The 71936-nt window shown below is 38.2% G+C and overlaps 6 protein-coding genes across 6 annotated transcripts in view; 1 reads left to right on the top strand and 5 right to left on the bottom strand.

Annotated features, from left to right (window-relative positions):
* The window catches only part of LOC115970033 (putative uncharacterized protein DDB_G0288537), a 3486-nt gene extending 2650 nt beyond the window's left edge, over positions 1 to 836 (bottom strand). Inside the window, exon 1 of the mRNA XM_031089693.1 lies at positions 1 to 836. This exon is cut by the window's left edge and continues 1002 nt beyond it. Coding sequence (XP_030945553.1) covers positions 1 to 223 — 223 coding nt within the window. The 5' untranslated portion in view covers positions 224 to 836.
* A 22898-nt stretch (positions 837 to 23734) lies between these two features.
* LOC115970599 lies at positions 23735 to 27110 on the bottom strand. The gene is made up of 3 exons (XM_031090206.1): positions 26802 to 27110; positions 25225 to 25374; positions 23735 to 25123 (listed from the first exon to the last, which is right to left on the bottom strand). Exons 1-3 carry the CDS (start codon positions 27108 to 27110, stop codon positions 23735 to 23737), a joined length of 1848 nt encoding a protein of 615 aa, XP_030946066.1.
* Positions 27111 to 27244: 134 nt separating this feature from the next.
* LOC115970598 lies at positions 27245 to 27949 on the bottom strand. The gene has a single exon (XM_031090205.1). The coding sequence runs from the start codon at positions 27947 to 27949 to the stop codon at positions 27245 to 27247; it is 705 nt and encodes a 234-aa protein (XP_030946065.1).
* Positions 27950 to 33480: 5531 nt separating this feature from the next.
* LOC115970597 lies at positions 33481 to 37433 on the bottom strand. The gene is made up of 5 exons (XM_031090204.1): positions 36399 to 37433; positions 35368 to 36224; positions 34719 to 35268; positions 33729 to 34070; positions 33481 to 33645 (listed from the first exon to the last, which is right to left on the bottom strand). The coding sequence occupies exons 1-5, from the start codon at positions 37431 to 37433 to the stop codon at positions 33481 to 33483; spliced, it is 2949 nt and encodes a 982-aa protein (XP_030946064.1).
* A 66-nt stretch (positions 37434 to 37499) lies between these two features.
* Positions 37500 to 38621, bottom strand: LOC115970596. Its single transcript, XM_031090203.1, has one exon. It carries the CDS (start codon positions 38619 to 38621, stop codon positions 37500 to 37502), a length of 1122 nt encoding a protein of 373 aa, XP_030946063.1.
* Positions 38622 to 49070: 10449 nt separating this feature from the next.
* On the top strand, positions 49071 to 53894 carry LOC115971891 (TPR repeat-containing thioredoxin TTL1-like). Its single transcript, XM_031091993.1, has 7 exons — positions 49071 to 50410; positions 50523 to 50718; positions 50840 to 51012; positions 52104 to 52437; positions 52541 to 52745; positions 52853 to 52953; positions 53323 to 53894. The coding sequence occupies exons 1-7, from the start codon at positions 49443 to 49445 to the stop codon at positions 53473 to 53475; spliced, it is 2130 nt and encodes a 709-aa protein (XP_030947853.1). The 5' UTR covers positions 49071 to 49442; the 3' UTR covers positions 53476 to 53894.
* The last annotated feature ends 18042 nt before the right edge of the window (positions 53895 to 71936 follow it).

The following is a 71936-nucleotide window of genomic DNA, read 5'->3' as shown; positions in this document are numbered from 1 at the left end:
TGGAAGTTGAGTATGCTTGAGACTGAGACAAAGCATGGAGATAATTAGATGAAAGATCAGACAAATTGGGTTGGTGGTTTTGGTGTTGAGAAAAAAGCGAAGGTGAACCATAGTGGTTGCTAGGAGGATTCAAGAAAGAAGGGACTGACTCTGCAGCTCTTGAATCATACTCTTCATCACCACCACTAGAAGATTGCATACTTCCACTATTACCAGAATCCATAGTGAAGTGAAAAAGAGAATCAATGAAATCTAGCTAACAAATAAAGAAACCTGGAAAGAGATGGTGGCAAAGTTGCAGAGAGAGAGAGTGAGAGAGGAAAAAACAAAAACAAAAGTATATATTATGAGGGTGCAGAGAAAGAAGTCAAGAACCCATGAAGTGAATGAAGAGAGGTGTGTTCTAAATTAACCAAACTTCAAGAGAGAGAGAGAGAGACCATATCTTTGAATCCTGGATCTGCAATGGAAGCAAATCTTTTTCCTGTCTTTCACTTGGAGCAAAAGTTGCTATAAAAAGAAGAGAGAATATGCATATAGATCTTAATTATGACTATAGGAAGAGGTGAAGTGAAGTGAAGGGTGAAAGGGGGCTATAGAGATATCATATTAGAGGATCTCTTTGTCATTTGCTTTGTGGGTTATTTTGTTTTTTGCTTATCTTTTGGTATAATGTTCTGAACTAGCTAGGGTTTCAGGGAGGGAAAGGAAAAAAAGAGAGAAATGGAAGGAGAGGAAAGGTTATTTAACCTTTCTGCTCAGAAAAAGAGGGGGTAATGCTCAAACATTAGAAGATCCTCCAGAGTGCAGGGTGGGGTCGCCATTTGAGTAGAGAGAAATTAGCTGCCGGTGGCAGGCAACGGGTCAAACTCAAAGTGAATGAGAGAGAAAGTGATGAGAGGGTCCGCTAATATGTTATGAATGTGAAAGGGAGAAAACGATATATGAGATATTAAAGTTTTGCTAATACAAAGGCAGTACCTAATTTAATTATACATATTAAAAAAAAGTCACAAAGAGTTGGAAAAAAGGAGAGGTGTATAAAGTAAAGAACTATAAAGGTGGGCTAGCTAGCTAAATTGGGCAAGATCAAGAGGAGAAGTGAAAAAAAATAAAAAATTTGTCCACAAGCATGCATCACTGTGAGAACTATTATTTTGTGATAGATTAATAGTGTAAAACAATTTGTGTATAGTAAGTTTAACTCTATGAAAAATTATGTTTTAGCGCACATAAGATGTGAGATTTGTTATAATAAATCAGAAGTTGCATAATAATTGAAATATACATAAATCATCATAATAGATATATTTATTATTTTTTCTTTTCGCTTAATAGTGTTTATACTCGTCCTTCGTTTATAAACTTGGTTCTAACTAGTGTTGAAATGTATGGATAATATGCTTGAATCTATGGGGATTGTTTTATTAACTATGCCTCAATTTCTCAAAAAAAAAAACTATGCCTCAATTTTTTCTTTTTTCTTTTAAGTATTATTCTATGAATGTTAAAAACTTAAAATTTGATTTTAAATATAAGATAGATCAATGAAATTGATAAAGTATGAAATTAGTAGGCTACAAACTCTAAACATTAAGGCGGATTAACAACCTGAAAAAGAAAGAAAGACTATTGGAATTGTTTGTGGTGGAACCAACTAAAGACCCTCCAATAGTTAAGTTAGTAATTCTCTCAAGGACTCAAGTATGAGAAGTGGATAAATAGTTGTGCATAGCTTGGCTTGATGAGGCTTGGTCCCTTTTATAGAGAGTTTAGAGTGGGTCTACTTGTTAGGTGCCACTTTTATTGTGGGGATGTGTGTGGACTTAGTGGGGAGAGTGGAGTGAATTTTGGGAAATTTATCCCATATCTCAAAATAGTAAATCATGGCCTAACGGTTATTGGTTTGTAGAAAATACCTTAAAATTTACTAAGTGTTAATCCGTCGTCTAAGGTCTCTTGTCTGTAGATGACTTGTTCTTTATTCTAAACGACCTTTCTCGTTTCTAGTACTACTTCTCTCTTCTTTCCTTCTGGACGACTATCTTGGACGTGGTTCTCTTAGACGACTCTTATGGACGATATATACTTTTTAATTACTCATCAGAAATAATAATATAAACTAAATTCAAACACATGAATTTTGTTTTTTCCAAATATGTTCTTGTACATTTGTGAGAGCTACTACCCAAAAAGCCTTATTTTGTTCAGCTTCCTTTTTATTTGGTGAAGAGAGTGAAACCTCATATACGTGCAATTGCTATAAGGTGACGAACCTCAAGGTAGAGATTCAACTAACAATGCAAAACCCCCACGCAAAGGGACTTACATAACATGGAGTTAACACTTAATTTTATTTAAAAGGAAAAACTAAGAAAACCATAATAAGGTGAATGGTTTGATTGATAAAAGAAAGAAAGAAAGAACATCAATGTTTGAAACACATAAAGTTTTGGGTCTTAATACACTCCACCAAAGAGAAATCTACATGACTTATCTTCATAGTTACAATCTACCAAGAGAATATAGAAAATTACAAGGAAAATGTCTATTTTACATCTCATAAATTAGGATCGGGATTAAGTTACCAAATGTGAAGGTGTTAGGCACCTTCTTTGCCCATACTAAGTTGGTCCTATAGGGCATACAAGCCAATATAAACAAAATTTACTGTTTTGAACAATTGAAGAACAATGAAAACATCCATGATAAATTTCAAATAAAATAACTCCATAGTTCACACTAAGCATTGAAAAAGAAATGAGGTTAGCAATGAACATATATAAAGTATAAAAATAAATAGTAACATGTATAAGGAATTTTCAAGATACGAATTTATATGGCATGTTAGAATATGCATAATAAAAAAAATTTGTCGAATTTTTTGATATTTGAAATTATATATGTCATGTGAATAACTGAACAAAGGATATATTTTTTTGGGGCATTTTTTGATATTTTTATGAACCATAAAAAAATTTAACCATATGAAAGTCTAATTAAAGATGCATGAGAATGCGAATTATGTATGAGATGCTCAATATACAATGCAATTCCTAAGTCTACATGATGCAACTTACCAATCTACTTGATTAAATACATATAAACATATGAATGCATGGATATAACATTAGGCATGTGAAGTACTAAATTCAAATTAATCATGCGAAATCCATTAGAACATATAGTATGATTTAAGATTTTATTTAAAAAGTACTACTTGCATGCTAATTCAGATCATGAATGGTTGATGGCCACGTACAGATGTAGCAGTTGAGATCTCCACCCGTCTTAGATTTTTCAGAGAATTGATGATAGCAATGACCGAACTTTAGTTACCGTTGTCAATTCTTGATGCAAACAATGATGGGGATGAGCTTGATTAACGGAAGGATGGATGATGGATGTAGAAAATTGCTAGGAATTCTTGGAAAATTTCTAACCCTTCCTATGGTGCCACAAAACTCAGCTTTGGAGAGAATCTAGACTTATTGGTTTCACAAAAATCCATTCTTCTTAAAGTGTCACAGAGAGAGAGAGAGAGAGAGAGAGAGAGAGAGAGAGAGAGAGAGAGGTTTAATTTCCTATTTTTTAAAGACCAAAAGGTGTGCAAAAATAACTTAGAAATAAGAGTTTTATTACCCTTAAAACTCTGGGAAAAAAAGTGAGAAAATTGGATTTTTGGCAAGAAATCGAAGGTCAGAAGTACAAGTGCCCATCAACACTTGAGTAATAGCCAGACAAAAACTTAAGGGCTGATCGCCACTTTGACACTTTGTCTACTTAGGTTTAACTTCTAATTTTTCGATTTTTGAGAGAATTTTTAGCAATTTTAGTTTATTTGAACTCTACTTTTGACAGTATTCTTCTAATATTAAAATTTTAATTAATTGAACAAGATAAAAACATTATTTAATCAGATTAATTCTACTTATCAATATTTAATTAGAATTCAGATGACTACCAGAGTAAAACAATTACTGTACAATCAATTAATGGGATTTATCATTTTAAGTAATTTTAATTAACCATTTTACGTACCAATTAAAAATGTTCTTGGATTATCCTACACATCCATGCCCATGGTAAAATACTGATGGATTGATCAATTAGATATGAGAATTAATAAAACAACAATCTGGGCATTGTTTTCAGCACATAAAAAGGCCAATTTTTTTTGGGAATTGAACTTTACAATTTAGAACGTGAAATTTAAGATTATGGTCATTAATGAAAGGACAAAACTTAGGTACAGTACCTTAGGTACTGTTCCTTAGACTAATTGTGATCGGAAACAAAAATTGCTCTAATTCATCATATTCTCTGTAGAAACTACTTCGTCTTTACGCTAAGGTTTTTGTGACCAAGGAGCTTCTTGATCTTCATTGTTAGATGAACTGAAGAACTTTGCAGCTAACATCTTCTTCAAGTTGGTGTGTTAGTCACGTACTGAGATTCGTGCATCATTAGTTAGTTACTTATAATTACTGGGAGCCATGCATTGAACGAATAGATTGCTGCTACAATACAAGTTAAATTGGATATTGGGGTAAGGGTTCAACTGTAGATTGATATTAGGCATTGAGATTTCTTTTACTTATAACCGCTTGTTTTGATAATAGTGGATTCTCGAGAGTAGTGACTTTAAATTCACCCGGTCGAGTTTTGTTTCGATGGTTTTCTCTATTCATAAACAAATCACCCGTGTCAAATTTATTTTTCGCTGCATTTAACTTAATTGATGATTTGTTTGTGCTACCACGCTATTATATGTTAAATTGACTTAATTAATTCACTTGGGTAATTAATTAATTAATTTACCAAAAGGGTTAATACATTTTTGGACTATCACGCTGAAATTAACAAAACAACCCAACCATATTAATTAAAAGCACTAGTTGTTAACAGATTTTATGAGAAACCCAAGGTTGGTAATTTGGTATGTTAATCAAAAGACACGGCTTGTATTCAGTGTAATAATGCATTGGACACATGTCTAAATTCTATCTGTCTAGTGTATCACCGCGCTAGATACAAGCTCCATCCTTGATCAATTAACTTAAAAGTAAATATCTATTCACGTTCTTTTCAATGGATTCTAAACAATAATTTTGAGGCCTGAGGATTAGTCAGTTCAACCTGTCAACCACATCCAAATACACTGCAATCCATAGAAAATTAAACAACAAATAGGTTTTCTTTATTTGTATTAAATAAATAATATATAGTGTAATAATCTAAACTAAACTCTTTTTTTTTTATAAAAGAAATACAAAAATACAAATACAAGAATGTGTGGACAGTGTTGTAGAGGTCTTTGTCATGGGACAATTTATTTGATTCTTTTTATTGGCTATTGGCCTGCCCGACTAACCAAATCCCAATCCCTAAAGATCCCAATTGAATTTAATTTCTTACGTCTTCGATGCCTTTTCGGAATATAAATATTTATAGAATAAAATATGTTCGGCTTTATTTGTACCTATTAGATTGTTGCATTGCACTCTTATCCTTCTTATGTTTATTTGTACCTATTAGGATTAACTTTTTTTGAGAAGAAAGAATAGGACTAACTTGATTGTAATTGTCGTAGGATGATGATAAAAAATATAATTAATTATCATAGAAGAATGATGTTCCATATTCAAATTGTTGACATATAGTTTATAATGATTGCTTCTCTTCTTTAAAAAAAAAAAAGAAAAGTTTTTGATACACGATAAAAATTATCAGAACTCATATAAAAGTAATATCATTCAAATCACAACTTGCTAAAATTATTATGAAAAATAATTGTGTACTATTACCGTTTGTTGGCTAGTACTCTTTTTCCCCTTTCCTTAAGTTTGCCAAGTACCGTAATAATGCAAACAAGTTTTAGTAATTATTACGATTTCAGGTTTACAACTTTTTTTTTTTTGGTCACCTTATTTTCTTGGAATCATGGCTATCTTTTGTAACTTTTTTTTTTTAGTACAAAAAAAATGAAAAAGACAAAGAATATTGAAACGCAGCTGATAAGATAACTAATACTGTCTTGCATATATGATACCTGTTTTTTTTCTTTTTTTTAATCATGAATTGTAACTAAGGCAGTAAACTTATTGGTCAACTTGTAATTTAAAGGAAAAATAATCTCTTCCATTCGTTTACATCTATTATTTTACATTAATATTGTAAACTATTTTACATTATTATATGTGAGCACATACAGTCATTTACATTAACACATGGTGATGCCTGACAATTTAGATGCCTGCAAATGTAACTATTTGATTTGATTAGCAATTTAATAAGATTCTTCAAAATATGAGATGCTTATATTTGGTTTATTTTGATGAATTATATAAAAAAAAATTTATTTTTCTTAAAATATTATTTTAAGTGGGACTCCAAATACCTCTGGCTCTAAGCATCTAATTCTTTTGTGTAATTTACAACAAAAATGAGAATATTAAAGAATTTTTCAATATTTCCAAAAATCCTAAAATATTAACCTGTACACAACTGAAATCTCTATTTTATTTCAACTAGTTCTCCTTACAAAGCCTTTGGACAAAATTGCCTTATGCCATTTTTACCAAAATTATATAGCTTTATGCCCCCCTTCTTAAACTAATTAGGGAAATTCATCTCTTTTGAAACTCGACTTTCTCAAAATCGAGTTAAGCTCTATAGTGACGTTTTTAAGGACCTATAGTGATGTTTTTAAAGACCTATAGTGGCGTTTTGTAACTTGAGCTCCATGAAATCGAGTTACAAAACATCACTATAGGTCCTTAAAAACGTCACTATAGGGTTTCAGAATTTTTTTTTTTAAACTCGATTTTGAGAAAATCAAGTTACAAAAGAGGGGCATTTCCAATTAGTTTAGAAAGGAGGGCATAATGCTATATAATTTGGGTGAAAAGGGTATAAGGCCATTTTGTCCCAAAGGCTTTTCCTTGTAACTTGTAAGCATTCTTTTGGAGTTCCTTTATATTATGGTAATGCATTTATTCCCCGAGCTCCATTAAACATGCAGTAGTGTAATGCATTTATTCTAATCCACGAACTCCATTAAACATGCAGTAGTGTACCTAGCTCTAGAACTGTACCAAACAACTAAACTCTATTGTATTTCAACTAGTACTCCTTACAAACCTCACCTTTTCCTTGTAAGCATTCTTTTAGAGTTCCTTTCTATAATGGTAATGCATTTATTCCTCGAACTCCATTAAACATACAGTAGTGTACCTCTATGTTAGTGTGGCTTGAATTTGCCACAAGCCCATAAAGCCCAATCCGGCCATAAATTGACCTAATACAAGTTGTATTAGGAATCCCACTCAGCCGACTTTACATAAAGTAATATATATATATATATATATGTATGTGTGTGTACTTAATTATATGTGGCTAGAAAAGAAGAGAATTGATTTAAGAAAAATTCCAATTAATCTAGTGAGCAACCCGCATGAGAGAAAATAGAGAAAAGAGAGGCAGCCAACTTCTATTCTTATTTTTTCTGTGAGAGAGTGTTAGGGTGTAATTGGGATTTGGGTTTCTTGAGAGTGTTCTTGTGCACTATTGTATTTTCCCTGATAATAGTGAAATCCCTGCAACTCCGTGGACGTAGGCAAATTGCCGAACCACGTAAATATTGTCTTGTGCGTGTGATTATTTTCTTTGATGTGTGTTTTCTCTATTTGTTTTGTTTCTCACAAGTTGGGATTTTAGGTTAAATTCCCTACAACTGGTATCAGAGCCTAGGGTTAGGTTTGAGTGGGAGCAATGGTAGAGGAAGCAGGAAAGGCGTCTGGAATAGAAAAGTTTGATGGCATAGACTTCGCGTATTGGAGGATGCAGATTGAAGATTATCTCTATGGGAGGAAATTGCATCTGTCTCTTTTGGGGACAAAACCTGAGGCTATGAAGGCTGAGGAATGGGCTCTTCTTGACAGACAGGTACTAGGAGTTATTAGGTTAACTCTGTCTAGGTCTGTTGCACACAATGTTGTAAAGGAGAAGACCACAGCAGATCTGATGAAGACTTTGTCTGGTATGTATGAAAATCCGTCAGCAAACAATAAAGTGCACTTGATGAAGAAACTGTTCAATCTGAAGATGGCAGAGAATGCATCAGTAGCACAACATCTGAATGAATTTAACACTATCACAAATCAATTGTCGTTTGTAGAAATTGATTTTGATGATGAGATTCGTGCTCTAATCGTCTTGGTTTCTTTGCCAAACAGTTGGGAGGCAATGAGGATGGTAGTAAGCAATTCTACAGGAAAAGAAAAGTTCAAGTACAATGATATACAAGATTTAATTTTGGCTGAGGAGATTCGCCGAAGAGATGCAGGCGAAACCTTAGGATCTGGTTCTGCCCTAAACCTTGAGACAAGAGGCAGAGGTAATAACAGAAATTCAAATCGGGGCAGATCAAAATCCAGAAATTCTAATCGGAACAGAAGTAAATCTAGATCAGGCCAACAAGTACAATGCTAGAATTGTGGGAAAACAGGTCACTTTAGGAATCAATGCAAAAGTCCTAAGAAGAAGAATGAAGATGATTTTGCTAATGCTGTAACAGAAGAGGTACAGGATGCATTACTTCTTGCAGTAGACAGTCCACTTGATGATTGGGTTTTGGATTCAGGAGCTTTGTTTCATATCACTCCACACCGAGAAATCATACAGAATTATGTTGCAGGTGATTTTGGTAAGGTGTATTTGGCTGATGGTTCAGCCTTGGATGTTGTGGGTATGGGAGATGTTCGGATATTGTTGCCCAATGGGTCTGTTTGGTTACTGGAGAAGGTTCGACATATTCTTGACCTAAGGAGGAATCTGATTTCTGTTGGAGAACTTGATAATGAAGGGCATGCAATACTATTTGTTGGTGGTACTTGGAAGGTTACAAAGGGAGCTAGGGTATTGGCTTGTGGAAAGAAAACTGGTACTCTGTACATGACCTCAAGTCCAAGAGACACAATTACAGTTGCTGATGCAAGTACTGATACAAGCCTATGGCACCGAAGACTTGGTCATATGAGTGAGAAAGGGATGAAGATGCTGCTGTCAAAAGGAAAATTACCAGAATTGAAGTCCATTGATTTTGACATGTGTGAAAGTTGCATCTTAGGAAAGCAGAAAAAGGTGAGCTTCTTGAAAACTGGCAGGACACCGAAGGCTGAAAAATTGGAGTTAGTACACACTGATTTGTGGGGGCCTTCTCCGGTTGCATCCCTTGGAGGTTCAAGGTACTACATCACTTTTATTGATGACTTAAGCAGAAAGGTATGGGTTTATTTTCTGAAAAATAAATCTGATGTATTTGAAACCTTTAAGAAGTGGAAGGCCATGGTTGAGACAGAAACAGGTTTAAAAGTAAAATGTTTGAGGTCAGATAATGGAGGAGAGTACATAGATGGAGGGTTTAGTGAGTATTGTGCTGCATAGGGAATTAGGATGGAGAAGACCATTCCTAGGACACCACAATAGAATGGTGTGGCTGAGCGCATGAATAGAACTCTCAATGAGCGTGCAAGAAGTATAAGGTTGCATGCTGGACTACCAAAAACTTTTTGGGCTGATATTGTTAGCACTGCAGCTTATCTGATAAACCGAGGACCTTCAGTTCCCATGGAGTTCAGACTTCCTGAGGAGGTTTGGAGTGGTAAAGAGGTAAAGTTTTCACACTTAAAAGTTTTTGGTTGTGTTTCTTATGTTCATATTGATCTGATGCTCGTAGTAAACTTGATGCAAAGTCTAAAATATGTTTTTTCATTGGCTATAGTGATGAGAAATTTGGCTATAGGTTTTGGGATGAACAAAACAGGAAAATCATCAGAAGTAAAAATGTGATATTTAATGAACAGGTTATGTACAAGGACAGGTCAACTGTAGTGTCAGATGTTACAGAGATAGATCAAAAGAAATCTGAGTTTGTCAACTTAGATGAATTGACTGAAGGTACTGTCCAGAAAAGGGGTGAAGAAGATAAGAAGAATGTAAATTCACAGGTAGATCTGAGTACACCTGTAGCTGAAGTTCGCAGATCTTCCAGGAACATTAGACCTCCACAGCGTTATTCACCCACTTTAAATTATCTCTTGTTGACTGATGGTGGTGAGCCAGAGTGTTATGATGAAGCCTTGCAAGATGAAAATTCAAGCAAGTGGGAGTTAGCCATGAAGGATGAGATGGATTCCTTGTTGGGGAATCAGACATGGGAACTGACTGAATTGCCAGTAGGAAAGAAGGCTTTGCACAACAAGTGGGTATACAGAATAAAGAATGAGCATGATGGTAGCAAATGTTACAAGGCCAGATTAGTTGTTAAAGGGTTCCAGTAGAAGGAAGGCATTGACTACACAGAAATATTTTCTCCAGTTGTGAAGATGTCAACAATCAGACTAGTACTGGGAATGGTGGCTGCAGAAAACCTACATCTTGAGCAGTGTGATGTGAAGACAGCATTCCTTCATGGTGACTTGAAGGAAGACCTTTACATGATTCAGCCAGAAGGGTTTATTGCTCAAGGACAAGAGAATTTAGTTTGCAAACTGAGAAAGAGCTTGTATGGCCTAAAACAAGCTCCTAGACAGTGGTACAAGAAATTTGACAGTTTTATGCACAGAATTGGGTTCAAGAGATGTGAAGCTGATCACTGTTGCTATGTTAAGTTTTTTTACAATTCTTACATCATATTACTGTTGTATGTGGATGATATGCTTATTGCAGGGTCTAGCATTGAGGAGATTAATAATCTGAAGAAGCAATTGTCCAAACAGTTTGCAATGAAGGATTTGGAAGCTGCAAAGCAAATCCTTGGTATGAGAATCATTAGAGACAAGGCTAATGGTACATTGAAACTTTCACAGTCAGAGTATGTGAAGAAAGTTCTCAGCAGGTTCAACATGAATGAAGCAAAACCAGTGAACACACCCTTGGGTAGTCATTTCAAACTAAGTAAAGAACAGTCACCAAAGACAAAAGAAGAAAGGGACCACATGAGCAAGGTGCCCTATGCCTCAGCTATTGGCAGCTTGATGTATGCTATGGTATGTACAAGGCCAGACATTGCACATGCAGTGGGAGTTGTGAGCAGATTCATGAGTAGGCCTGGAAAATAGCATTGGGAGGCAGTCAAGTGGATTCTGAGATATCTGAAGGGTTCATCAGATACATGTCTTTGCTTCACAGGTGCAAGTTTGAAACTGCAGGGTTATGTAGATGCTGATTTTGCTGGTGATATTGATAGTAGAAAGAGTACTACTGGGTTTGTTTTTACTCTGGGTGGTACAGTTATATCATGGGCTTCAAATCTACAGAAGATTGTTACTTTGTCTAGTACAGAAGCTGAGTATGTTGCAGCAACTGAAGCTGGAAATGAGATGATTTGGCTACATGATTTCTTAGATGAATTGGGTAAGAAGCAGGAGATGGGCATTTTACACAGTGACAGTCAGAGTGCAATCTTTCTTGCCAAAAATTCGGCTTTTCATTCAAAGTCGAAGCACATACAGACAAAATACAACTTTATCCGTTACCTTGTTGAAGATAAGCTGGTAATGCTTGAGAAGATTTGTGGATCTAAGAACCCAGCAGACATGTTGACTAAGGGTGTCACTATTGAGAAGTTGAAGCTGTGCGCAGCTTCAATTGGTCTTCTAGCTTGAGGACAGGAGGATGAGTTGCAGGGATGAGGGATTGTGTTATGGAGGATTGTGGCTAATGTTTGCAGCTTGTGAGCCCTTAAGGGCTAAGGTGGAGCTGATGGAGGAGTTTGCTAGTGTAGCTTGATCAATTCAAGCCAAGGTGGAGATTTGTTAGTGTGGCTTGAATTTGCCACAAGCCCATAAAGCCCAATCCGGCCATAAATTGACCTAATACAAGTTGTATTAGGAATCCCACTCAGCCGACTTTACATAAAGTAATATATATATATATATATATGTACTTAATTATATGTGGTTAGAAAAGAAGAGAATTGATTTAAGAAAAATTCCAATTAACCTAGTGAGCAAGCCGCATGAGTGAAAATAGAGAAAAGAGAGGCAGCCAACTTCTATTCTTATTTTTCTGTGAGAGAGTGCTAGGGTGTAATTGGGATTTGGGTTTCTTGAGAGTGTTCTTGTGCACTATTGTATTTTCCCTGATAATAGTGAAATCCTTGCAACTCCGTGGACGTAGGCAAATTGCCGAACCACGTAAATATTGTCTTGTGCGTGTGATTATTTTCTTTGATGTGTGTTTTCTCTATTTGTTTTGTTTCTCACAGGTTGAGATTTTAGGTTAAATTCCCTACACTCTAGACCTGCGCTGAGGTAGTTTGAGTTACTGATCACCATTTTGGAGTTTTCTAGTTACTAAATTTTAATCACTAAAGTGGCGTCATGCCTTTAAGGCGCTGAACACCATACCACCTTTGATAGATTAATCTATTTACCATGTACCATATCCGACAGATAGAGAATAGCTCCAAATCAGTTTGAAGAGATCTTTTCCAATACATTTTGTGACGATTTATAATATTATCAATGTGTTTATTTAAACAAGTTGTATAATTCATTGAAAAAGTCATGTGACTAAATTTACGTATAAATGATCTCTTCAATCATCACATAATGAGTTGGAGGAAAATAACTCCAAATTAGTTTAGAGTTATATTTTATTACTTTTTCATACCCAACGTCAACACAAATGTTTTTTTTTTTTTTTTTTTTTTTTTTTTAGAGATAATTACAACATGCTACTAATCCCACAGTTTGAACCCATCCCCCTAAAGCCCTAAGCACTTTATGCATAGGGAGGTGCCAATTCAGTTACAAAGCTCTTTGCATGTAAACATAAATGTTAATTTGGGAAGTAAGACGTCTAATGGACTATTTGCCAATATAGGCTCTACAATTCCAAGCAGGCTATAAAAATACAATTAATTGACTATTACATGTATACACTATTAATTGATGTTGGGTTACACGTGTGAGTGAAATCCCACATTAAATAATAATGATAAAAATGAGTAGTTAATGTAACATAATTGAGCACAGACCCATTAGACTTAGGCCTTTTAGGTTAAAATGTGTCTTTATATGTTATATTAACTATTTGAGGAAGCCCCCCAAGGTGTTTATCTTCCTAACAAGTGGTATTAGAGCCCATGATGGTGTGGAGCAAAGGTGACAAGGTTATCGAGGTTCCTTTTGTAGTTGGAGTGGGAACGAGATATGTGTACTTGAAGCACTTTAGCAAATGGAGCAGGATGGGTCCCTTTCGCTGTTGGAGCAGAGACGGTATATTGCACTAAGCAGGCCCACAAAGCCCACACAAACGATCTTCGAAAAGGCCCAACAAAGAAGTATTATTGCCAATGGTGCTAGACAACAGTAAGGTGCGAGGTTCCTATGGAGGATAAAAGATGTGTGGAGTTGATATGTGAAGGCCCATGGATAATGCACTAGTGAAGGAAGAAGCCCATTAGGCAAGGGGGAGCAAATAAGACTTGTTCATGGCCCATTGTGAGGACTTGAAGCCCATAGATAGACAGAGACTCACACGTGAGGGAGAGATTGTTGGGTTACATGTGTGAGTGAAGTCCCACATTGAATGATGATGAAAAAAATGAGTAGTTGATATAACATAATTGAGCACATACCCATTGGGTTTAGGCTTTTTGAGTTAAAGTGTGTCTCTATATGTTATATTAACTATTCAAGGAAGCTCTCCAAGGTATTTATCTCCCCAACAATTGAGTCAAGGAATCAATCCTATAGTTTACTAATTATATTACTAATGGTTATACAAATGTTTAGCCTATTATCAACTTTTACCAAAAGAAAAATAATCTCATAAATTGATGTAATTACAAATTTTTTCCCCTTAAGAATAAAGTGAGAACAAATTATATTGCATTTTTTTCTAATAGATATAATAATATTTCATTTTATGCTTGATCTTGGAATTAAGTGGTAGGTAAGTAAATTCCAAACAATGCATAACATGGAATCATCAATACATGTGGGTAAATGTATTTGGATTAATTATTATTTTTAGGATTTGCATAAAACCATCCTAAATTAAGGGGTATTTATACTTTGCATCTCAAATTATTAATTCACTGTCTTAATTATGAATTTTTTTGCAAATAACACCCATACTATGGGTGATTTTGCTAATAACCCCAAACTATGAAATCAACTTCCCAAAATCCCTATGAGTTTCAGTTAGCTCACTTGGTAATAAATAAGAGATTTAGGGTTTAATTTTCGTATATATCAAAAACTGATTGGTGTTTTGATCTGATAATAAAGAGCTATCATCAAGCGAATACTATAAGTTGAAACTCTCTAAAAAAAAAATTCCTAAATTCTAATTGCTTACATAATTAACAATGGGCAGGGATATTTTAGTCAATGTGGAAAATTTGTAAGTTTGTTTTAACCTTTTAATTGGTTGGAGGGGTAAATCAATAAATTTAGTTTCTGAGTGTCATGGACTTGTTCATAACCGTTAATTTTAACTTTTAATTTGTCCACAAGGTGCTAATTGCGAGATTAGTCACAATTTAGGTGATGATTATAAATTTGGTGAAAATTCACTTTTCATAAATTTTGAGCAGATTTGAGTAAAGTGACGAGAAGTTTGTATTTTTACTAGCTGTGGGCCATTTTTTGCGAGGAGCGCTTGGAGGGTGGTGCTCTTCTAAGGTCCAATGGGCCTAGCCGTATTTATTTTTACGTAGCCTTTTCGTTTTTCTTGTGAATTCGAACAACGTGGGGTCTTTCTCCTAATAATTATCCAGGGCCATATCTGACCATATAATATGTGGCATATCTATAAACTTTTTTTTTTTTTTTTTGAGAAGAGGTAACGATACTTGAGTGGCTAAGTTACTCTTTAAGGTTGCATTTACTGTTGAGTTTTGTGGAGTCTAGTTGTATTTGATTTGGATTATGACCCAATCCAAAATAATATTGTTACAGTTTTTAATGAGAGATTTTTTGAGGTTCAGTCCATGGAGTGGAGGTTTGGTTTTTTGGCCCATTTTGTAGCCCATTGTGAATCCTGTGCGCATGATAGAAAAACTGTTATTTTGGAGATCAAGGTTTCATCTTATTTTTGTAAGAGAAAAACTGTACTGCTGCATTTTGTATTTTTTCCTGAGAATAGTGAAATCCCTGCAACTCTATGGACGTAGACAAATTGCCGAACCACATAAATATTGTCTTGTATGATTATTTTCTATGACGCATTTTTTTCCCTCTATTTTTGCATCTCATAGATCTGGGAATTTCGTGAATATTCCCCTTCATTTAGATACTTGAATTTGAATTTTAAAGTGATGGATTTGAAATCACTTAATTCCAAATATATAAATATTTAAGTAATATCATATGGATTTTTAAAATTTTATGAGTTTAGTGATCCATTTGGATTGAGAGAGAGGGAGGGGGAGCAAAATAGAGTATAGTAGAATTGGCTCAAAATTAGCCAATTTTCAGCAAACTCTACTTTACTCCTGCTCCCTCCTCCCTCAATCCAAGTGGGCCTTAGAAGTTATTTCAAATTCAAGGATTTTAAGTTTTAAAATCTTTGACGGATTTGTCAAATCCAAATCTTTGACCATTTGTAAACTATCTAAATAAGGTATTTGAATTTTAATCACTCATTTCTCAAAAAAATAAATAAATAAATAAAATAATGACTCAAATCCAAATTAATGTGTCCAAATCTTACCATCCATACAAAAACGAAATTCCCTCAGTGATAAATACTAAAGTCTTAGGCTGCCAAGCCCAAGTTTATGGGCTGGAGTCATGAAAAGGGCCACATAAATATGTTGAAGGTAGGACCATTAGAACCTAAGGCAGCCCTTTTAAGAGACTTAAGACCCCACTTAAGTGGGGTTACTACCTTTTTTTTGCAGGAAAAAAATTGATATTGATTTGGGTTCAAAGCCCACCATTTTCCTCAATATATCAAAGCTTAGTGCCTGCATAATTTCTATCGCCATGGAATGAGCTTTCTCAATAAAGGCCCATGTTTACACAAAATGGGTTTGAACTTTGAAGGAAAAATATCAAATTATTTGGATTACTAAGTGTATATTTGGGAACAACTTATTTAGTTGAAAATGAAATTTCTTTTATTGAAAGTATTATAAATAAAGTTAAAAACTAGCTGAAATAGTATAGTGAGACCCATGAATTGTACAAAAATGTAATGAGACCTATAAATAGTAGCAAAAATAAGCTGCATAGGAACAAAAAAAAGCTAAATAGTAAAAAAAGTTGCATTTTTCTGCCAATGCCAAACACAATCGAAATTACATTTTCATGAAGTCCACGTATATTTACTGAAGGCCCAAGTCTTCTTGTGTAAAATCTTGTTTAGGATAATTGGATGCCACCTTAGTCGAAGTCCACTTCACTTGAAGACAATGCACTAATCAAGAGGTAAGAAACTCAAAGTTTCAGCATATCATATTATATCATATCATATACTATCATAAAATATATAATAAAAGTTGTACTTAGAAATCATGCTTGCACCAAATGGCTACTCTCATTAATTAGTAAATTAATTTTATATTATTTGTTATGATATATTTCCTCAAATTAAAACTTTATCATTTAAATTTCAACAAGTTTAGACTTCTACTTCAACTAAAAGTTTATTATCAATATTTTAAGAACAACTAATTAGTAAATTAGTTTTATACATTTAAATTTCAACAAATTTAAATTTTATTCAAACTAAAAGTCTATTATCAAAATTTTCTAAATTTAATATTTCAAAAAATTTAAATTCTATTTAAACTAAAAGTCTATTATAAAAAATTCTAAACTTAAATCCTTGACAACAACCCATGTTTTCTTTTTATTAAAAAAAAAAAAAAAAAACCTTTTGACTTTTACTCTAACTAAAAGTCTACTATCTACATTTTAAGAACAACTAATTAGTAAATTAATTTTAAATTATTCGTTGTGATATATGTGGGGGCCATTTAATTAGGAGGTACTGTTAAGGCTGTACTAATTGGGCCTATGGCCCAATCTGAGGACATTGGATCTTTCGAGGATGTTCAGATGAAATTATAAGGGGAACAGAATAAAGAGAAGAGTAGAGATAATAAGAGATAAGTCCAACGAATGTCCGATTAGAAAAGCCATCTCGGTATCTAGTGTCCGAGGTCAGTAAGAGTGTCATATCATCATGGACCTTCTTCAAAGTTACATCATAAATAAGGGTTGGATGTTGGACAAGGGGTAGGAAAAGGAAAAGGGCAAACAAATATCTTCAAAGGATATTACCTCCGCATTAAATGCCTCTCAACCAATTCTCTGGCCGCATTAATGTAGAAGTGATGCCTGAACAGTGATCCAGCAGCCTTACAGCTACTGGATGATGGTTCTGGGAGTTGCTGAATGGGACAGGAAGGAGTTCCCTGAATCTAACCTACACATATGTGGTAGGGATGATACCAAGATTGTAGTATATAACATGGGAAGATGTACTAAAAAAGGGGATCGGAAAAAATCAAGTAATTTAAGAAGAAGACTGCGAACTCTTCTATAATCTTTTTGTTTAAGAAGTACAATATAATATAAACTCCTCGAGTTACTCCGAGGATAAATTTTCTCATCTTACATGTGTCTAACAGTCTTAAATTACCAAATTTAATCGTTTTTCTTTTGGAGTAGATCTAGTTCTTTCATCCACGCTCTACAAATTTATTGTTTGGGCCGCTTAGGCTAGAACCCAATCCTATTTTGGGTCCAATCCAATTTCAGTCCTTACAATATATTTTCTCAAATTAAGAGGTAACATTTTAACAACTGTTTAATTTAAATAAAACTAAAAGTCTATTATCAAAATTTTCTAAACTTTGTTTTTTTCCTCAAGTTGCATTTTTAAGGACTAGATTTGAGTTCCTAGCCCAACACGTAGATGGACTTAGGCCCAAAAAGCCCAAAACAATGAATTTGTAGAGAATGAGTTAGAAAATTGGGCTTTAGTTAACCAAACAACGAGTTAGATAGATTTGATGACAGAAGAATGAAAATACACAAGTGTAAACTAAAGAAAAAACGTCCTTGACGAAATCCGAGGACACTGGTTCTTATATAAAGTTCTTAGGTAACGTTACAAATTTGATTGTAAACTACTACAATGTTTCTTTCCTGGATTTTTCGATCCCCCTTTCTCACCCACCCCCTCTCCTTTTATACTGTCTTTCATTTTCATCTCTACCTTCCACGTGCAAGCTAGACAGTTGGTTTGGATACTTGTCCCATCAGCACTCCCCATATGTCCTTATGTAAGGCTGAAATCCATTGTTCAGGCATTATCTCCACATTAATGCGGCCAGAGAGTTAGTTGTAGTGCATTTAATGCGGAGGCAGCAGCTTTCACCTAAGATATTTTGGGGCTCCTCCTTATCTGATATCTCTGCAATGCTTGTCCGCTCCAACTGAATTTCTGGGGTTGTCACCCTTGCTGATAAACCATCTTCCAGGACCTCGGCTTAGTTTGGTCGATGACGTTTTCATCCTCGGCACACTCTCTGGAGCTATTATGACAAAATCTCACCTTTCTATTTTTCAACACAATCTCTTCTGATGAAGGCTCCTCCTCCTTGAGGGGGTTCTTGTCCTCGGCTTGGGCCACAGGCCCAATATGTGGGTAGATAATGAACCTTAGGGCCCAAGGGCCCTACAATAGCCCATCGAAATTCTTCTTTCTAGCTCCTTGGAAAGAAAGGAGGATTTCGATGTCTCTTCATTAGCTCCGTGCCCATTTCGCCCTTTCTCTAATTGTAAAGACGCCTTTTTGACTGCCTAAGACACACTCCTGGCGCTGCAGCGTTCGAGACACATCCTCATTAAATTCTTGTGGCTCTTTGTCCCCTACGTTCTAAGGCGTGATGCGAATCCTACGGTTGAGGGCTTTGTTGGAAATCGAGCGGGAATTTTCCTACTCTTTGCTCTCTCCTTGGTATAAATACCGCTCAAATCAAACCCTCTCTTTACTTTTAGCATTCACTTAGCTTTAACACACATACACTGAATCGGCCAACCTTCCATTTTCATTCTTGATCTTTACAAATAATAAAAGTTTGTCCGAGGAGACCCTCTTTATTTCTGTAAGTCTTCACAAATCTCTACACTCTGTTTTTCCATATATTTTTCTGTTTTTCATACATTTCTTCTTCTCAGCCCTCTTTTCTCCCTCCAACCTTTCAAGTTCCCTTCAAGCCCTTATAGAAATGGGTAGGTTTAAGTGTCTAGTAGACTCCGAGGAGGGGATAGAGAACTTTAGGGCTTGTTATAGGATTCCCCCAAGAGTAGGCATTAGGTACTACGAAGAGGGGCAATGGCATGAAGATAGGCAAGAGGGAGAGGTAGTAATCTCCATGATTGCCTTCATAGAAAGCGGGATGAGAATCCCCATGGGAACCATTATTAGGGATTACCTTAGGGCCCACAGGTTAGCTCCTACTCAGTGTGCCCCGAATATGTTTAGGATCCTAGGTTCTGTAGATGCCCTCAATGAAAGTATGGGGTTAGGGCTTACCCACCACGACATTAACTGGGTCTACAACCTCCACCACCTAAAGGGGTAAGGGTATTACCTGAAGTCCAGGTACTCTAAAGTCAGGCTCATTTAATGCTTGCCTGAATCCAACAAAGGCCTGAAGAAAGACTTTCTCATCGTGTCAGGGAATTGGCACGATGACCTCCCCTGCCCAACGAGAAAGGGGCAGCTAGGTGGGGTTTTAGACTTAGGATAGCTATTTTTAAAGTTATATCTTCTGCATTTTTCTTTTTTTCATACTGTTTCTACTCCTTATAGCTTTTCGTTTCTTTAATGATTTTGCAAATAGACACGCTGCCGAGCCGAACTTCAACCTGGTCAACAAGGATAGCCTAGACAAAATCCTTAAGGCAGAGGTGTTTGTGAACTCGGATGGCCAATTACGAGCGGCTCACTTGATCCTAGGATACACGCCGATCTCGTCAAGCTTCCAAGCTCCTAGGTGTGTCATAAGGGGCTAGAGACCCCCGCCTTCACCAGATAAGCGTAGCTATCCCAGGTTTTCTCCTCCCTCAAGGCACTTCTGTTCCAGAGGGTACCCTCATCACTCAACCTGTCCCAAAAGGCACCTTGGCCAGTCTAGATATCCCTGAGGGTGTGCCCAAAGTAGCTCTTCAACCTTCTAGTAAGGAGGAAAGCGAGGAGGTGGAAAGGCAGAAAAAGGTTGTGGATGTCTCTGACTCAGACGATCTCTACGAAGTTTTTGACCAACCCTTGTCACCTAAGATGTCAATTGGTGACCTCGGCCAATCTTCTCAGCCTTTACCCAGTCACTTCGAAGAAGTTTCATCTTCAGACGATGAGATGGGGATCCAAAGGAAAATGAGGTCAACACTTCAAGAGCTTTTGGAGTCTCAGCTGGGGAGGGATGCACCTACTAAGGCTCCTCAGACCAGGCTCCCTACCCCCCCCCCCCACCTACCCAACCCCTCCGAACCAATCCAGCTGACCTGAAGAGGAAGAGGGATAATAAAGGCAAGGAGGTGATGGAAGGAGGGAAGAACCTGCCTTCACGAGAAACCGAGAACCAAAGGGCGGCCAAGCAGCCCCTGACAATGCAGACGAGGTCAGCCATCGAAGGAGATAAAAGGGCTGACCACCAAGCTGCAGCCCTCGTCTAGGCCTCGCGAATGGAGGTGGATAGAGCTCCCCTCCTAGAGGATGCCTCCATCCGAGACTTCTAGCAGGATACAGCTGGGTATGTGGCGGATGCGGTGGAGCAATCCCTTCTACTGCCCAAGGACATGGTTGACCTCAGGTCTATGAGGCAGTATGAAGTCTTCTTTGGACTAAAGAGGGATTTAGCAATGGTAAGTTTATTTCTTTATCCTTTGTATTGTTATATATTTTTCATCATTATTATTATTTTTCATTTTTATATATATATATATATATTTTTAATTGCATCTCTTATCCCTTTTCAGGCCATCCAAGCCACCTTTAGGGTCGAGGAGATGGTGAACTATTCCCACCAAAGAATGAAGGAGGAGGAGGGGAGAAGGATTGTAGCCGTGGACGCCTTCCAAGTGGCTGAAAAAAGCAACAAGGATCTGAAGGCTAAACTGGCCAAAGAAGAGAAAGAAAGAAAATATGCCGCGGCCGCTTTAAGTAGCGTTGAGAAGCAGGCCGAAAGCCAGCGATTACTTCTTCGCAGCGTTGAAGACCAGTTGGCTGCCTCCAAGGAGCAGATAGCTGCCCTTAAAAGAAAATTGGAGGAGGTCAAGAAGGCTAAAGACCAAGTTGACAAGGCTAGAGAGGAGGCTGAGAAGGCTCGGGAAGGGGCGCTATAAGAAGGTTACGAGATTGGAGTGGCCGAGACCGAAGACGCCCTTAGGGCTGAAGTCCCAGGGGTGTGTAGGGTTTACTGTGCCCAAGTATGGGATGAAACCCTCAACCGAGTTGGGGTTGAGCCTTCTTCTGTGCTTAGGAAGGCAAAAAAATCTACTACCCCCCAGCCATCCGCGCCCCTTCTTTGGGTAGTTCCAAAACAGACGCCCCTCCCGAAGTGGCAGATTCTGAAGAAAAAAAAACCCCCATGAGGTCCCACCCCTTCCTAGCAGTCCTCCAAAACTGGCCGAGCAGCCTAAGGCTGGTGAAAAAGAAGTTGAGACAAACAAGGAGGCTGCCCTTGATACCAACGTGCCCCCGACTATTCCTCAAGACCCCTCCAAAGATAAAGAGGATACTCGAATGGAGATTTTCTTGGCAAGCCTCCCAATTCCAGCCAAGGGTGACTCTAAGGGGGCAGATCAAGGGTCCTCAGAGGCTGCAGCTCAACAAACCAAAGCCCCTCCTCCAGGAAAAATAGTAATAAAAAAGATATAGACTTAGGACATCTCTTTTCTTTTTCTTTCCTACGTTTTGTTTGGCAACTTTTGTTTTGGTTTTCATAATTTGTAACCAAGTTGCCCTTTTGTACTTTACCTGCCTTGTTTTAAGGCATTTGTTAGTGAAAATTTGCCTTATTTCTATGATTCTTACTCAAGTATTGACACAATTTCTATCTTGCTTAACACTCAGTAGAAATAATCAGAATTAAAACAAGATAAATTTACTAAGTTCATCACCTCAGCAAAACATGATTCTAATACACAGCATTGTAACATGGGTATAGGTTTAAAATTACTCAGTCCCCTTCTCATTAACAAGTTTACAGGGCAAAAAAGGGCAATCAACTTTTAAACAAATACAAGAATGCCTGTAAATGCTTTAAGTGATGCTCATGGACATCTGTTTGGGACTCTTGTTGCAGTGAAAACCATTGTTGTTTAGGGTAATTACACTTGGCTACAAAGTCATTAATAAAGGATACCAATTTACCTTTAACATGTATTTTACCAAGTCCACAATAACCAAGACTTTGACCTGATACTTAGCAATTTGAGGATCCAGGCATAACTAAGGTTTTGTTTGATACTTAAACAGATGTCAGGGAGTATTAATTTTCCTAAAGCAGGTGGTCCGAGGAACCAGACATAGCTAAGGTTTTGTTTAATACTTAAAATAATGATTAAAAGTTATCAATTTTCCCAAGGCATGTGGTTTGAGGAGCCAAGCATGGTCAAGGTTCAGTTTGATACTTAGATAGATGTTAGGGAGTATTAATTTTCCCAAAGCAGGTGGTCCGAGGAACCAGGCATAGCTAAGGTTCTGTTTGATACTTAAAATAATGACTAAAAGTTATCAATTTTCCCAAGGCATATGGTCCGAGGAGCTAGGCATGACCAAGGTTCAGTTTGATACTTAGATAAATGTCAGGGAGTATTAATTTTCCCAAAACAGGTGGTCCGAGGAACCAGGCATAGCTAAAGTTCTGTTTAATACTTAAAATAATGACTAAAAGTTATCAATTTTCCCAAGGCATGTGGTCTGAGGAGCCAGGCATGGCCAAGGTTCAGTTTGATACTTAGATAGATGTCAGGGAGTATTAATTTTCCCAAAACAGGTGGTCCAAGGAACTAGGCATAGCTAAGATTCTGTTTAATACTTAAAATAATAATTGAAAGTTATCAATTTTCCCAAGGCGTGTGGTTCGAGGAGCTAGGCATGGCCAAGGTTCAGTTTGATACTTAGATAGATGTTAATAATGTATGACACATAATACATCAAACCCAAATAGGGTGAAGGAAGTTTTTATTAATAATAATACCTCTTAAGGTTATTTACATTACAAGGGCGTGGTACAGGTTTTTCCTCTAGATCCTCTAGATAATAGGCACCTATCCCGGTCGTCGATGTGATACGATATGGCCCTTCCCAGTTGGGTCCCAATTTTCCGTATGCTAGGTTCTTTGCAGTTCCTAGGACTTTTCTTAAGACCAAGTCTCCAACCATTAGTGGCCTTAACTTTACATTGGCATTATACCACTGCTTGAGCTTGTTTTGATAGTAGGCCAATTGGATCATGGCGCTTTCTCTTCGTTCTTCAATTAAGTCCAAGCTCTTCTCCAATAGCTAAAGGAATTACGGCCTCGGTCCCAAAAGTCATAGAGAAGGGCGTCTCCCCTTTGGACCTTCGAGGTGTAGTCTGGTAAGTCCATAGGACATGTGATAGCTCTTCTTCCCATTTCCCCTTTGCGTCATCTAGTTTCTTTTTAAGTCCATTTACTATGACTTTGTTGATAGCCTCGACCTGCCCATTTCCCTATGGATACGTCGGGGTAGAATATCTATTCATTATGCCTAGTTCACAACAATATCTTCTAAAGGCTTTACTATCGAATTGAAGTCCATTCTCTGAGATGAGAGTACGAGGGATTCCAAACCTAGTGACAATATTTTTCCAAAGGAATTTTTTGACATCCATATCCCTGATATTTGCCAAAGGTTCAACTTCAACCCACTTAGTGAAATAATTCCTACCCACTAACAAATACCTCTTATTCCCTACTGCCTTAGGGAAAGGGCTTACAATATCCAAACTCCACTGAGCAAAAGGCCAAGGGCTTGATAGAGGATTGATGACTCCTCCTAGTTGGTGAATGTTTGGTGCAAACCTTTGGCATTGGTCACACTTCTTCACATATTCCTGTGCTTCTTCCTGCATGTTTGGCCACCAATAACCTTGTGTGAAGGCCCTATGAGATAAAGATCTGCCCCCCGTGTGGCTTCCACAAATCCCTTCATGTAACTCTTCCAGGAGCAGCTCAACTGCTTTAGGGTGTACGCATAGCAGGTATGGGCCAGAGAAGGATCTTTTATACAACTTTTGGTCCATGGACAGCCAGAATTGAGAAGCTTTTCTCCGTATCTTGTCGGCTTCAAACTTACTTTCAGGCAGGACGTCTTCCTTAAGAAATAACACAATAGGGTCCATCCAACTAGGTCCCACCCTTATTTGGTGAATGTGGACCACATTCCTTCCCATCTTAGAGGGTTTGCACAAGTCTTCCACAAGGATTATCCTAGGTAAGCCCTGTGCAGAGGATGTTGCCAGTTTGGCGAGAGAGTCCGCATGGGCATTCCTACTTCTAGGAACTTGTGATAAAACAAAAGACTTAAATCTAGACTGTAAGTGTCTAACCTGGCTTAAATATTCCTGCATTCTGGGATGTCTTGCCTCCAACTCCCCTTGGTCTTGGCCTACAACTAGCCTTGAGTTAGAGAAAATCTCCACTGTTTTTCCGCTCATCTTCTGAACCATGGTCATCCCTACTAACAGAGTTTCGTACTCGGCCTCATTGTTTGTAGACGAGAATCCCAATCTTAGGGACTTTTCAATTGTGATCTTCTTTGGAGATATTAGAACGAGTCCCACCCCATATCCTCTGTGATTAGTTGCACCATCAACGTAGACCATCCATGGTAAGGGTACTTGCAAGGACATTACGCCAACCGATTTTTCATCCATGTTTCGCTCTTCTAATTCATCTTCTGATGGGGTCTTGGCAAACTCGGCCACCAGGTCGGCGAGGACTTGACCCTTAACGGAGGTGCAGGGCATATATTTGATATCAAAAGCCCTTAGGATCGTGCCCCATTTAGTAATTCTCCCTGTGTAGTTAGCGCTTCGAAGTAGAGATCTGATCGAGAGCTGAGTTAGGACAACAACCGTGTGTGATTGGAAATAATGGGGAGCTTACGTGTGCCATGCACCACTGCCAAAATGGTCTTGTCCAGTGGTAAGTAACAGACCTTGGCCTCGTGTAGTGATTTGCTCACGTAATAAATTGGCCTTTGTACACCACTATCTACCCGTATTAACACCAAACTCACCGCATGGGATGCCACTGCTATGTAGACAAACAAAACTTCATCCACCTCAGGGCTGGACATGATAGGCGGCTGAGACAAATATTCTTTCAACTGCTGGAAAGCCAGGACACACTCCTCGGTCCATTCAAACCCCTTTCACTTGCTTACAACTTAAAGAAATGTCTACACCTGTCAACTAACTGAGAGATGAATCGGTTTAGAGCAGCGGTCATCCTCGTAAACTTCTAAACCTCTTTAGGATTTCGGGGTGGTTGCAGATTGTTGATCACCTTAATCTGGTTAGGATTGACTTCAATTCTGCGGTGTGTGACCATGTAGCCTAAAAATTTGCCTGACCCGACACCAAAAGAATACTTGGAAGCATTAAGTCGTAGTTTATGTTTCCTTAAGATAGCAAAAATATTCCCGAGGTCATTAACATGTTTGGACTCTGCCTTACTTTTTACTACCATATCATCGATATAAATTTCAATGTTTTTTCCTAACTGTGGTTCAAACATCCTAGTCATCATCTTTTGGTAGGTAGCCCCTGCATTCTTCAAACCAAAGGGCATTACTTTGTAATGGTAGTTTCTCATAGGTGTGACAAAAGTTATCCTTTCTTGGTCGTCCAAAGCTAAAGGTATCTAATGGTACCCTTGAAAGGCATTCAGAAAGCTCATTCGAGGATGGCCTACAATTGCGTCCACCAGCTAGTCAATCCGAGGCATAGGGAAAGGGTCTTTTGGGCATGCTTTGTTCAAGTCTGTAAAATCTACACATACACATCACTTCCCCGTCTTCTTCTTTACCATCACGGTGTTGGCCAGCCATTCAGGGTAAAAAACCTCTTTAATAGCCCCAGCCTGCTTAAGTTTCATCACCTCGTCCTTTACAACATCCGAATGTTCCTTGGACAAACGTCGAGATGGTTGCTTCCTGGGGGTGGCAGATGGACTGACATTCAGATGATGGCAGATGAAGCTTGGATCCACTCCCGAAGCTTCGTAAGCATTCCAAGCGAATATATCAATGTTCTTCTTGAGAAACACTACTAGGTCCTTTTTCTCTTGAGGTGGCAATTAAGCTCCAACCTGAAAAAACTTTTTCGGATTGTCACCAACGGGAAATTTCTCTAAATCCTCACACTTGGCCTCCTTGGCTAGCCCCTTCGCAGGTAATTCCGAAGACTTTGACTACTATAAACCTTCCTTGACCGTGGCCAAGGACTCAATTGCTAGCTGATGCAAAATTGTAGACTTGAGGCACTACTTAGCCATGGATTGGTTCCCGACCAGCTCCTTAATCCGGTATCCGGACGGATACTTCACATTTTGATGTAGAGTTGATGAAACAGCACCCATAGTATGAAGCCAAAGTTTAGCCACAATAGTCGTGTAGGGGGAGTATGCATCCACCACTATGAAGTCCACTTCCACTACCCCTACCCCTGAGTCGGCTTGTACGGGCAATCTAATCTAGCCCCTTAGGGTAACAAGCTTCCTATCAAAACTTACCAAAGGCGAATCATAAGCTGTCAAGTCTTCAGGTTTTAAGTTTAATCCTCTGTACAAGTCAAGATACATGACTTCTACACAACTGCCCTGGTCCACCATTACTCTCTTCACATCATACCCCTTTATTCTAAGGGTGATCACTAAAGCGTCATCATGTGGTTGGATAGTTCCAATCTTGTCTTCGTCCGAGAAACTCAACGAAGGTCGGATTTCTAATCTAGCTCTCTTTGGCTTGGAGTTGGGGTCCTCGGATGGTGATTTGGCCATAGACATCACCCTGGCAGGATGAGAACCGGTTCTCCCAGGCATAGTAAAAATGACATTGATTGTACCCAATGGGGGCCTTGAAGAAGCATTCTCCTAAGCCCCTGACCGTTGGATTGGTACAGAAATTGTTGCAACCTCCCCTCCTTAACCAGTTGCTCCAGATGGTTCCACAATGTTTAACAATCCTCGATGGTATGTCCCCTGTCTTGGTGGTATTGGCAATGGAGGCTTTGGTTGCGCCTCAAAGGATCTCCACTCATCTTGTTCAGCCATTTGAAATACGGCTCGTTCTTGATCTTCTCTAAAACTTGATGCACCAATTCTCGAAACACGGTGTTTACCACTTGAGGGGCTACAGGCCCAGATTGTTCGGTAAAATCTCTCCGGGGTCTGTTATTATTGTAGCAATTCGACCTGAAATCCCTCATCTCCTGAGGGATAACCTTGTCCTTCCCCTTAACTTGCTGCTGATCTTTCTTAACCCTCTTATACTTGTCAATCCGATCTATGAGTTGGCGTATACTAGTAACAGGTTTCCCCGTCAAAGACTTCCTTAGGCCATGCTCGGCAGGCAGGCCGAGCTTGAAAGTACTGATGGCTATGTCTTCAAAATCACCATCTATCTCATTGAACATCTCCCAATATCTGTCAGAGTACGTTTTCAGAGTTTCTCCTTCTCTCATGGACAGAGATAGCAAGGAAGCCAAAGGACGAGGAGCTCTACTACACATAATAAAACGAGAACCAAACATTTGGGTGAGTTCCTTAAAGGAATCAATGGAACCTGCCTTCAAACCATCAAACCACCTCATCGCCACAGGCCCTAGACTGGATGGGAAAACCTTGCACATCAAAGCTTCATTCTTGGAATGCACAGCCATCTTTTGATTAAAATGGCTAACATGCTCAACAGGGTCCGTTCTGCCGTTATACAAGGTAAAAGTGGGTTGAATGAACCGCCGAGGAAGTCTCCCTTCCCCAATCCAGCGTCTGAAGGGCGATTTGGAAATTTTGGCTTAAGGAAGAGAGACTTCTTTCTTGTCCAGTCAAGGGGGAGAAATATCTTTAACCTTTGCCTCCCTTACCCTAATTGGGCCATACTGAATCTTGGAGACACCCAAAGCTTCTAAAGGGGGTTTGGCTCCTTCACCCTCACCCTAGCCATGACCATTTCACTCCCTAAATCTCAGTCACTCTCATAGTAGGGACTTTGGGAACGTTTGGGGAGTTAGAAACCTGAAAAACTCAAGGGTCTACGAATAAAGGGGGATGATCTCCTACCATGCGTCTTATATTGGGGGTAAATCTGGAGGCAATCAATTTGCCCCAAATCTCCAAGAAGGAATTACAAACGAGATAAATCTCGCTCAAATTCCAAAGTAGTTTTCAGCCGTTGGATTTATGTCACCTCATGAAAAGACCATAATTAAAGCGCGCCTCGTGTACCGAAACGATAGGAACGCGGTTTGGATAGACTAAAAGAATGTCTCACAGCTAGGAACGCGCCTCAGGAAAGCGAAGAGACTCTGGCATTAATGGAGGAGAAGACTTGGCAAGCCGTGACAGAGGCCCGATGACACCAAAACCCTCATCTCTGTTCGAGGAGCCGGACAGCAGGATTTTGAGGGGCTATTGTGGGGGGAAAAGACTAGTAGGCCCATGTCAGTGCCTACGTTGGGCCAAGGGCCCAGCCTAAGGAAAAACCCCTCCTCGGCCATAGGGAGGAAAAACCCCTCCTCGGCCATGTGAAAATCCTCCTCGGCATGGATGTGGCCGAGGATAAAGGAGACAACCTGCCATTGGTAGTGACACTCCAAATCATTCTACGGAACAGGAAAAGTACTAAAGTAGAAAAGGACAGCAGAGAAAATGGAAATGTTAGAGGGAAAAGCTGCCACGACTACATTCAGTGCCTTGTGCCTGGTATAGCCATGCCTTTCTCCTTTACAACCACTCCCAACAACTGGAGGGAATGGCTGATGGGACAAGTACTTACCCAAGGAACCCCATTCAAAAAAAGGAGAACGACTATAAAAAGGGAGGGGAAGGAGACAGAAGGCGGGGCTGAGACCCCCCTAACATACTAGAGACACCAGGAAAAGCTCCCCGAACCGTGTCGAGGACCAATCCTCTCCAGTAAACTCAGTCCATCTCAGTTTGATCATGAAGAACACCGTGATAACCATTGTCCATGCACTAAAGCCTAGCTCTTTGGCCCACTCTCTACAAATTCATTGTATCGGGCTCATTGGTCTAAGGTCCTATGCATCTTGGGCTTGAGTTGAAAAACGTGACTCTACAGATAATATTTAACAATAATTTAATTTAGATAAAACTTTAACATTTAAGTTTTAGAAATTTAAATTCTACTCCAATTAATGGTCTATTATCAAAAATTTCATATATATATATATATATATATATAAAGTCATTGTTTTTTGAGATAATCTCTCTTAACCGATAAAGCCATCCATATAATTAAATTATCAAAAATACACCCTAACAATGGACACCCATTTAAATTATTGATTCTCTTAAGTAAGTTTTTAATTTTTTTTGTTATATTCTCTGATAGCGATCAAGGATTCAGTTAGTTGAACAGCACGGATCACGATGGTGTTGAGGGCCTGAAAGATAAGAAATAAGAGATCAGAGGAGACCGAGGTTGGCCGGTCAAAATCCCTCCGATGATGAAGTTAGCAATTCTTCTCCTAAAGAAATATTAGCCTTTTCTTGTCGGAGATTCATCCCCTTTTATAGGTTTAGGAAACGGTTATCCGTTGGATAACTTCCCCCTATTTCACGGAGTCCGGAGCGTACAACTTGATAACCACTACAGCGGTTATCTTTTCATGTCAAAACTGCCTTGGTCTCGTCCTAAGTGCTGTTGGACAAGAAATGGTACGTCAGTCAGTAGACGCCATCCAAAGGTTTCCACGGACGACAGGCGGGTAGTCTATGCCTTGTGAACTAAGGACGACTTACCTTTTCTATGGACGACATCCATGGACGAATAAGGAGTTGGCTATTTTTTAGACACCATCAGTTGCCCCCTTGTCCATGGGTCGTCTTAAGGATAATTTAGGCAATTTACAAAATGTGTACTTTATGCCACGTGTCAACATCTAACTGATAAACTGATGCGTCTGGTTATTTTTTCGAGGACTATGCCACGTGTCACACTTTGGTTGGCTGTGTCGTTTAGCATCCCAAAGTTTACAGCCTATAAATAGTAGAATTCCTCCAGTGCCCTTCACATTTCTGAGATTTCCTTCCCTGAGCATCCTCGTTTTAGCGCCTCGTCTAGAAGTATCGTCTCGTCCTTAATTTCCTCATCTAGATTTCAGGTATTTCTTTACTCCTCGTTCTCAGATTTTAAGTTTTCCTAAAATGTCTGAGATCATTCTTTCCTCGTCTAGTAATAGTTTGGGCAAAGCCATAGACGAGTATCATGACCCAAGTAGTTTTAGTGGCTTTAGTGATAGTAGTAATAACAGTACTAGTAGTGGAGGAAACACCACGGACAAGTATGTGTCCGGCGTCCCTGGGGTACCTTTAGAGGTTTTCCAAGGACTCAAGACGAGGAGTGAGTCTGGATCCCAAGCAGGTACAAGTGCCCCCTCGTCCACAGTTCAGGACGAGGTTGAGGTAGTGTATAGTTGTGCCATAGGAATGGAATCCAAGACGGATGATAGGAGATTAGATTTGCTTAAAAAATGGTACCAAATCCCAGACGACCTCAACCCTAGGTTAGCAGTTTGTGGGGAGTGGTGTTGTCAACCACGTTTTGGGGTAGGTATTTACGAAGCCTATCTTTTCGGTGGATTTAGGTTACCTTTAAATGCTTTTGCCAGAGAATTACTCACTAGGTTAGGTATAGGTGTTTGTCAGCTTATCCCCAATGCGTGAAGGTTAATCGTCTCCATGCAAGTTATGTGGAGGGAGGTATTTGAGGGGAACCGTCCTCTGACTGTGGACGAGTTCCTCTACTGTTACAAGCCTTCTGAGATCAATCAGTCCCTTAGCTTTTATCAATTCATAGCCAGAGGGAAGGATTATAGATTGATTAAGTCCATAGTTTCCTCGGATAGGAACTGGAAGACGGAGTTCTTCTTTGTCTCAGGTTTCTGGGCTGGACGCCCGCTCAAGGTCTCTCAAGACCCATTTCCTCCCTACACAGGAGAGTTAGGGAACCTTTGTCCTGAAGGTATGTTTGTGTTTGTCATTTTACTGTGTTGTAATTACCTTTGTAGACGGCTATATAATAATAATAAATTTTTTTTTTTGCAGGTGCTGGACGACCTCACTTAGGCAGGTTTCATATTGAAAGAATTCAAAAGGTTCGTCTATTCACTGATAGGGCTTTCCATTCTTTGGTAAGCCTCCAACGTCTTGCCACTTGGGGTTTGGGTCCCAACCTGTCCAGTGAAGCCCTTGCACACGAGCTCACCATTCGTAGACATAAGTCCGTATAATTGTTTCCCTTTCTTCCTTTTTTTTTTTTTTTTTTTTTTTTTTTTTTTTTTTTTCACCTTTCTTTTCAGGAATAGCTACAATGAAGGAAAACAAGGGTAAAGAAGTTTTGGACGAGGCTGCTGTTGCTGGGCAGGACGCACCACCTCAGTCTCACTCGTCCGTAGGTGAGAAAAGAAAAAACTTGTCACTGGGAGTTGACCTGGGGAATCTTCCCAGCAGGCGCAGGGAGAAAAAGGTCAAGCATAAGTTGTACAAGCCCAAGGACATTCGTTCATGAGCCTGAAAACGTCCAGATCCTTGACTCTGAGCCCGAAGATTCACTCATGCAAGTCCCGTCCACAGTCAAGGCGCCGTCCACGTCTCAGCCTTCTCCCCAAGCACCTCAATACCTCATTGGGAACGAGGATTTGGCTTGGGAAAGATTTAGGATGGCTGTGACTGATGCAAACGTGTCTGCCTGTTATAACATGTCTCTGAAGGACTTCGAGCATTCTGGGGTTCATGATCTTTTCAAGGTATGTATTTTTATTTTTATTTTATTTTGTGTCTCGTCTCTCTTTTTTAAGCTTCCTAACTAAACCACAATTTAGGCCATGTCCAAGTTCATCGCTGCGTCCAGGCAAGCAACTGATCTGGACAAGACGAGGGTCCTGTTAGAGAAGAGAATCAAGGAGGTGAAGGACGATAGCAAGCGGTGGGCTGAGGCAGCTGCTAAGGCCAATGAAGGGGCAAAGGAGCTGCAAAATCAGATTGTAGAGCTAAAGAATGATATGGTGGAGAAGGACGCTCGTCTTGATCACTTGCAAAAGAAGAACGACGAGCTGAGTGATCTTCTCAAGAAGGCGAAGGAAGACGTAGTTGCAGAGTTCAAGGCGTCCAAGCAGTTCACTGATCTGCTAAATACCAACTATGCAGCTGGGTTTGAGGACTTCAGGATAGACGCTGTAGAGAACTTCCCCAACATTGATTTCAGCTCTATCAAGCTCAATCTTAGTGGTGCTCCTACCAGCTCCCTCCTCCAGACGAGCTTAGAAGATGTTAATGTGGAGGATGATGCTACAACTCAGCCACTCCAGGACGAGCAGAACATAGACGCCCCACCAGCTTGATGCTCTTTTTTTGTTATTTTTAAGACTTGATGTAACTTTCTATTTATCTCATCCTTAGTTTCAGGATGAGTTATCATGTAACTTGAGGGTGTTTGGACGTTGGTCGTCCACCCTTTAAACAATTGTGTTTTCTTTTTTGTTATATCAAGGACGAAAGTTATGCTTTTGTTTTAAAATTTCTACTCGTCCATGAGGGTGATATCTTATGAAGTGCTTGGAACTTTCTACTCGTCTTGGTGAAATCCCAAGTATCAACATCACCTGTCTTGAGACTTCGCCTCTTTTTTGATTATTTCTCTAATGCAAGACTTTACATTCGTCCATAAGCTTAATTACTCTAGAACGTTCTTGGTTAATAAACCAGAACATTGTCTTTGCATGTATCCGTCCATGTGTGGACGTGTAAATCTCATCCGTTATTTCAGGTGAGCTTTTTGGACGTAGTATTGTTCGTCTGTGTGTGGACGTACTATTTTCCATCCCGTCTATTTCAGGGACGGATGTTTTGTGGATGTGCCATTTCAAGGAAAATTTTCTCGTCTACATTTGGGCGTGCATACATTTCCCTTGTTTGTTGAAGTTATATCCCCGCGTCCAGAGAGTTTCCTCGTCTTGGGCTTTTCAGCCTTGTGGTGGGTTAGTTCGAATGAAAATAGCATGGAGACTAGGAATTTACACAATACTTTGTACATAACATAAATATTGTTTACAGATAAGGCATATACATATATTTATGCCTTTCTTTTTTATTAAGTACAAGCTCCATAATTTCGTCCATAAACACCACAACATAAATAGTAAAATAGCAGTTCCAAACACAAACAACATTAAATATAAGTAGAATCATAAGTCTGCAGACAAGGTCCAGCCTCGTCCATGGCCATACTTCCGTCTAGGCTAACTTTTACTGATAGTACTTCCTCAAGTGCTCCACGTTCCAAGGGTGCTCCAGTTTCCTCCCGTCCAGGGCCTCCAAGTAGTAGGATCCTTGCCTTTTACAGTTGATAACTCTATAGGGTCCTTCCCAATTCGGGCCCAATTTCCCATGTGCTGGGTTCTTGGTTGCCAAAGAAACCTTTCTCAGGACGAGATCTCCTATGTTGAAACGTCTTGGTTTCACTATTGCATCATATTGCCTAGCCATGAGGTTCTTGTACTTTACTGTCCTGTATTCTACATCTGCCCTTACCTCGTCTACTAGATCAAGGTTCAGACGGAGTTGCTCCTCATTGTCCTTATCTTGATACATCATCACCCTGTGATTGGCCATATGTACCTCTGCAGGTATGACTGCTTCGCTTCCATAAGCTAGCTTGAAAGGAGTTTCCCCCGTAGGGGTTCTCACCGTCGTCCTGTAGGCTCGTAGAACACCAAGCAACTCATCTGGCCATACCCCCTTTGCCCCCTCAAGCCGGGTCTTGATGATTTTCAACAAGGATCGGTTTGCCACTTCAGCTTGGCCATTTGCTTGAGGATGAGCGGGTGAGGAATAGTGATTCTGTATTCCAAAGTGTGCGCAGAAGTCCCTAAAGAGTGCGTTGTCAAACTGTCGTCCGTTATCAAATACCAATACCTTGGACACTCCGAATCTGCACACAATGTTCTTCCATACGAAATGCTTAACATTTTGTTGTGTGATTGTTGCCAACGGTTCAATTTCCACCCATTTTGTGAAGTAATCGATGCCCACAACTAGAAATTTCATCTGCCTTATGCCCTGAGGAAAGGGACCCAAAATGTCTAGTCCCCATTGTGCAAAGGGCCACGGTGCCATCATCGGGGTGAGGTACTCTGACGGTTGTCTGGGGACGTTACTAAACCGTTGACACTGGTCGCAGACCTTGACGTATGCTTTAGCATCAGCTTGCATGTTTGGCCAGTAATACCCTGCACGGACGACCTTGTGGACAAGGGACCTAGCTCTTGAGTGATTGCCACACACTCCTTCATGAACTTCCCTCAATACATAGTTTGCTTCGTCCGGAGCCAAGCACCTAAGGTAAGGTTGAGAAAAGCCCCTCTTGTATAGCACTTCGTTCATAAGTACGTATCTAGCCGATCTCACCCTCAACTTCCTTGCTTCGTCTTTCTCTTCTGGTAGTTGTCCGTCTTTCAAGTATGATATAATCGGGGTCATCCAATTTCCTCTATTCTCCACCTGTTGTACTTCTGGAACATCTATGCTTGGCATGTACTGAATTTCACCAGACTCGTCTACAGATTCATTTGCTGAGGCTTCTTTTGCTATAGTATTAGCTTCCACGTTTTTCTCCCTTGGGATTTGAATAAATTTAGCTTTTTCAAATCTTTTCATAAGGCGCATCAGCTTGCTAAGGTATTTCCTCATCCGTTCCTCCTTTGCCTCATACATTCCATTTACTTGCCCCATGACCAATTGAGAATCCCCCAGGACGAGTATAGTAGCCAATTCTAGCCCTTTGAGAAGGGCTTCATACTCGACTTCATTATTAGTTGCTTGGTACTGTAGAAGAACCTTATGTCTCAATTTGTCTCCTTCTGGGGATTGTAAAACCACACCAATTCCACCTACATGTTTTGTAGATGATCCATCCACATGGACGACCCACCTCTCACTGCCTTCTGTTTCATCATGACTTGGGGTAAATTCCGCAATGAAATCCGCTAATGCTTGAGCTTTTATAGCATTCCTTGGTTGATATCTGATGTCAAATTCACTGAACTCGACGGCTCACTGAGTCAATCGTCCTGCAGCTTCCAGTCTATTCATCGCCTTCTTGAGCGGATGATCTGTCATGACATTGATGATATGGGCCTGGAAATAATGCCTCAGGTTCCTGGAAGTGGTGATCAATGCGAAGGCTAACTTCTCCATTTGTGGGTACCGTCCTTCCGCTCCCCTCAATGCCTTACTCGTATAGTACACGGGTCTTTGCACTTTATCTTCTTCTCTTATCAGTGCTGAGCTCACGGCATGTGGGGTTACTGCAAGATATAAATATAACTCCTCTCCTACTACGGACGGACTCAGCAATGGTGCCATGGTAAGGTATGTCTTCAGATCGTCGAAAGCTTTCTGACATTCATCGGTCCATTCGAATGCTTTTCTAAGAACCTTGAAAAATGGTAAACACTTGTCAGTGGCTTTAGAGACAAGCCTGTTGAGTGCAGCAACTCGTCCAGTAAGGGACTGGATTTCTTTGGTATTCTGTGGGGGCTTCATGTCCAGAATTACTTGAATTTTATCAGGATTTGCTTCAATTCCCCTGTGGGAGACCATAAAGCCAAGGAATTTCCCTGATGATACTCCGAAAGCACATTTGCTAGGGTTCAGCTTCATGTGATATTGTCTCAGTGTGTCAAATGTCTCCTGCAAGTCGTCTAGATGCCTTCCTTCATCCTGACTCTTCACTAGCATGTCATCTACGTAAACTTCCACATTCCGCCCAATTTGTGGACGGAACATGTGGTTGACCAATCTCTGATATGTTGCCCCTGCGTTCTTTAAGCCAAATGGCATCACCTTATAACAGAATAAGTCCTGGCTGGTGACGAATGATATTTTCTTTTGGTCTGCCTCGTCCATCCTTATCTGATTATATCCAGAAAAAGCATCCATGAAACTAAGCAACTTATGGCCTGCAGTTGAGTCTACCAGCTGGTCAATGCGCGGCAACGGATAACTATCTTTGGGGCAAGCCTTGTTCAAGTTAGTGAAATCTACGCACATTCTCCACTTGCCGTTCGCCTTCTTGACCATTACTACATTGGCCAACCAATCCGGGTAATACACTTCCCTAATAAACCTCGCCACCATCAACTTTTGAACCTCGTCTTTTATAGCGCCGTCCCTCTCAGAGGCAAACACCCTCTTCTTTTGCCGCACTGGCTTGGAGGAAGGGCATACATTCAGGCGGTGGGTGATGACACTAGGATCTATACCCGACATGTCCTCATGGCTCCACGCAAACACATCAATATTTTTCTTCAAAAACTGGACAAGGTCCTTCTTAATCTCCTCTTCTAGATCTGCTCCAACCCTGGTACACTTCTCAGGGTTATCTTCATCCAGTGAAATATCTTCCAATGCTTTGGTAGGCTCTGCTACCATTCTCCTTTCTTCAATATTCATGGTTTGGACTTGTTCATCCATGGCCAGCATGACCAAGTAACATTCTCTTGCTGCCAGTTGGTCCCCTTGTACCTGCCCTACTCCGTGTTCTATTGAAAACTTGACTGATAGGTGATAAGTAGAGGTAATAGCCTTCCAACTATTCAAAGTTGGTCTTCCGATTATGGCATTATAGGAGGACGGATAGTCTACCACAAGGAAGATCACATTCTTGGTGATTTGTTGTGGGTATGCCCCTACTACCACTGATAAGGAAATAGTCCCCACGGGTTGTACCTTCATTCCACCAAAACCTACTAGGGGGGAGTTTACTGGACGAAGCTGGTCTCGTCCTAACCTTATTTGCTGAAAAGCAGGATAATACAGAATGTCCGCCGAGCTTCCGTTGTCCACCAACACTCTTCTAGTTGCGTAATCAGCAATCATTAAGGTGATGACGAGAGCATCATCGTGGGGGTGATGAATTCTCTCAGCATCTTCGTCCGTGAAGGTGATCGCTGGTTCGTCCGTGTACCTTGCTCTCGGAGATCGTCTAGAAAGCTGGATGCTCTGCACTACCTTCAAGTATGCTTTCTTGGACTTGGATGACTGGCCTGTCGAATTTCCTCCTATAATTACTCTTATTTCTCCGAGCGGTGGTCGTGACGATTCTTCCATCTTCCCTTTCATTTTCTCGTCCCTGTTTTCTCGTCCAAGGAAATTCCTCAGCTTCCCTTGCCTTATGAGATTTTCGATTTACTGCTTTAAATCGAAACACTCGTCTGTATCGTGGCCATGATCCCTATGGAAGCAACAATACTTGTTCCTATTGCGCTTATTGGGATCTCCCCTCATTTTCTCCGGCCACTTTAAGGAAGGATCATCCTTGATCTGCATAAGGACTTGCTCAAGTGGGATGTTCAAAGGGGTATACTGCTGGTTCCGTGCTGTAAAGCCCGGCTTCTTAGTGTCTCGGTCTTTCCTTTCTTCCATTTGTCCCTTCTTTGGACGAGGGCCTTGCTCCGAATGGCGACTAGGATTTGCGTCTACCCTCTTAGACCTCTTCCTCTTCTTAGCAATGATTGCGTCTTCTGCATTCATAAAATTTTGGGCCGAATGTACAAGTTCAGCCATGGACTGTGGCTCTTTTTCATAGAGCTTATGTATAAACAAATCTGAATTCACTCCATTATGGAAAGCCACCAATAAGAGCTTATCATCTACCTCATCCACACTCAGGGCTTCTCTGTTGAAGCGGGTAATGAACGACCGTAGACCCTCGTTCTCTCCCTGCTCTATGGTCAATAAACTAGACGAGGAACGCTTGTGTCTTTGTCCTCCTATGAAGTTATTAACAAACAACTTGCTCAACTCTTCAAAAGAACTCACCGAATTCGGGAGTATTTTGCTGAACCAAACCCGTGCTGGGCTCTTGAGGGTAGTAGGGAAGGCTCTGCACATTATTTCGTCGGGAACCCCTTGAAGATGCATGGTGGTCTTAAAGGTAGCAATGTGATCAAACGGGTCACATGTTCCATCGTACGAATCCAGAGAAGGCAGCTTAAACTTTAACGGTAGAGGGTGACCGTTGATGGAAGCCATAAAGGGGGAATTAGTTCGGTGAACCAGGTCTTCTATAGGATTTGTCCTTCTCATATTCTCTTTCATTTCCTCCATGACTCTTTTCATCTGGTCCATCTCTTCCTTCAAATGTGGCACCGCTCGTGAAGTGGTACCTCTTAACTGACTTCCAATCTCAGTGTTCTCTCTGTCATCATGACTTTGCGTTTGTCCTCCACCTTCACGTTCTTCACGCGTCTGCCTCCTTAGATTAATTTCCATTCTTAACTCTTGGTTCTGGCGAGTCAACTCCGCCATTGTGGCTGCCATGGATTGCACGTGTTGGACAGATGAAGTCTGCGTGGCCGGTGCAGATTGGCGGTCGCGGTGAGGGTTGCTTGAAGCATCTTTACTTCCCTAACGGCCTGGGGTGGTAGCCCTCAATCTGGTCCGTACCATCAACTTTTTGTCAAAGAGAAGAAAATTGTAAAACAATCTTCCCACAGATGGCACCAACTGATAGCGATCAAGGATTCAGTTAGTTGAACAGCACGGATCACGATGGTGTTGAGGGCCTGAAAGATAAGAAATAAGAGATCAGAGGAGACCGGGGTTGGCCGGTCAAAATCCCTCTGATGATGAAGTTAGCAATTCTTCTCCTAAAGAAATATAGTGTCTGGAAAAAAGAAATACTTAGCCTTTTCTTGTCGGAGATTCATCCCCTTTTATAAGTTTAGGAAACGGTTATCCGTTGGATAACTTCCCCCTATTTCACGGAGTCCGAAGCGTACAACTTGATAACCGCTACAGCGGTTATCTTTTCATGTCAAAACTGCCTTGGTCTCGTCCTAAGTGCTGTTGGATGAGAAATGGTACGTCAGTTAGTAGATGCCGTCCAGAGGTTTCCACGGACGACAGGCGGGTAGTCTATGCCTTGTGAACTAAGGACGACTTACCTTTTCTATGGACGACATCCATGGACGAATAAGGAGTTGGCTATTTTTTAGACACCATCATTCTCAATTTTTGAACTCTTTTGTGTATGGTTTGATTTTGGGTTTTGGTTATTATATTTAATTTGTGAGTGTGTTGATTTTTTTTTAATATAAAAAAATTAGACTATTATTAGGAAAAAAGTTGTATTGAGGAACTATTTTGTTTATTATTGTTTGTGGTGGCTAGATTATAGATTCAATATAACCCAAATATTGTTTTTGATGGCTAGATTATAGATTAAATATAATCCAAATAGAAATGATCAAACTCATTTCATATCTCGTATTAAGAAATTAACACAAAACACAAAGAGAATTTTCAAATATAAAAATAGATAAACACTGATAAAGTTCAAACTCTAAAAAATTAGAGTTTAAAGCAATTTTTTTATTAAAATTATTTACTTATTTTATACCTTATTATTATTTATTTAAAAATTTGTTTTAATTATTAAAAAAAAAATTAGCTTACATATGGAAATTCATCAAACTGTGCATCACATGGGAATAATACTAGTATTATTAATAAAAATTAAATCTTATAGGACTATCTCTTTCTTACCACATCATATCACTCTCCTTCATCAGCAAACAAAACCAAAAGCTGAAAAGCATGGTTGTAAGGCCAATCAAATCACGAGAGCGCGCGCGTGTATATATATATATATATTTATTTATTTATTTATGATTTCAATAATTTGTTATTAAAAATCATATTTTGAAATTCTCATTGTTGGATTACATGTTCTATATATTTTTAACATTTATGCCATCTGGATATTATTTATCATTCGATCCATAAGCTTATCTTTTATACATTATTTTAAACTACAAAAACTTAAATTTAAATAATTGATTGATGATATGACTATTGATCTTTGATCAACTTAAAATTTTGTAAGTGTGAAAAATATACAAAGATAATGAAATCCAACGTCAGATTTGTCAAAATTTGCATCAAATTAAAAAATATTGAATAATGTAATATTATTTAAAGTTATACAATGGGTAACTTGAACCCAACCCTATAAATATGTATTGATAATTCAATAATTAGAGGTGAGAGATTGGTAATAATCATTTGAAAATAAAACAGTAGCAATACACTCACATAAATTTGAGATATTCCGAAATTATACATTATGTATGACTAATTTAGGCATGGACACCCTGGTGTATGCCACATGAGTAATAAATTATCCTCTATTGTAGGATCTGACTATGTTTTTATTTTATTTTTATTTATGAGGAAAGACCAAGAACATTAAACACTTGGATATTTGGCTGGCAAGGAAAGGCCTTGAATTCTGACTAACTGAGAGAATTATAATGTATATTTGGTATTTTCTTTATTTGGGATGATTTGAACATTTTAAATTCTATCCATATTTTATTTTGCCAAGATCAACCATCCACGTATAATCTTTCTGTTAATCAGTTCTGTCTTTCGTATTGTGTTAATGAAATTTCATAAATCAATAAGTAAGAAAAATGTTGTGTTTATTGTTGTATATATAGGTATATACAAGGATAGGTTGTTGTAGGGTTAAGGGCCCAAATGGTATATTGGGCCTTGGGCCTTGGCTGAGAGCATAGTAATCCGAGAACAAATGAATGGGGTTGGATGGGTCAAGCTTAGAATCTAACGAGCAAGATACGAATGGGAGGGTGGTCTGAGGAGGAATGTCTCCTCAGATAGGCTAAGCATGGGTCAAATGTGTATCCTAAGGTTCAAGGTAACCTTCTAGGAAGCTCCAGTGATAGGGGTGTGTATCTCAAGTGTACCAGAAGGCTAAGAGCTCAGAAATATCTAAGGAAAAGTTGCTGTCACCGTATTGAATGCTCTGCAGCTAACTTTCTGGCCGCATTTATTTGGAGAAGACCCCTGAATAGTGCTGTCTTGGCCTTCCCAACTCACAGAGGACCAGAGAGGGTGTCCGATGGGATAAACACTCAAGTAGTAACTTAGATGACCAACAAGTGTAGGACCAAGATCGTTCAAAGGAGATTATATAACGTGAGAAACCCTTCATGAAGTGAATAGTGCTATCTTAGCCTTCCCAACTCACAGAGGGCTAGAGAGGGTGTCCGATGGGACAAACACTCAAGTAGTAGCTTAGATGACCAACAACTGTAGGACCAAGATTGTTCAAAGGAGACTATATAACGTGAGAAACCCTCCATGAAAAGGGGATTGGAAAAAAGGAGGGAAACACTATAGCAATTAGGAATCAAACTTGTAATAGAATTTCAAGAGCAATTTATAGGAACTAGTCTCCTCGGACGTTGCTGAGGATATTTTTCCTTAGTATAAATTTGTTATCTTCCTTCTCTTGTCATCAAGATCTGCTTACTTGCCGCTTAATTCATTAAAGTTCTGTTTTCCAACCCATTTTCTACAAATTTATTATTTTGAGCTTTCTGGGCCTAGGTCCATATACTTTTTGGGCTAGGAATTCAAACCAGGTCCTTACAGTTGTAATAATGATATAAGATAGGAGAATATTCATTTATAAAATGAATAAAGTGAAAATTCAAGTTAAGGAATTTTCTAAGTGAAATTCAAAATTCAGTATGTTCGATCGGTCGAAACTTTTGCTCAATCAATCAAAGTAATGAGGAATAATATCCTAGAGTCTTGGCTTGATTCGATCGATGTTCGATTCTCGTTCGATCGATCGAAAAGAGCCTTCGATTGATACTCGATTCCTCTCGATTGATCGTGACTCGTGAAAACTAAATTTCTACAGAATTTTCTGATAACTGTTTTGAACATGTGAAAAAGTTTCAAGCATTGTGAATGGTTTTATGAAACATTTTAACTCTTCATACGTGCATTTTGATGAACTATAACTCTATAGGTATAAATAGAGATTTATGTTCACTTGAAAGTTGAAATACAAGAAATTCTGTGGGTATTCTCCAAAATTGCTATATGTAGAACCCAATAACTTGGTTGTATCCTGGGGACAAGTTTGTAGAAGGCCTTTAGCAACTTGTGTATGAGTACAAATATTGTCTAAATATAACATTCAATTGTACCTCCAACTCAATCACTAATTTCTATTTACTTGATGTGTTCATTTTGGTCTTTCATTATTACTCGTTGATTTAGTGAAATCCCCAACATTTATTACACATAAATTGTTCTATACATGATCTAAAAAACAATTGAAATCGTGACTATTGAAGTGTGCAACAAATATTGCCCTAAAAAATCCTCTCCATAATGCGGAAGTCTTGCAGAACTTTTTCTTTTTGAGTTGGAAGAAATAATAAAGACTGTAGAGGTAATATGCATATTGTACTAAACTTGATCATGCATGCTGATGCTGCGCCATAAAATTTTTTTCATGGCTTTATGTACCGGTTTGAGCCTTAAACATTAATTAGAGGAGTGCTACATATGGTGAAGCTCTATACATACAATAACGAAGTTCCCAATGAGATAAGACTTAATTTGCAACCCATGTTGCATGTGAACGTTACAATCATTGATTGAAGATATTAGCAAATTCTCTCTGTATGTTTCGCATAAGATTGCGTCTGTTTCTATAAGTTTTGTTTGTGATGTTTGATTTTATTATGGCATACTATTGCGAACTTTAAGGGAATTACATTTGAGGAAGTGATGGAGCTAAGAATGTCTTGTTAAAGTTGATCCCAATGAGAACCAAAAACTACTAAACCGATCACCAAACCTTAAAACTTAAGCTTGGGCAGGCTTTCAAGGGCTTTAGAGTTTCGAGTTTAGATCACGTGACCACTTGTTTTCCTTTACGTAAAATGCACGTGCGACCCTTTCCGCACCCTATACGTAATACGTATCACTTTTCTTCCTCCTGCAGCCTTGAGTCCAAAGCGTTGCCCACACAATTTCATGTGCCTCACTTTCCACACCACTTTCCACTCTTTCAGCCTTGAATCCCAAGCCTGCCCACATTGCTCCAATCTTTCACATCCTTTTTTCAAGATTCCAACGTAGATATGAAGCTCATTGAAGAAAAATTTCAAGAGTTTTAACCTAAAAACGAAAAGGAGAAAATTTTCCTACTTGGTATGAAATATCCAAAAATAATCTTATGGTCACAATATAGTTTATACTTTTTTTTTTTTTTTTTTTTACATTTCAATATAAATTATTGTGGTTGAAGTTGATTGGCTATGTGGAGCTTAGTTTGTGTTTGATTCAGATTATGACTTGATTTGATATAAAAGTGTTATGATTTTAATGAGAGATTTTCTAAGACTTAGAGTACGTTTGGATTTGGCTGAAAGCATTTGCGTTTGCGTTTTTTTTTTTTCACGCGTTTTGGGACAAATTTTACTGTTACGGCTACTGTTCATGCACTGTTCATGAGCAGTAGCCGCAAAGTTTGACTTGTCAAACAATTTTTAGCCAATCAATGCACACCGTGCATTGTTCACGAACCCACAAATTTCACTTTTCAGCAACTTTTTCATTAAAAATGAGTCCCACGGTACTATTCACACATTTAAAAATTATTTTGCTACAGTGTTTTTCAGTTTTCAGTTTTCAGCTGTATCCAAACGGACCCTTAGTCCATGGATTGGCCCAAGCCGAATTGGCCTATTTTCAGCCCATTGTGAATTTGCTGAGTGAGATATAAATATCATTGTTTCATATTAAGGTTTGTTATGTTTTTTTTTTTTTTTAGAGAGGAATTGAAAATTGTATTGCTGCATTATGTATTTTTCTCTAAAAATAGTGAAATCAATGCAATTCCATATACTTACGCAAATTGCTAAACTGCGTAATTTCTCGTGTCGTGTAATTGCCTTGTGTTTGTGTTATATTTCTATCTGTTCTTACATCTCACAAATCTGGAAATTTGTGTATATTTCCTATAAAAGTAACATTATTTTTATTTGACGTCCACCATTAATACCATTTTTATTATATATCAATTACATCAAATCGTAGGATTAATTGTGAAAACAGTTGTAAAAGCTTTTGTGTTCTTAGAGTAATTGATATATGAATGGGTGCTAATGAGTCATTAGTAATGACCATGCTGCTAGCTCAATATTATACCTTGATGTGTTGCCTGAAAGTTCGATGACTATGACAAAGTATTGTTCCGAGTCCCATCCTTTGGTTAGCTTATATTATCTAATCAAACTTTTGTGCTTTTTCTGAGAGGATAGTTTATGTTTGGTCCATGCTTAGATTTACCTAATCCTCACATTATTCGAGACCCATTGTATGCTATACAAGGCCCGCAAGGATAGTTATGTATGGTCTCGTGTGAAAGTTGTATGCACGTATATATGTAATGTATATGTAGTCGCCAATTTGTGTATGCTATATGATTCTAACTCTTTTTATATAATGTGATTAATTTAACATAGGAGAGACTTGCGTGATAACAAAGCTTGTGAAGATCTTCATTGAATAAAATATGAGGAATTCAAGACTGCTTGTGATTTAAACATGTCTGATCAGGCCCTTGCTTGACGTGTCAATATTCACGTGAATTAATTTCTACATAAAATCATATATAGACAGTGCAATGGAGAAGGTATCTATGATTGTGGTCAACAATCATAACACACGGATGCGATTCCACCCCTTATATATCTGGTGACTCTCTTACTTGGTTAGGGGTCAACATATATATGTTTGTTTAATCAATTGGAGTGGAATGAAATAATGGCTTTTTTATTCATATATAAATATGCAACCACTTTGGTTCAGAAAAATTGGACCCAATCAAATTTTATTTTCTGCTTGAATTACAGTTGGGGTCTCCTAAATCATTGCATTATAATTCTTAATTAGCCTAAATGGGAGGCCAGTTATCTAAATTAGCAAGCAACCGACAATAATGAGGGATATATACCACTTCTACCAAATCAAGGTCCAAATGTCACCATTTCTATTGGCTTCTTTTGTGTTTTTGGGTAATTAATTTATCTAACACCTCTTGTTTTAAGAGGACTGAAAAAGCTTTTAGCACTTTTCTATTTTGGTGTTCGAGTACATCAATCTGCCATCGTTTTGTCAAATTGTTTTAGAAAAACGAAGACAACAAAAAAGAAAGATAAAAAAATAAGATTAGAAATACTTTTTGCAAGTTGTTAACTTTGACTACTTTTTAGGCTTTTGGTGAAGAAGTCAGAAAACATATGATTCTCTCCAGGGACTAGTTTATGTGCCACTCAGACTCAGTCTCAGCCCGTGCCTATTCCTATCTTTCTCCACACAACATAAATCAGGATTGGGAGAGAATGAGAGCCCCTTTCTCTTTTGTCGGCAGTGGCAAGTAAAGGATGAAATAAACACCGCTGAAAAGAATGAGGAACACATTGTTCAACACGGCTTCATCTACTATCAACTTTTTATTTTATTTTATATTTTTTTTTCTATGAATGAATTCTTTGTTAAGTTATACAAACAAGGAATTTCCAAATTTTCTAACCATTATAATTGTTTATGTGAGGGTATGAAGTGTTGGTCCTAAAGTATTGAATAAATTTTTCATTCCTTTTTTTTTTTCTTTTAATAAAAGAAAGCAATGATTTACAATTTTACATTAACGAATTCAAACAAATTACAACCATAAAGCATCCTATGAGTTCTTCACAAGTGGAGGGATTAAAGTAGCACAAGAGTCCTTGAAATTTCTTGATATGTTGAATAATCATAAGTTAAAGGCAGATGGGCACGTAATTCAAGATTTTTGTCTATAGATGCTTGTATTTAGGCCTACATTTAGTTATTTTATTTAGATTAGTTTGCTTTGGTAAATTTGGTCTAAATTTACCGAATCTGTAGAAAATTTAAAGCTATTTTTGTAAATTTTAATTTAAAAAATGCCTATTAGAACTCTAATATGAGCTCTTATAAATATGAATTATTCTAAATTGGTTTTATCAACCTAACTTTAAATACTTCTATGAGAGTATTTCAAAAATCTGTTTGATTCTGGAATTCTTTCATTGAAGTTTGATCAATATCAAACATTGTTGTGTTTCCATTTTACTTGAAAACATCTTTAGCAAAACCTGTACTTCCACAGGGCATGTAAATTGATCTCCACTTCTCTACTAAACATAGACATACACCATCCGTTAGAATCTTCTTTTGCAGCAATTGAGATTTTGTTGGGAGGATTACAAAGTAATATTTTCTCATGTAACATATTTGTGGATTTACATATAGGGCTATAATTCATGGAAAATTTATTTAGTAGACTAAATTGTAATTTACAACCTCAAATTTTGAATAAATTTTGATTTTATTTTTAAAATTTGAATCCATACCCCTAATATTACACAACATTTGGGGGACGAACAAATAAGTTTTTCCACTCAATTTTGTTAATGAAGTAGGCTAAGTAGCCATTAAACGCTAACTTATTTCAAAGCAATGTAATTTTAATAAATTAAAATTGCGTAATTTTGTCCACATCTATACTATTGTCCAATTCTTTTAATAAGAAGAACTTTATTCAACTTCTCTTGCCTTCTTGAATATAGTAATGCAAGCAACTGATCAATCATTGAAAATATTTAATTAGTTTTAAAAAATTTAATTATTTGCATAAATGAGCATAACTACATGTAATCCTAAACCTTTGTTGGCTAATATTTCAATGTTACTATGGATTCTTGTGAAATACCCCCCTCTTGTTCCAAGCAACAGTTTTTTCCTAAACATCAATTATTACGAGTTCAAGATTAGTCAATCGGAATCAGAAATCTTTATTCATACAGGGTTCAAGAGTTTGGGATTAATTTATAACACAGTAAATTGTTCGTACGACACTGCTTTTAATATTTTAAACTAAATTATTTTTAGTGTAAGACCACAAGACAGAACACTAATATTATTAGTAGGGCCCAATTGCGCATGGAATGAAATAGATCGAACTATAGGGATTCTTGTCCAACTTCAAATTCTATGACATTAATAAAATGTGCAAAACATATGATCAGAATGTTTGCTACCTTGAAATTTGAAACTACAAATTGTGAGGACATAAAATTTTGGTGGTGCCGTCGGGAGCTGAATAATTTTTGAGAATTTTGAGTTTTGTCGTTGTGGGTTACAAGCCAGCACCGACTACTATTGAAGCAGGCAAGGTGTAGGGAAATCCATAGACAAATAGTCTGCAAAACCCTTTAAACACCTTTGCAGTTTTCACCAAATGGTCCTAAAACATCGTATCTATAATATGCTACACAACATTCACAAAACTACAAAGTGATACACAATCCTATCACACAAAACGACAGCAAAAAGAACTGCTACCAACCCATGGATTTCTTTAGTTCTTGCTCTATTATTACCAAAAGAATAAAAAGAAAAAAAAAAAAATCTGCTACCAACTACCAACCCCATGAGAAAAAAAAAGAGAAAGGAATGAATGGAAGGTAAGGGTGTTTGGCAAAGTAAAGAATGAAAACTAGAGTCCATTCCATAATAGCATACAGCTGTGTTCATTGTTCAATTGGGGTCCAGGCCAAACAGTCCCTTGGCGGTGCCTTGGTTTTCCTAACTGCCAATTGGCTAATTATCCGGAGTTTGTTTATGTTAATTGTTAATTTTGCCTTTTACTTTTTCAATTGATTCACTTAATTAGGGACACGACAGTTGTTACCATCAATCAGAAAAAAAGTGTGCTCAGCAAAATTTTCCCTTTCGGGGGAAAAGTCTAATTAATGTTTTAAACTTTTTCTGTTTTGGGCCATAGATTATACATTTACGTCTACCATTATTATTTATTTATAATCAACATTAACTAGTATCGGTAAAATGCTTGTTAAGAAATTGTTTTATATTAGATTTTTGATTGTTTTATACGATATGAAGTCAATAGAGTCAACTTTTTGAGTTTCACTTACTACTTTAACTGCATTTTCAGCACCCTTATTAATTTATGCCAATTTTTTATTAATTGAACTCCACAATAACTCATCTTTAAAGAGCACCCGGTTAACATTTCCCATCCTAATTTCTGGCTGTACAAGTTTTCATGGTCATTTATCGCAATTAAATTGAAAGAGACTCACACTTTTGGAAGCTGACAACAATAGATTATTTTTCCATAATTAAGCAAATTGTAATGAGCTTTATTAGAGAAAAATAAAATAAAATTAGCACGTGTATAAAGTATGTATAGACGAGTTAGGTATGCGGTATGCCAACAACAATTTGTTAATTTTGTTTATAGAAATAGAATGACAAACACAAGGTTTTTGTTTTTCGATTTTTCAGATAAAAGATTCTAATAAGAAACCACATCAGGCAAAATAAGGCAATTAAATTTGTTCCAGCACATGTCATCTCAATTGTTGAACGGTTGAAGTATAATGTATTGACATGAATGGACAATTTAACTATATATGCCTCATTGACAGAGTCTAACCTTTGAGTTGATTCTCAAAAAATATTTAAAAAAAAAACCCTTTGAGTTACAATTTACATGAAACCAAGAAAATTAGTCAAAACTCAAAACTCAAAGGGTATTGTATATTTGTATTAGTAACTATATATAGTATTTTAATCCTTAGATCAACCACTCTTAATTAGTTGAAAAATGTCTAGCTAGTATTCCTTTTTGTATGGTATGAATCATGTAGTCATTATCAAAATCATGAAATGATAATATAGGCATCTTTATTTTTAAACAGGGTTGGGTTTATTTTAGAATTTCTTATATGTTATTCTTCCACAAAGTCTTGATCCCTCCCTCTCATATCTCCCTCTAAAAAATTACAAAAGAGATAAAGTTGGTTTCTTGGAAGCCACTCTAGGAGGCTGTGAGTTCATATATATATATATATATCTATCTATTAGACGTTATTCAAACTATGCTTGCTACATAGAATCCTTCTCATTCAAGCCTTCTTTTGATAATTTCCTTCCTTTATCATTCTTTTGAAATTCCTTCAATTGTTTATGCTTAGCCATTCTTTCCTTTTCTTTAATTTTTTTTTTTTTTTTTTTGGTTCCTGGTACATATCCTTCATGTTAAATTAACGATTTGAACATGATCTTGATGCCACCTTGTGCTTACAAAATCATTGGTTAATTCAAATACAATTCACCCTCCACTACTTGGTCTTCTATAGGTTGTCTTGTTTGATAGTCATCACATACATTGAAGAGACAGTCATGGCAGAAATGGAAGTGGATAGTGAATTTGGCTGCGGATTTATGGGTGGAATCTTCCAACGCCGGAGCTACTGGCCAAGAAAAACTTCTGTGCGTTCACTCCCAAGCACTGAACATTCCAAGAGGCAAAGAAGCAGCTCTGTTGAGTCTGCTTGTAAAGCCTCCAATTTAGCCAACAAATCTCCACCAAAACTCAATGAGCAATCCGCAAAGAATTCAACTTTGGTTCATCCCAAGGTTTCTTCAACAACTTCTCACAAAAGAGTTCACGGTCGAAGACCTTCTGATGCTGCAAGAAGCTCAACATCATCCTCCACTAGTTCAGTCCAAACAAAGGTGCCTCAATCTCCTGACTTGGGTCGTGAAAGAAAGCTAAAAAGAGAGCCCACTAGTAACTCTTCAGAGCTTACTAAGATGATCACTGATCCCCAGCTATTAAATGAAAGCAAAGCTCTCATTCGTTCCACTCCAAGCAATGCAATGATTTTAGGCCACTTGGGTAACTTGAAACAGACAGGGCCTGGAAAATTGTTAGGAAATAACAGTCCCAATTCCACTGTTAGGACAGTGGATTACCTGTCTAGGAATCTTAGAGAGAAAAGTTTCATGCCTAACAACCCCAAAAATGGCTTTGGAAAGCTTGGTGGCAATGTTGTCATGGGCAACATTGTTAGGAAGAATAGTGATGAATTTGGACAGCTTCGAGGTCTAGTAAACAGATTAGATCCAGAGGCTTTTAAGTCCAAGGGAAATGAGGCATATAAGCAGGGTAGATTTGATGAAGCCTTGGCTCTATATGACCGAGCAATTGGTCTTGATTCAAATAAGGCCACCTACCGTTGCAATAAGAGTGCTGCTTTGATAGGTCTAGGCCGGATTATGGAGGCTGTTTTCGAGTGCAAAGAAGCTATTCTAATTGAGCCATCATATCACAGAGCACATCATCGCCTGGCAAATCTGTATCTCAGGTATTGAATAAAGTGGGACAACATTGTGTGTGTAAATGTGTCTATGTGTGCGCGCGCATTGTCCTGTCCTGTTGAAATTTTTCCTAAAAAGAGTGTATATTATGTCATGCAGACTGGGAGAAGCAGGGAAAGCATTGCATCACTACAAACACGCGGGGGCCAATGCTAATTCAGACGACATAGCCAAAGCTCAAGCTCTTCAAAACCACCTCAGCATTTGCACCGAGGCTCGTAAGTTAAAAGAATGGAATACCTTGCTAAAGGAAACCAAGTATGCAATATCCTCCGGCGCAGACTCAGCACCACAGGTTAGTTTTCTCTGTTCAATTTCATATACTGCAGGAGTTTTTAATTATTTGCCACCTTTGATTATAATTCTTAACATTGTACTATTCTTACATTGGAATTTTCTGATTATAATACATGAAGGTCTACGCTCTGCATGTGGAGGCCTTATTGAATCTTTATAGGCATGAAGAGGCCCATGCTACCTACCAGAAAGGACCCAACATAAGTATTGATTCTTGTACAAGGTTAATTGGCCCGGCTACTAGTGCTTACATAATGATGATTGAGGCACGGGTTTACTTGGCAGCTGGCAGGTTAGTTAGATCATTTTGCGCTAATATAGGTTCAATGGAATCTGGATGTTTGATATGTCACATTTTTACTTTTTCCTTGTGCACAGTAAATTTGTCGGCCTAAGTATGATTAGTGTTTTTTACCGGACCAGGGGCACCAAAGATTTTCATCTTCACACTCGTAAATTTCACTTATACACATTTTCAAAAAAAATGTAAAGGGGATAAAATCAAGTTTTTTCCGTTTTATTTGGTAATTTTTTGCAAGTTTTGCATGCATCTACCATAAGAATGCTAGGGTAAATTAGTCTAATAAGACGTGCCTTTCTGTAAATTGGTTTACTTTTAGGGTCTTGGCTGATTATTTAATGGAAATGCTCACAAAAGAAGTTTTCTTTTGTGGACTTACTTGCTTTAATGTTAGTAGTAGTACAAAGAGATGTGGCAGAGACACTTCTCAGATTAGGAAAGAATGACAATACTTTGGTTTTAAAATATTTGAAGTGAAGAAGGAGCCACATCTAAGCTATTTGCGTGGACTTCAAACTTGTGTAACATTGAACAAGATATGAATTTATATTGATCTAATGTGAACATTTTTGGCCTTTTCAAGTACTTGTTGCTTTCCACCTTAAATAGCTAAAAAGAAAGGGGTTGAATCCGCTCTTAGGAATCATTCAACCCTTGAAATGATTGTCTCAGTGTATCATGTAAATTCCTTGAAATGAAAAAATCAAATAATTCTCTATGGTGGAACAAAATATCTCGCATTTCAGCCTCGAATAGTTTATTGTTTTTGGTTTCCAAAGGAATGTTGGTATGTTGCCTTGAATGTTGCACTAATCCGTTGAATCCCATACCAACGGGTATCATCCTCCTAGAACAACGTTCTCTTTTAGACTTTTCAACCAATCGATATGACCATGGAGAGCGGCTTTTGCTAAAACCTCGAGCAGTTTCTTGAAAACTTGCTTCGGATATAAAACTTTGAGTTAAAAAAGAAGAAGGGTTTTTGCAGCTTTCTGTAGCTCATTAATCATTATACTAATTAATTCATCTTAGGTTTGTGTTAGAAAAAAATGCCAATGTGCTAAAATTAAGGTTTTTGACAGGTTTGAAGATGCTGTTGCAGCATCTCAACAAGCAGCTAAACTTGATCCAAGCAACAAGGAGGTGAATATAGTGGTAAAGAGGGCTAGGGCAGTGAAATCAGCCCGGTTGAGTGGTAACTTGCTCTTCAAGGCATCGAAATTCTCAGAAGCATTTGTCACATATAATGAAGGACTGGAAAATGATCCATACAATGCAGTTTTGTTATGCAACCGGGCAGCCTGTCGGTCCAAGTTAGGCCAATATGAGAAAGCTGTCGAAGATTGCACCACGGCTCTTAATGTGCGGCCTTCTTACAGCAAGGCCAGGCTACGAAGGGCAGATTGCAATGCCAAGGTAAATCATCGTCGCTTGAGAGTTAAATGCTGTTTTCTAGCTAGTGATGCTTGTTTACTAGTACTTATTTTCTTCTTCTTCTTTTTTTGTTTTGGTAACTTAGTTGGAAAGGTGGGAAGCTTCAGTTCAAGACTACGAGATGTTGATAAGAGAGACTCCTGGGGATGAGGAGGTAGGCAGGGCTTTGTTTGAGGCACAGGTCCAGCTTAAGAAGCAACGTGGTGAAGACATTAAAGACCTGAAATTTGGGTCAAATTTGATTTTCATCACTAGCAATGAACGTTTCAGACACTTCATTACCTCACCGGGTAATTCATCACATCTTGTTCATTTGCAACATCCGCTAGTTTTATTTGATTGTACGGAGATTAGGACTTAATACGACTAAAAATCAATATGTTGTGTTAAATAACAGGAATGTCCGTGGTGCTCTTTTGTAACAAATCGAACCACAAGCAAGTGTTGCAAGTCCTGGAGCACGTTTGCAAGAGATTCCCATCTATTAACTTCCTCAAGGTTTGTGTACCATAAAGAAGATTTGGGGTATTTTCTTGTTACAATGGAATTTTCAAAAGTTTTAATCTGATAAAATGTTTTTTTATTTTTTTTATTTTTTTATATAAGATAGAATTCTACTTTAGAATAATCCAAGTGTATTTGTGCGTGAAGTTTCCTCCTGGAGACTTGAACTTCGGCCCTTACCCCCCAAACCTCACAAGCACTTATACTTATGGAGTAACCATCGCACCAAATGTGTATGATGGTTAATCCGATAAAATGTTAAGAACTAGTAGTAATATCGTTTAAAGTTATACAAGTGTGACTTGATTCTTAGCTATAAATGAGAAAGAATTAACTCATTTATGTATTTGTCAATAAATTCAGGTGGAGATTGAAGACCACCCCTACTTAGCAAACTCAGAGCATGTGAGGTCCATTCCAGCCTTCAAGATATACAAGAATGGATCAAGGGTCAAAGAAATTCCAGGCAACGACCGTGAAATGTTAGAGAGTTCAGTCAAATTGTACAGCAGTTGAAGATATATGTATAATTGTACAAAAGCAAAACAGGTAATTCGTGCATAGCGTTGGACAGGATCACAGGAAGCAAAGTTTTACAAAGAATGGGAGCCCAACGCACCAAATTACACAAATTGGGCAAATTGGAAAGATATATATATATTATTTATATGCTGGCATTGCACATAAAGTAGAAAAAAGTTGAAGGAATACGTGTGGTGGTAGATTAGAATATGAAGTGAGATTTTAGAGTTCTTTGAATGGCTTTATGATATTTATTTTGTTGCTTTTGAATGTTAATGATGATTAGAATGTTCTGTGACTGGCTAATTTGGATATGTTCAATTTCTTTGCCGGCATTATTAGTGGGAAAAGTTGAGAGGGAACATTTGTGGTGGTAGAAAAGATTATGAAGATAAGTTTAGTGTGTTCTTTGTATGGGGTTAATGGCTTTTATTTTCTTTCTTTTTGAATGTTTATGAACTCCTTTATTCTTCCTACCCCATATGTTTTACACACTAGCAAATGAGATTTTTTATTTAATTTAATAGAAAGTTGAAAAGAAGGGGAAGGAAACCCAATGATATCCTTTATTGAAACTACAATATAGATTCGGTAATCTATAATTTGAAAACATTATGCATATTTCATAAGACGTAACTAAAAGTGGACACTGAACCCAAATTTTTCCCTATTTCATATACCTAGTAGCCAAAACACTACTCATTACCAAAATAAAAGTCAATGGTAGTATCAAAATAGCAAACATCAATCATGAGTTCATGGCTCTTTACACAAAAACGATCCAAGGCTCCAAGCTTTACTCAACACTCCTGGCTTGAGGAGGATACAAGCTTTGCACCATCTTGAACTCAGCAGCAACTTGCTTTCTCAGTTGTTTAATCTCAATTTTTTAAAGCCAAAATTGATGGGCATCAATTGGTTCCATGCAATGAGAGAATCTCTACATCTTGATTGGAATTGAAATTAGCTTCATTCCTTGTCCCTTATTCCAATAAATCATTACTTGGATCACATCAACAAGCGATACTTCAGATTGTTTGAAAATCCACTCCAATAACACCCAAGTTGGAAACTTGGAATCTCCAAGACCAATTTCCAAAAAAAAAAAAAAAAAAAACCTTCAATACAACTTGTTTTAGGCTTGGCCCAATCTAGTCCAAAGTCAAGAATGGTTTGATCAATTCCCAAATCAGTTGGAGGATCAAGAATACTCCTTGAGAGTTTATAAAAGGTGCAAATAATGTAATAAAAAAAGGTGCATTCAAAAGAGAGAGAGAGAGAGAGAGAGAGAGAGAGAGAGACTCATTGATTAGCAGGTGGGGAGGAAGGCAATCCTCAACCCTGATAGAGGTATTCCTCATCCTTAAACACAAGTCACAAAACTAAATTTTAATTCAATTATTTAACAATAATTTATAATAATTAAAATAAAAATAAATAAATTAAAAAAAAAAAAAACCTTCTCTCTAGAAGGTCACACCATGAATATGTGAATATTTATTATACAATAAAGAGTTAGTTATAAGGACATCACAACTAATTAATTTCAATTAGCTTAATTAGTAAAGTTTTTGATAATTGTATAAAAGATCTCTGATTCAACATATACTAAAAAATAATTGGTGTCTTAATTTGATAATAAAGGACTACTATCAGAAGCAGAAGCTAATATAACATTCATCACATACTAAAATCAATTAAAGACAAACCTAAAATACTTAAACATGCTCTAAAAAATAGCTTTGCTTGGAAGTATAACTTGTCCACATGGTCTCAGCCATTAGCGACTATCTTTTTTTTCTTTTTTTTTGGGTAAACTGTGTTGGGCTCAAATGGGCAGATATCTCATCAGTTCCAAATGTAAATGTTAGACCGGCCAATTCCAAAATGCATTGTCCGTTGGCTAAAGCAGTCCATGGACATTTTTGTTATTGGAGCACTATTTTATTTTATTTTATATATATATATATAAGCAGCAAGCCATCAAGAAGCAACGTTCATTCAAAACCTCGAACATGTGTTCCGAAATCCAAAATATTATCCAAGTTCCTGAAATACCTGAAGCTCATCCAAACTTATTCAGATTGTGGATGATACTCCAAAAAACTAGCCATTAGCTTGAGGACCATTTTATGGTTTGAAGTGAAGTTTGTGTCTAATGTCTTTTTATACTGGACGAGCCGTATTCATGGTTTGACATGGCCAGCTCAACAGTACCGGTGAATGAGGCGGTCGCCTAAGGCCCCCAATTTTAATCAATAAAACTATTTCTTTTATTATAATAGTATTAATTAAGTTCAAATATTAGTTGTGAGAATAAAAAACAATCAACAGCTTTTCGTTGAGGTTGTAATAAGATCTGCACAACTAATTTCTAAAGGGAGGGAAAAGATCCATAATGGGAAGTCTAAGTAACAAATTATAGATGAAAAGTGTCAGAATCAAACATATATACATGCTTGGGAATGAAATTCCCTAGATACATGGGGTAGATTCTATAACTAAAAACCATCAAAATTATCTCTTTCTATTCTTTTTCTCTCTCTTGTTCTTGTCTACACTTCTTCTCTCTAATCTTTCCAACCCCTTCTCTCTTGCCCCCCTCCTCCTTTTATAGCCATCTTCCCCTCTTTCCTCTTTTTCCAACTGCCTTGCTCTTAGTTGGATTTGGGGGATATTTGTCCCATCTCTTTTTTGCTATGCCATCTTTTGATCATGAAGGAGGACTTTTGGGAATGTCTGCCATCTTTTAATCATGAAGGACTTTTGGGGATACTTTTACTGTTCAAGCCAGTCATTTAGTATTGAATGTGACTAACATTAGGTGAGGGGCCTCATTAATGCGGAAGTAATTGCTGCATTGGTTCCCATGCCCTCTTTGCTGTGTATCTCGGGGTAAGTTTGAATAGAGGGGTGTAAAAAATGTGCTCCCCCCTAGATCGAGGGTTTTACATGGAGTCGCCACTTATTTAATTTAAAAGGAAAAAAAGAAAAAGAAAACCTTTAATGAAAAATACTTCTGTTGTATTAATGTATATGACAATTTACATCGAATTTTGTAACAAAAATTTACAATGCTTTTTTGTCCTAAATACAATCTAAGAAAAGTAAATTACATTGCTTAATTTCCTAGTTACATTCTAAAAAAAATGTAAAATTGTATATACAAGAGTATAGTCTAGAACCCTTGATCTTGGTTCGGAGGCTAATTTACAAAATGGGAAGGGATTAAGCACCCATCTCGCCCGGTAAAACCGGTCTCCTAGGTTAAAGTGGCCAATGTCATGTCATGTCATGTCAAACAAATACAAAGAATATGTCATATAAAAATGAGATTTGTAGGAATTGTAAATAAATATGTGCTAGGGGAATTTGACATAAAGAGAAACAAAAAAAAAAAATAAATAAAAAATAAAACTTGTTAGATAACAATTTTAATGTAAAAAAAAAAATGAAGGTAATGGCATGTTCATCCAAGAGATCAATATAAAAAAAAGAATTCTTAGCCTAGACATGTTCATCTAAGCATGTGAAGGAAAAACAAAATTGTCATGTTATTTGTCATCAACATAATTGCAAAGAGAAACAAATAAAAATAAAACCTTTAAGCATATTTGATCATTCAAGCAATTATGAAGAGAAGTAAAGGAAAAACCCTAGACATGTTTATCTAGACAAAATCAAAATACTTTGACATGTTTGTTCAAGCATTTAAAAAAGTAAAACAACTACCTAGACATGTTCATCTAAGTATTAAAGAGAAAGTTGTGTTTTAGCCTAGAAGTGCTCATCTAAGCATTCAAAATAAAATTGTGTATTAGCCTAGAATTGTTCATCTAAGCATTCAAGAGAAAATTGTGTATCACCTAGAAATGTTCATCTAAGCATGTAAGAGAAAATCAATAAGACATATAGGCATGTTCATCCAAGCATAGCATAAAAGAAGTGAATAATGATTTGTAAGCATTTATTCTAGCATGTATAAAGAATTAAAAAAACACAATTAACTACTTACCAACATAAATTAAAAGGGGGAAGTGATCACTTAAAGGGCTAGAGAGAAAGCAAGAAAGTACTAAATTACAACCAAAGTAAGAACAATGGTTGCTCAACAGCTTTTCTTTTCTGCTTTCTCACTAGCTCTCTAGAGGGAATTCGGGGTCCAGAAAATGGAAGAGATCTTCTCTATTTATAGGGGAAGGGATGGCTTAGCTTTAAAGCTAAGTTATTAGCTTTCTTCTGAAGCTAAGGGAGGAGATAACCTGTTTAAATGAGCTGGAACGGATTTGGTGTTGATCCCCATTCAAATTTTGAAATGATGCTGCACCTGCTTCGTATTTTGGCTCTAATTTTCCACTCAAAATTCCAATTGATTCAATATGGATTTTTTTTTAAAGGAAATTCAATTATCTACAACTTTTTCAGAAATAGAGAAAGCCAAATTTCAACATTATCCATGCCAAAAATGTGTTTCAAATTGCTGCTGAAAATAGTAACGTCTTTTGAGCATTTTTGAATTTTTTCACAGGATATATCTGTTTCTTTATCCAATTTATTTTTCAAAAATATTTCTTCTGAAGCAAAGGGAAAGGATAAGTCTATTAGATAGGCTTGAACAGATTTGATGTTGATCCCCATTTGAAATTTTGAGAGAAAATTGAAGATAATGCTGAATTTGTGTTATCTTCTGCACCTGTTTCGTATTTTGGCCATAACTTGCTTCTCAAAATTCCAATTGATTCGGGATTGATTTTTTTTGAAAGGAAATTTAATTCTCTACAACTTTTATAGAAATAGAGAAATCCAAATTTCAACGTTTTCCTGGTCAAAAATGTGATTCAAGTTGCTACTGTAGATAATGACGTTTTTTGAGCATTTTTCTGTTTTTTTGAATTTTTCATGGATCATATCTCCAAAATTTTTTAAAAGAGGATAAGATGCCATAAAGAAAAACATTTTTTTATTTTTTTTTAAAAAATGAAATAAAATGAAATCCAATCAAACATCACACTTAATTACTTTTAAATTAGTTCTTATGAGAACCAATTAAAATTAAGTATTTAAAATAGGACGTGATCAAGCCCATCGTGTAGGCGAGCCATGATCATTGAAAAATGTTTGTATGATAACTTTTGATCAGGTGGTCTGATCAAAACCTATGACATACCATTATGATCTTTAGAGCATCAAGATTTGTTTTATATCACAAATCTAAAGATCTATTAGTTGGTTAAATGCAAGTTGTAAAATGAGATGTCTACAAGGGGACACCTCAGTTTTGAAGAAACTGGTTAGTCGTGGCACCTTCATTACTTCAGGAAAATGGTTTTGCATGTCACCTCAATAATTGACCTAGGGGAAGGAAGTCGCTACGGATTTCCACGGTGGTAGGCTTGGATGGATTTTTTCTACTTAGTAGGCTATTTTATTTACCGCCATACTCTAGGCTAAGCCCATCTCTTAGGTTGGTCTCTTGGGCCTCAGTCCTCGGGCCGAGCTTGCAGTCATCCCCCTACATTAGCCAATAAATAAAAGAATATTTTTTTAGCAAATGAACAATAAGAAAAAGAGAGAGAAATGCTATGTTCACAAAAATTTTCACAACAAATTCTAAGTGATAAGTTGTTACTGGCTGTTATTGGTAGCTAAAAAAGTAATTTCAGTAGTGAGTTCAAATGAATTAGTAACAACTTAACACCTAGGATTTGTTGTAAAAATATTGTGAATGTAGTACTTCTAAAAAAAAGAGTAATATACAAATCATAAATGACAAATTGTTACTAGTTGTTATTGGTGGATAAAAAAGTAATTTCAGTGGTGGATTTAAATTAGAACTAATAACAATTTAATATCTAGGATTTGTTGTGAAAATGTTGTGAAACTTCTCAAAAAAAAAATAAAATTAGGTCCATCACTAACTTCATATTTTACTTACCACTATTAATCTGTCACATCAATAGATGTGAAAAGTTTTGTCCAATTTTTTGTAACTATAAACTTTCTCGAAAGAAAATCTTCGTGGTTAATTAGTAATTTTGCATCTAAAATAAGATAATAAAGTTTAAGTAATATTTAAAAATTTTAAAAAAAATTATATTTAAATATGTCAAGAAATTTAGACACCGATTGATAGAATAAATAAGTTTTAAACCCAAGTTGTTAATTAGATTTATTATGAATAAATTTTGTTAAAACAAACAAACATCAATATCATGTACAGCGGAAAAGTAGATAAGACAGGATATGATGACCCAGGAAAACAAATGAAACAAATTAGTTTCATAGTAAAAAACTTGGGGGAAACCTTCCCCAAAGCAATTCACTATAGTAAAAAGAAGTTTCAGATTTAGTACAAAACATTTGTCCCTAGACTCTATAATCCCTGTAGATGAATTTACAGCAGAAACCTTCTACCGCTTCAGAACCTCTGAACTTTTCAATATATAAACGCCACCCTTTTGCACGAATCCCAGTATGTGACTAATCAATGATGCACAGATTCCAGTACGTGACTATTTGGCAGTGGAGATGTTGTTGGCTGTAAGAGCATCCACAACAGTGGAGCTATTTTTATAGCTATTTGGCACCACAAAAAACTACTTTATCTATTTTACCTACTCACTTTACAAAACATGCTGCAGCAGTAGGTCTATTTTAACTTTCAATACAATAAAATAATATATTTACTTCAATAAAATAATACATCTCACAACAAAAAAAAAAAACACCACAAACTAATAATGGCACAATTCACAACCACGCCCAAGAACAACCACCCACAAAAACCTTTCAGCCAGCTACATCCACCTCCACCACCACTCCACTAGCAACAAACCGCCATTTCAACCACAATCCATGGTCACAACCAAACCCACCAAAAAAATCAAACACCAAAGAACCCATGCGGCGAAGAACCAAAAACACCAGCAAAAAAATTGAAAACCCACAAACCCAGCAATCCAAAACCCATGAACCCAGAATTCCCACCGTCATCAGTCATGGCGCCGTGGGGACGAGCGATGTTACTAATTACCATTGACATTCTGCGATGAGCTGGAGTTGATGTTACTGTGGGTTTAGTGGAGAATCAACCCTGCATTGATGCTGCCCACGCTGTCAACATCCTCGCCGTGCTTTGGTTTCCAATTACGCTTCGATCTCATCGCTCTACCCGTACATCTCTCTTTCGGCTTGTGACTTGGGGCTTGGGATGGAGAGCTGGGTCGACGGAAGGGGTGGGTCGGAGCTGGGCAGGCGAGCTGGGTATGTGGCGGCGTGTGTTGGCGGTGTGGGTCGGCGGCATAAGAGGTCTGAAAGTTGAGAGAGAGAGTAGAGAGTTGTGAAAGTTCTGAGAAGAAAAGAAAAAAAAAAGGACAAAATAATATTTTAATAAGAGGGAGAATAAAAAATTATTTTTCATTTTAGCTTTTAGCTACAGTGCACATCTATAAAATTTTAGATATAGCTTCACTGCTGCAACTCTCTTTTTTGTGTTTTGGTGTAGCTAAAATAACTATATAGCTATTTAGCTACACTGCTACAAATGCTCTAAAGTTCTTCACTTTATCAACAATGAAGATCAAGAACTACTTGGTTACAAAACCCTAAGGCGCAAAAGACGCAGTAACTTCTTGCAAAGAGAATAAGCCACTAGGTCACTTTCTGCATGTGTTTTCTATGTATAACTGCCTTTAAAATAAGCTTTATATATGTCTAAAGTTGTGAGAAAAGAAACCCTACACATACATGTCAACATGAGCCAAAAATCAGATCTGGAAATTTTGATTTCTTAGATCTCAACAGATTTAGCTTTTGTCGAGCTTCGTTCTTAAGTCTTGATAGATACTGTTTTTATCGAGTTTTAATAAACAACTTTTCTTCACTTGTTTCTTAGTCTAATCTTCATGGTTTTAATACTTGGCTTGAACATGTTTCTTGAAGTACTAAACTCATCCTAAATCTACCAAATTACGAGTTAAAACATGTCCCTAACAAAATATATAAAAAAAACTTCAATTTTGTTTTCACCTAAAATCCCAAATGCATCATGCTGCCCATGTGGTTTGAACTTCCTGAACCATATCACATTTTAATTTCAACCAGTAAAGGAGATAAGAATTTTAATTTCAACCAGTAAAGGAGACGAGAACAATAACATAAATACATAATTAATGAAGCCACATGAATAGCGGATATATATTCAATAAATTAAGCAAAGCATGAAAGGGACATAATTATGGATCATTAGCAGGATTCTGTTCGCGGACAGTTTTCCTTCTCTATTCATTCAAATAAAATGAAAAGCATAAAGACAGGTAAAATTTAGTCATGATTGATAATTCAATATTATAACTAATAATTATAACAATAACAATGGTGTCAAGGTGGGTTCTAGTCCATTCAATTAATAAAGTATGTTGTTATCAAATAAGAGATTTGAAGTTTAAATTCTTCTTACATAAAAAAATCTATTAGTGTATTGACATGATAATAGAGAGCAATTATCATGGAACTCACACTATAACTTAAGATTCTATTGCATCTAAAAAATATATAAAGAACAATGATGTCAAGAAATTTGTCATTTAGCTAGCTAGTTAGCATCTCCTGATGTTTCTAGCTATAGACATCAAGGGTTTAAAGCACTCATTCCCCAATTATCAAATTATTAAATAAATAAAAAGTTTCAATAATTTTTAATTCTTATTGTGCCTATAAAAAAAACCAAACCAAAAAAAAGAAAAAAGAAAAAAAAAGAATCAACAAATCAAAACGCATCACAGGTCAACTACCATGCCATATTAAACATGGGTATAAGGTGAAGGTCTAGAGCCCCATGATCTGATTAGCCAGGTTTAGAAAAAAAAAAAATTAATGAGAAATTTATTTATATTATAAAACTGTCGTATAAAATGATACTGAATTCTATTATTAATTTTTTGAGAAAGAACTCTATTATTAATTTGCATTTGAATAATGTGTGCATTTGAATAAATTTAAAATTCAATTTATTTTTATTGTGTGAATGTCAACTTATATACGGTTTTTTGAAGTGTCACTCTTCTTTTGGATACTCTAATTTATTTATAGACAAAATAAAACGAATAGAGTTAAGCTGTCCCAAACCAAAGTCACATCATTTTTGTAAAAAAAATTTAAAAGACACAATTTGTTTTTTTGCTTTTGTGACCATGGTAAAGACGAGCAGCATGAATGCCGTTGGAAGGTTTTACCTATTCCTCCAAATTAGCCCCATGACCCATGCCATGTTGAAGTTGAAGCCGGTGTTATTATTAACACCTATAAGTAATAATAAATTCTCTCATTTTAAATAAATTTTTACTTGGGCTTATTCCATAGACCATGTAATGAGTCACCACCCATCACGTAATAGATTGATAAGATTTCTCTAAATCGGTTTGGAAGAAAGTTTTGTCCATGGATTGAAGGAGATTTGGAGGAAAACTTTAGTCTTTTAAATCAATTAATCATTCATAAGATGGGAACAACTCTATATATTTACCATCATTTTAAACTAATAACCTTAGGGATATTGGAAATTTTAACGCATATAACGGTACCAATTACATTTATTATTACGTTAATTTGTAAATTTTTTATAATAAAATTGATCATATTAACTTTAATCTTTTCTTTTCGAGATTTATTGATTCATTAGTTTGTAAGATTTACCTTGCATATCATTTACTAAATTCCATGGCATTTTCGCATATCTTTGTGTGTGTATAATAATAATAATAATACCTCAAGAATAAGGTTTTGCCATGTGGCGCATTCTTTGTAAAAAAAAAAAAATTGAAATACTTTCAAGTGGCACATTAGAGATTAAAAAAAATTAAATATTAACCTTTTGTTTTATTTGGTTCAATGTTTCAAGACTTTTCTAATTAAAAATATATATATTCTTTGTTTCCTTTGGTTTAATGTTTTAAGATTTTTCATCCCTCACACATACACACAAAACTTTTACATTTCAATTCACTATTTTCATTGCTTGCACTTCTAATTTTTTATATATCCACCTATCCATAGCCCTTCATGTCATTCCATGTTAAATACACATGGACCAAAAACATCATTTACCTTTAATATTTCGATGACACCTATCTAATTCCAATACTAACCCATATGAGTTGGCTACCAAGAAAAGGGGCTTGCATTTTATATTGAGTGATAGTGGTACGATTTTGATGTTGAGATCGAATGTTGTGGACTTGCAGGTTTTTTAAGGCCGTGATTGACTATGGGTGTTTCAAGGTTTGGGATGTTGATGTGGGAAAGTCATAAATATATTTTGTTTTATAATTAAGGAAAAAGAGAGACACATTCTATATCAACTTTTATTCTACGATATTCCCCCAAAGTTGTTTTTTTTATTGCTTATTACTTGAACTGAATAATTATAATAGATATATGTATGCAATTTACAATTGTTGTTTTTATTTTTATTTTTTATAATGAACTCAAAACTAACAAAGTTCTATAACAATTACGTTATAATATATGTAAAATACATTCCATATCAACTTTAGGGGTAAATTGCAAATTACAACCCTAAAGTTTGGAGGTGATTGGATTTTATACCTTGAATTTTTAGAATTTGAAATTTACTCCCTGAAATTTGTGGTGTTTGGATTTTACATTCTGACATTTCAAAACTTGGATTTTAACCCCCCCTAAAGTTTAGGATTGTTTGGATTTTACACCCCAAAATTCTAAAACTTTAGGGTGTAAAATCCAAATACCCAAAAAATTTAGGGAGTAAAATTTAAACACTCATAAAATATAGGGGGTAAAATCCAAATTCTGAAACGTCGTGGTGTAAAATCCAAACATCACCAAACTTCATGGGATAAATTCCAAATTCTGAAATTTCAGAGTGTAAAATCCAATTACCCCAAACTTTAAGTGTGTAATTTGTAATTTACCCTATATGTAAAACACTCTTCAAAACTATCTTATTACATAAAATATTACAACATTATCAATGCATCGCAAGGGAAACTTACTACTTGTCTAAATTGTTCGGAGAATAGCAGGAAAGATGAACATATGTATAATCTCAATAAGAAGTTAACAAAATTGTTCATCATAAAATAGATTCTCAATAGGTTGCAGTTGGATAAAATAATAGGCAAAAATGCACTTTTGGTCTCTACATTTTGGGTTGATTCTCGATTTGGTCCCTAAATTGATTTCGCTCCTAGGTTAGTCCCTAATTTCAAAAAATCATTTTTATTTTGGTCCCTGCCGTCAAGCCAGTAACAGAAAAATCTGAGGTAGCAAACAGAATATACACTGTGTGCACAGTAAATGTTGACATAGCTAATAAAATAATATTAAAAAATTTATTTGTCATTTTTTAAATGCCACATCAACATTTAAATTAATAAAAAAATCCAAGTCAAAAAATTAAAATAAATAATTTAATTATATTTGTGGGGCCCGGCCCAAAATAATGGGCTAGTCTAACTACAGGCCCGTCTGAGCAGCATCCTGTCCGAGGAGAAGTCACAGATAAAGCATTATTCAAGCCCAATTGCAGTAAAAGAAACCTGTCCGAGGAGTAACTCCTCCTCGGACATTACAAAGTCCAGACGAAGAACTTGTCCAAACCATTACAGTTCATCCTCCTAGCATATAAAAAGAATAAAATCCAAAATATCTCATGGAAAGCTGCCACCACCGCATTAAATGTGCCACAACCACCCTCTTGGCCGCATTAATGAGGAAAAGATCCCTGAACAGTACTACCTTAGCCACTGCAACTCACAAGGGAGTGATCAGGGTGTCTGATGGGACAGGTGCTCAAGTAGATGCTTAGATGATCAACAAGTGTAAGGTTCAGATAAGAAGGAGAGAGCTATATAATGTAGTGGAGTCCCTTAAAGAAAAAGGAGAAAAACGGTATTCGGAACTGAAGAAATAGAATCTTACGTTAGATATCCATCCTTGTGTTTTTGTTTCTGCAACAATATTGTCCATGTATCAGACCGAATAGGCTCACTGAGGCTAAGTTCTTTGACCCATCCTCTACAAATATTTATTGTGGGTTGCGCCTTGGGCCGAGGCCTGATTAATAGGGTTTGGGCCAGGAAAATCGTGCAACTACAATTGGCGCCGTCTGTGGGGAGAACTAGGGCATCAGCTAGCACAACGGTCAAGCATGGCGGAACTAGGTCCGCACCAGGAGAATCCTCACCAGGCTAACTCTCAACAGACACAACCCGCCGAGTCCCAGAGGCAAAATAACCCCGCCAACCCAGGCAGCAGGGGAAATCGTGAGGGAAGTGTGCATACTATCCGGACGAGCCAGAGTCATACTCAGATAAGTAGTCACGTGTCCCAGAGGCGAAATAGTCATCAGGCCATGCAGCGAGAGATAGATGACCTAAAAAGGAAGCTACGACGTGTGCAGCGGAAATGATCTCCCTCCGACTCAGGCGAGTCTTCTAATGCGGAGGATGCGAGTTTCCGACGGAGGTCAAGGACCCCCTCAAGTGAAACCTTTTCCTACGAAAGGGAACCACGCCCTGTACGGAAGTATGAGAGCCCATCCAGCAAGGGTTCGGGGAACGATGCTATGAAGAAGGCGCTGGACCAGGTTTCAAGGTCACCCTTCACGTATAGAATCGAAGGGGCTAAGTTGCCTAGATGCTTCAACCAACCGGTGTTCGCCATCTATAACGGCCGAGCAGACCCGGTAGAGCATGTGAGTCAGTTTAATAAAAAAAATGGCAATCTACTCGCAAAATGAAGCCCTTATGTGCAAAATCTTCCCATCCAACTTGGGATCAATGGCGATGAGGTGGTTCAACGGCCTGAAGACAAATTCCATAGGCTCATACAAGCAGCTCACTCAGGATTTCTGCTCTCGCTTTATCACCAACACCAGAGTCCCCAGACCCCTCAGTTCGCTATTGTCCTTATCCATGCACGAAGGAGAGACCCTGAAAGCATACTTGGATAGATATTGGGAGGTGTATAACGACCTAGATGACAACCATGATGCTGTTGCTATCAGCACGTTCAAAAGCGGTCTCCCCACCGAGCACGGCTTGAGGAAATCCCTCACTGGTAAACCAGTTGCCAACGTTCATCAATTGAGGGATAGGATCGACAAGTACAAAAGGGTGGAAGAAGATCAGCTGCAAGGAAGGGGAAAGGAGAAGGTCATTCCCCCCAAAGCGAATGATTTTAGATTGGAACGGTATAACCCTAGCCAGCCGAGGAGAGATTTTTCGCGACAGGCTGGGCAGAGCAACCCGCAAACAGTGAATGCCGTATTCAGGGAGCCAGTACAACAGGTGCTGGAGAAAGTAAGGAACGAGCCCTATTTCAGGTGGCCGAGAAAGATGGCTGGAGACCCTTCCAAACGTAACCAGAACCTGTACTGCCACTACCATCAGGACCATGGGCATACCACTGAGGATTGCAGAAATCTATGGAATCACTTAGATCAGTTGGTCCGAGAAGGGAAGTTGCGTCACCTTCTGCACCCCTCGAGCGGCCATCCCGGTCAAGCACTACAGGAGTCTCGAAAGGATGTGTCCTTAAGACCCCCCACCGGAACGATAAATGTCATCCTCGCCGCACCAGGAAGAACTGGGCCACCCCTCCCCAGGGTACTAGCTGTTGATCGGCTCCCCTCCGAGAACAAGCAAAGGGAACCCAAAAGGTCAAAAAAGGGAAGCTCCTTGATACTGGGATTCTCGGACGAGGATAAGAGAGGAACTATTCAACCTCACGACGATGCCTTGGTGGTTACGTTAAGAATTGGGGGCTTCGATGTAAAAAGGGTGTTAGTAGACTCGGGAAGTGCGGTAGAGATAATGTACCCAGATCTATACAAGGGGCTGAACTTGAAGCCTACGATTTGGCAGCCTACGATTCCCCCCTTCTCAGCTTCGAAGGAAGGATTGTTACGCCAAATGGGCAAATCCGACTACCCATACAGACTGGGTCGGAGGCGGTAGAGGTGAATTTTATCGTGGTCGACGCTTACTCACCCTACACCGCAATAGTTGCCAGGCCATGGATCCACGCCCTAGAAACCGTAACCTCCACACTTAACCAAAAAGTAAAATACCCATCCAGAGGACAAGTAGAAGAGATCCGAGGAGATCAGGCCGAAGCCAGGAAGTGTATGGTGGCCGCCATTTTACATCGGCCCCATACCGAGTCCTCGGCCCCAGAGAGCTTATAGCAACTAGCCACCTCGGCAAGGCAAGGCGATGGGCTGGCCGAGGAGATAAGATGCGAAAGTTTAGATAAGATCGCTGTCAACAACGACCCGGAGAAGTTCTTTCAGGTCGGCTCTGAGTTGCCTTCTCAAGAAAAAGAGGAACTTGTCAGATTTCTCAGAGGAAATGTCGATGTGTTTGCATGGGACGCCTACGACGCCCCGGGAGTTGATCCTGGCCTTATTTGTCACCACCTGAATGTCAACCCCTCTTCCACTCCGAAGAAGCAGCCACCCCGACGCCCTTCAAAGGAACATGCTAGTGCCGTAAGAGACGAAGTGGCAAAACTGAAGAAAGCAGGGGCTATTAAAGAGGTCTTTTACCCCGAATGGTTGGCAAACACGGTGGTGGTAAGGAAGAAGACAGGGAAGTGGAGGGTCTGCGTGGACTTCACGGACCTGAACAAGGCGTGCCCAAAGGACCCATTCCCCCTACCCCGAATCGACCGATTGGTGGATGCGACCGTGGGACACCCTCGAATGAGTTTCCTGGACGCCTTCTAGGGCTATCATCAGATACCCTTTGCACTAGAAGACCAAGAGAAGACGGCTTTCATGACTCCCATCGAAAATTATCACTATAAGGTGATGCCGTTTAGGCTGAAGAACGCAGGCTCAACTTACCAAAGGATGATGACCCGGATGTTCGAGCCACAACTAGGCAAGATCATTGAGGTTTACATAGACGATATGGTTGTGAAGAGTAAAAGGGTGTCCGAGCACGTGAAAGACCTCGAAATAATCTTCGCCATCTTGAGGGAGCACCGGTTGCGACTGAATGCTTCCAAATGTTCATTCGGGGTCGGGTCTGGGAAATTTTTAGGGTACATGGTGACCCACCGGGGAATAGAAGTAAGCCCCGACCAAATCAAGGCAATTAACAGCCTACAGACTCCTCGGAACCCGAAGGAAGTGCAGAAGCTCACTGGTATGATTGTAGCATTAAACCGGTTCATATCGCGATCAGCAGATCGATGCCGACCTTTTTACCTCCTCATAAATAAGTGGAAAGGGTTTGACTGGTCGAAGGAGTGTGCTCGGGCTTTCCAGCAGCTTAAGGACTACCTGTCCCGACCACCCATTATGTCCAGCCCTGAGGCAGACGAGGTGCTGTTTGCATACGTCGCTGTAGCTCCCCATGCTGTAAGCCTGGTACTGATACGGGATGATAATGGGGTGCAACGACCGGTTTACTATGTGAGCAAATCATTACATGAGGCCGAGGCGCGATACCTACCTTTAGAAAAGGCAATTCTGGCGATAGTGCATGCCACACGGAAGCTTCCTCATTACTTTCAGGCGCATACGGTCATTGTCCTAACTCAGCTTCCCCTTCGAGCAGTGCTTCGAAGCGCTGACTACACAGGAAGGATCGCCATGTGGAGTGCGCTTTTGGGGGCCTTTGATATCAAATATATGCCCAGATCCTCCATCAAAGGTCAGGTCCTCGCAGACTTGGTAACGGAGTTTGCTGAACCCTCTATAGAAACAGTAACTGAGCAGAAAGACATGGATGGAAAATCGGTTGGCGCAATTTCAGTAGGGAGGACCTTGCATTGGAAGGTCTATGTGGATGGCGCGACCAACCAGAGAGGATCTGGAGTCGGGATAGTTTTAATATCGCCGGACGGTGCTGCCATTGAAAAATCACTGAGGCTCGGATTCTCGGCTACGAACAATGAGGCCGAATACGAAGCCTTACTTCAAGGGATGACGATGGTTCAAAGATTGGGCAGAAGAGTAATAGAAGCATTCTCGGACTCTAGGTTGGTCGTCGGACAAGTGATGGGTGAGTTGGAAGCCAGAGATGCTAGAATGCAAGAGTATCTAGGACAAGTCAAACGCTTACAGACGAATTTCGAGTCCTTCAATCTGACGCACATTTCCAGGAGTGTAAACACCCATGCAAACTCGCTGGCCACTCTAGCCACATCCTCGGCGCATAATCTGCCGCGAATGATCCTTGTTGAAGATCTAGCCCAGGCAAGTCCCATCAACAGAAACCCAGCCCAAGTCCATCAGATCAGAAAGAGTCCCAGCTGGATGGACCCCATAAGGAACTTCCTCCAAAACGACATCTTACCGGAGGAAAAACTAGAGGCCGAGAAGATACGTAGGAATGCTCCTCGGTTCTGGCTATCAGAGGATCACAAACTGTATCGGCGCTCCTACACTGGACCGTACCTACTCTGCGTACATCTAGAAGAATCCGAGTCTCTACTTGAAGAATTACACGAGGGAATTTGTGGAAGTCACACCGGAGGAAGGTTGCTGGCGCACAGGGCATTCACCCAAGGATACTGGTGGCCGAACATGCAAAGAGAGGCCCAAGAATACGCCAAGAAGTGCGATCAGTGCCAAAGATTCGCCCCGAATATCCACCAACCCGGAGGGGTTCTCAACCCCCTCTCTAGCCCATGGCCGTTCGCACAATGGGGCCTTGATATAGTCAGACCTTTCCCCAAAGCTGCGGGGAACAAGCGATACATAATAGTCGGAACTGATTACTTCACTAAATGGGTGGAGGCTGAACCTTTGGCCAACATTAGGGACGTGGACGCCCAGAAATTCATCTGGAAGAACATCATCACCCGCTTCGGAACTCCACGTACACTCATTTCCGACAATGGTCTTCAATTCGACAGTAAGAACTTTAGGGAGTATTGCCGCGAGTTTGGGATCATTAACCGATATTCCACCCCCGCCTACCCCCAAGGAAATGGGCAAGTCGAGGCCGTGAACAAGGTCATAGTGAACGGACTGAAGAAAAGACTGAATGAGGCAAAGGGGAGGTGGGTAGAAGAACTCCCGCACGACTTATGGACCTATCGGACAACGCTGCGACGGTCAACCGGTGAGACCCCCTTTTCGATGACTTATGGGGCTGAGGCCGTGCTCCCAATCGAGAACAACTTTCCCACGCTGAGGTCTAACTCGTTTACCCCAAACGGTAATGACGAGTTATTGGGAAGAAGTCTAGACCTAGCCGAGGAAAGAAGGGAAAAAGCAACGATTCATATGGCCTATTATCACCAGAAGCTGAGAAAAGGGTATGATGCCAATGTTAAACTGCGACCTCTAAGTCCGGGTGATCTCGTGATGAGGAAGATTCTCGGCAGCACAAAAAACCCCTCTTGAGGCAAGTTGGGGCCCAATTGAGAAGGACCATACCGTGTCACATCCGTGGCCGGGATAGGCGCCTACTACCTAGAAGATTTGGATGAAAAAATTGTACCTCAACCATGGAATGTAAATAACCTCAGAAGATATTGTTATTAATAGAAATGGCTTAGCCCACGTTTTGTTTCGTGACTATCCTCTGCCTACTGTTCCATTTACGACTATTCATAGTTTTAAACAGAACCTAAGTCCTGCATGGCTCCTCGAACCACAGACTTAGGGGAAATTATCACTCATGACAACTATTCATAGTTTTAAACAGAACCTAAGTCCTGCATGACTCCTCGGACCACAGATTTAGGGGAAATTATTACTCATGATAATTTATACAGGTTTTAAACAAAATCTAAGTCCTGCATGGCTCCTCGGACCACAGACTTAGGGGAAATTATTACTTATGGCAACTATTCATAGTTTTAAACAAAACCTAAGTCCTGCATGGCTCCTCGGACCACAGACTTAGGGGAAATTATCACTCATGACAACTATTCATAGTTTTAAACAGAACCTAAGTCCTGCATGGCTCCTCGGACCACAGACTTAGGGGAAATTATTACTAATGACAATTTATACAAGTTTTAAACAGAACCTAAGTCCTGCATGGCTCCTCGGACCACAGACTTAGGGGAAATTATTACTTATGGCAATTATTCATAATTTTAAACAGAACCTAAGTCCTGCATGGCTACTCGGACCACAGACTTAGGGGAAATTATTACTTATGGCAATTATTCATAGTTTTAAACAGAACCTAAGTCCTGCATGGCTCCTCGGACCACAGACTTAGGAGAAATTATTACTCATGACAATTTATACAAGTTTTAAACAGAACCTAAGTCCTGCATGGCTCCTCGGACCATAGACTTAGGGGAAATTATTACTTATGTCAGATTGGTAAATTATTACTCAAGGGAAATCATTTTAAGGCGTGCGTGCGATCTAGCACCATTGCAACCCTCATTCAAATTCACTGCCCAGCATCATTTTTATCTTGATCATTTACATTTATTTA

Source organism: Quercus lobata, chromosome 12 (assembly GCF_001633185.2).
Source record: "Quercus lobata isolate SW786 chromosome 12, ValleyOak3.0 Primary Assembly, whole genome shotgun sequence".
Classification (NCBI taxonomy): Eukaryota; Viridiplantae; Streptophyta; class Magnoliopsida; order Fagales; family Fagaceae; genus Quercus; species Quercus lobata.
The sequence above is the reverse complement of the archived record's forward strand: the minus strand, read 5'-3'. Positions and strand labels throughout refer to the sequence as shown.

Coding starts and splice junctions, on each gene's coding strand:
- LOC115970599 (XM_031090206.1), bottom strand. CDS start 27,110: ATGCCTGGGAGAACCGGTTCTCATCCTGCCAGGGTGATGTCTATGGCC. Junction 25,375..26,801: donor CAGCTTATGATTCGCCTTTG/GTAAGTTTTGAT, acceptor TATTTGTCTCAG/CCGCCTATCATGTCCAGCCC. Junction 25,124..25,224: donor AATCACTACACGAGGCCAAG/GTCTGTTACTTA, acceptor GTCCTAACTCAG/CTCTCGATCAGATCTCTACT.
- LOC115970598 (XM_031090205.1), bottom strand. CDS start 27,949: ATGGCTGTGCATTCCAAGAATGAAGCTTTGATGTGCAAGGTTTTCCCA.
- LOC115970597 (XM_031090204.1), bottom strand. CDS start 37,433: ATGAAAGGGAAGATGGAAGAATCGTCACGACCACCGCTCGGAGAAATA. Junction 34,071..34,718: donor ACGAAGCAAGGAAGTTGAGG/GTGAGATCGGCT, acceptor AAAATCATCAAG/ACCCGGCTTGAGGGGGCAAA. Junction 33,646..33,728: donor GAGATCTCGTCCTGAGAAAG/GTTTCTTTGGCA, acceptor CAACTGTAAAAG/GCAAGGATCCTACTACTTGG.
- LOC115970596 (XM_031090203.1), bottom strand. CDS start 38,621: ATGGCGGAGTTGACTCGCCAGAACCAAGAGTTAAGAATGGAAATTAAT.
- LOC115971891 (XM_031091993.1), top strand. CDS start 49,443: ATGGCAGAAATGGAAGTGGATAGTGAATTTGGCTGCGGATTTATGGGT. Junction 52,438..52,540: donor GGGCAGATTGCAATGCCAAG/GTAAATCATCGT, acceptor TTGGTAACTTAG/TTGGAAAGGTGGGAAGCTTC. Junction 52,954..53,322: donor CATCTATTAACTTCCTCAAG/GTTTGTGTACCA, acceptor CAATAAATTCAG/GTGGAGATTGAAGACCACCC.